Below are 72,089 nucleotides of genomic sequence, written 5' to 3' on the forward strand. Positions count from 1 at the left end.
TTACATCTTTGGTTAGGTTTATTCCAATTGCTTTTGGGTGCAATTGTAAATGGGATTGACTCCTTAATTTCTCTTTCTTCAGTCTCATTGTTAGTGTATAGAAACGCCATTGATTTCTGGACATTGATTTTGTATCCTGCCACACTACCAAATTGCTCTATGAGTTCTAGCAATCTTGGGGTGGAGACTTTTGGGTTTTCTATGTAGAGTATCATGTCATCGGCGAAGAGGGAGAGTTTGACTTCTTCTTTGCCAATTTGAATGCCTTTAATGTCTTTTTGTTGTCTGATTGCTGAGGCTAGGACTTACAGTACTATGTTGAACAGCAGTGGTGAGAGTGGACATCCCTGTCTTGTTCCTGATCTTAGGGGAAAGGCTCCCAGTGCTTCCCCATTGAGAATGATATTTGCTGTGGGCTTTTCATAGATGGCTTTTAAGATGTCGAGGAATGTTCCCTCTATCCCTACACTCTGAAGAGTTTTGATCAGGAATGGATGCTGTATTTTGTCAAATGCTTTCTCTGCATCCAATGAGAGGATCATATGGTTCTTGGTTTTTCTCTTGCTGATATGATGAATCACATTGATTGTTTTACAGGTGTTGAACCAGCCTTGTGTCCCAGGGATAAATCCTACTTGGTCATGGTGAATAATTTTCTTAATGTACTGTTGGATCCTATTGGCCAGTATCTTGTTGAGAATTTTTGCATCCATGTTCATCAGGGATATTGGTCTGTAATTCTCCTCTTTGGTGGGGTCTTTGTCTGGCTTTGGGATTAAGGTGATGCTGGCTTCATAGAACGAATTTGGAAGTACTCCATCTCTTTCTATCTTTCCAAACAGCTTTAGGAGAATAGGTATGGTTTCTTCTTTAAACGTTTGATAAAATTCCCCTGGGAAGCCATCTGGCCCTGGACTCTTGTGTCTTGGGAGGTTTTTGATGACTGCTTCAATTTCCTCCCTGGTTATTGGCCTGTTCAGGTTTTCTATTTCTTCCTGTTCCAGTTTTGGTAGTTTGTGGCTTTCCAGGAATGCGTCCATTTCTTCTAGATTGCCTAATTTATTGGCGTATAGCTGTTCACAATATGTTTTTAAAATCGTTTGTATTTCCTTGGTGTTGGTAGTGATCTCTCCTTTCTCATTCATGATTTTATTGAGTCTTCTCTCTCTTCTTTTTAATAAGGCTGGCTAATGGTTTATCTATCTTATTAATTCTTTCAAAGAACCAACTCCTGGTTCTGTTGATCTGTTCCACAGTTCTTCTGGTCTCGATTTCGTTGAGTTCTGCTCGAATCTTTATTAACTCCCTTCTTCTCTTGGGTGTAGGATCTATTTGCTGTTTTTTCTCTAGCTCCTTTATGTGTAAGGTTAGCTTTTGTATTTGAGTTCTTTCCAGTTTTTGAATGGATGCTTGTATTGCGATGTATTTCCCCCTTAGGACTGCCTTTGCTGCATCCCAATGATTTTGAACGGTTGTATCTTCATTCTCATTAGTTTCCATAAATCTTTTTAATTCTTCCTTAATTTCCTTGTTGACCCTTTTATCTTTTAGCAGGATGGTCCTTAACCTCCACGTGTTTGAGGTCCTTCCAAACTTCTTGTTGTGATTTAGTTCTAATTTCAAGGCATTATGGTCCGAGAATATGCAGGGGACAATCCCAATCTTTTGGTATCGGTTCAGACCCGATTTGTGACCCAATATGTGGTCTATTCTGGAGAAAGTTCCATGTGCGCTTGAGAAGAATGTGTATTCAGTTGAGTTTGGATGTAAAGTTCTGTAGATATCTGTGAAATCCATCTGGTCCAGTGTATCATTTAAAGCTCTCGTTTCTTTGGAGATGTTGTGCTTAGAAGACCTATCTAGTATAGAAAGAGCTAGATTGAAGTCACCAAGTATAAGTGTATTATTATCTAAGTATTTCTTCACTTTGGTTAATAATTGATTTATATATTTGGCAGCTCCCACATTCGGAGCATATATATTGAGGATTGTTAAGTCCTCTTGTTGAATCGATCCTTTAAGTATGATATAGTGTCCCTCTTCATCTCTCACTACAGTCTTTGGGGTAAATTTTAGTTTATCTGATATAAGGATGGCTACCCCTGCTTTCTTTTGAGGACCACTCGAATGGTAAATGGTTCTCCAACCTTTTATTTTCAGGCTGTAGGTGTCCTTCTGTCTAAAATGTGTCTCTTGTAGACAGCAAATAGATGGGTCCTGCTTTTTTATCCAGTCTGAAACCATGCGCCTTTTGATGAGGTCATTAAGCCCGTTCACATTCAGTGTTACTATTGAGAGATATGAGTTTAGTGTCATCATGATGTCTATTCAGTCTTTGTTTTGTGGACTGTTCCACTGAACTTCTTCTTGAAGGGGAATTTTAAGAGTCCCCCTTAAAATTTCTTGCAGAGCTGGTTTGGAGGTCACATATTCTTTTAGTTGCTGCCTGTCTTGGAAGCTCTTTATCTCTCCTTCCATTTTGAATGAGAGCCTTGCTGGACAAAGTATTCTTGGTTGCATGTTCTTCTCATTTAGGACCCTGAATATATCCTGCCAGCTCTTTCTTGCCTGCCAGGTCTCTGTGGAGAGGTCTGCTGTTACCCTAATACTCCTCCCCATAAAAGTCAGGGATTTCTTGTCTCTTGCTGCTTTAAGGATCTTCTCCTTATATTTGGAATTTGCAAGCTTCACAATTAAATGTCGAGGTGTTGAACGGTTTTTATTGATTTTAGGGGGGGATCTCTCTATTTCCTGGATCTGAATGCCTGTTTCCCTTCCCAGATTAGGAAAGTTTTCAGCTAGAACTTGTTCAAATACATATTCTGGCCCTCTGTCCCTTTCGGCGCCCTCGGGAACCCCAATTAAACGTAGGTTTTTCTTCCTCAGGCTGTCGTTTATTTCCCTTAATCTATCTTCATGGTCTTTTAATTGTTTGTCTCTTTTTTCCTCAGTTTCCCTCTTTGCTATCAACTTGTCTTCTATGTCACTCACTCGTTCTTCCACCTCGTTAACCCTTGTCGTTAGGACTTCTAGTTTGGATTGCATCTCATTCAATTGATTTTTAATTTCTGCCTGATTAGCTCTAAATTCTGCAGTCATGAAGTCTCTTGAGTCCTTTATACTTTTTTCTAGAGCCACCAGTAGCTGTATAATAGTGCTTCTGAATTGGCTTTCTGACATTGAATTGTAATCCAGATTTTGTGACTCTGTGGGAGAGAGGACTGTTTCTGATTCTTTCTTTTGAGGTGAGGTTTTCCTTCTAGTCATTTTGCTCAGTGCAGAGTGGCCAAAAGCAAGTTGTATTGGGAAAAAGAGAAAAAGAGAGGAGAGAAAGAAGGAAAGAAAAGAGAAAGAGAAAAAAAAGGGAAAAAAAAAAGAAAAGAAAAAAAAAGAAGAAAAAGAGAAAGAAAAAGAAAGGAGAAAAAAAGGGGGTGGGGGAAGGAAACAAATCAAAAAGCAAAGCAAAACAAAACAAAACAAAAAAAAAAAAAAAGAACCACAGGGGAGTATCTTCTGATTCTGTGTACTTTAAGTCCCTTGGCTTCTCCTGGAAGTTGTCAGTCTAGCTGGTGTTCTGGGGGAGGGGCCTGTTGTGCTGATTTTCAGGTGTTAGCAGTTGGGGGAGCTGCTGTGCCCCTGCCTGGTGCAGGGCTCAGTGGGGGTTGTTTACCCGGTGAGGCCGCAGGAGGAACAGCCCCAGTGGCGGGGCAGCTCTGGAAACCTGGATTCAGCCCCCGCAGGAACTCCGTCTGCAGGGCCTGGAGGCTCCGGGGCGGGGCCACTGATCTGCTCAGCTGGGGCAGGAGCGTCCTTGCTGTCCTGGGCCCTCCCGGCCTCTGCCTATCCCAGGGAGAGGCCGGATCCTGGGCTGTGTCCCGGCGCCCTGTGCTCCGGAGCCTGCGCTGGTGGATTCGCGCTCCCGGGCCGCGCAACCCCCTCCGCGGAGCTGCCGCCCGAGCCCCTCTGAGCTGCTCCTGGAACCATGCAGGCCCCTCTGCACGGAGCCTCTTCCTCTGCCCGAGCCCCTCCGAGCTGCTCCTGGGGCCGCGCAGCCCCTCCGCGGCACCGCCGCCCGAGCCCTTCCAGCTGCTCCGGGTCCCGCCGGTTCCCGCGGTGCGCGCTGCAGCCCTTAGGGAGCTCGGCGCACTCTCCCGGGGCGCAGTTGCTCTGTTACTGTCTCAGGGAACCCGAGGGCATCCTCGCCCTCCTGTGTCCTGCTCCAACTCCCCGCGAGCCCCTTTCCCCCGGGAAGGTCGGTGCAGCTCCTGCGTCTCTGGGACGGGGCTCTCCTGTCCTAGGGACACTCGCCCCGGCCTCAGCCCGGCTCCTCGCGGGGCCCCTCCCCCTTGGAGGCCTTTGTTCCTTTATTTCTTTTTCCCCGTCTTCCTACCTTGATAGAAGCGCGAACTCTTCTCACTGTAGCGTTCCAGCTGGTCTCTCTTTAAATCTCAGGCCGAATTCATAGATTTTCAGGATAATTTGAAGGTTTTCTAGGTAGTTTGGTGGAGAAAGGTGATTTGGAGACCCTGCTCTTCCGCCATCTTGCTCCTCCTCCCAAATATCTTCTTCCATCCTGTATGTGGCCTTTTAATTACTTTGTGTGATTTCTTTGCTGTGAAAATGCTCTTTCCTTGATGAAGTCCCCATACTTCATTTTCCTTTTCTTCCCCTTGCCTCTGGAGACACGTCTGGAAATGGTTGCACCTAAGGTAGAAAAAGTGCTGCCTTTGTTTACCTGAGGATTCTGATGGTTTCCTGACTCACATTTAGATCCTTCATTAACTTTGAGTCCATTGTTGTGAATGTCAGAAAAGTGTCCCCTTTCATTCTGCATGTGGTCTCCAATATTTCCAAAACCATTTGTTGAAGAGATTTTCTTTTTTTCCATTGGATATTCTTTCTTGTTTTGTCATAATTTTTTGACCTTATATTTCAGGGTCCATTTCTGGGTTCTCAGACATTTCTATTTCACTATACGTCTGTATTTGTGTCAGTGCCATACTGTCATGATGATCACAATGTTGTAATCTACCCGTCAACCAGAATCAGGATGTCTCCAGCTTTGCCCTGCTTTTTCAGGATTGCTATGGCTATTTGAGGTCTTATGGTTCCCTAAAAGTTTTCAGATTGTTTGCTCAAGCTCTGAGAATAATGCTGGTGATATTTTTATACACCTACTTTGAATGTGTTACTTGCTCTTGGTAGCATAGATATTTTATCAATATTTATTCCTCTAATCTATGAGAATAAATATTTTCAATCTATTTGTGTCTTTCTTACTGTCTTCCATAAGTATTCTGGAATTTTGCGACTGTACATCCTTCCCTCTTTGGTTAGGATTTTTCCTCCTTATATTATTATTTCTGGTGCAAGTATAAATTGCATCAACTCCTTGATTTTCTCTTTTTCTGTTTCATTTGAACTATATAGAAAATCCGCTGACTTCCTTGTATTGATTTTAAAATACAATTCAGATTTTGCTGAATTCCGGTATCAGTTGTAGCAATTTTTTCAAAGCAATCTTAGGATTTGAACTTAAAGTAACTTGTATGTGAAAAGTGAAAGTTTGACTTTTTCTTTGCTGTTTGTATGATTTTTCCTTCCCTTTGTCATCTGATTGTTGAGGCTAGGAGTTCTAGCACTATGGTGAAGAACAGGGGTGATGGTGGGCATCCCTGTCCAATTCCTGATCTTAGGCAAAAAGCTCTCAAATTTTCCCTTCGAGGATGACATTCCCCATGTGTCTTCTGTAGGTGCCTTTTATGAAGTTGAGAATGTCTCCCTATCTCTACATAGCAACATGTTTTTATCAAGAAAGTATAATCTCTTTCACGAAAATTTTTGAGTGTCAGTTGAGAGGACAAAATGTCCTTTCCTTTTATTAATGACTCAAATCCCATTGTTGATTTGCAGATGCTGAACCACCCTTGCAGTCCAAAATTTAATCCCATTTGGTCCTGGAGAATTGTGCTATTAATGTACTGTTGGATCCTGTTTCTTAGGATCTTGTTGAAAATTTCGCATCCATATCCATCAAGTCTGTAATTCTCCTTTTCAGTTGGATCTTTCTCTGCTTTTGAGATGAAGGAAATGATACCCTCAGAAAATGAACTTAGAAGTCTCCTTTAATTTCTATTTTTGGAACATTTTCAGGTTGGGTATTAATTCTTTTTAAATGCTTGTTGCATTCCCATGGGCAGCCATCAGTCCCAGGACTTTTGATTGTTAGAAGAATTTAAATATGTTTGATTTTCATTTCTTGGTTTTGGGTCTTTACAGATTTTCTAATCACTCCTGTTTCTGACTGGGTTGTTTCTACATTTACTTGAAGGCATCCATTTTTTTCTCTAATTGTTGAATTTGTTGGCATGTTATTGCTCATAATATTCTCTCTGTTTAATAATTTATTTTTCATTTATTTATTCAATATTTTATTTAAGTTCAATCTACCAGCATATAGTAACACCAAGTGCTCATCTCATTGAGTGCCTTACTTAGTGTCCATCACCCAGGTTCCATGTCCTACCACACACCTCCCCTTCTGGAACCCTTTGTTTGAGTCCCAGAGATAGGAATCTCTCATGATTTCTCTTCCTCTCTGATTTATCCCCACACAATTTCCCTCCTTCCATTATGATCCCATTCACTTTTTCTCATATTCCACATATAAGTGAATCTATGATGATTGTCCTCTGACTTATTTCATTGGTAAAATACCCTGTAGTTCCATACACGTTGATGGAAATGGTACTTACTGATCCTTTCTAATGATGGAGAAATATCCCTTTGTATATATAAACTGTATCATGTTTATCAATTCATCTGACAAAGGACATCATGGCTTCTCTGGGAATTTGGCTCTTGTGGACATGGCTGCTACAAACATGGGGGTGCAGGTGTCCTGTCATTTCACTGCATCTGTATATTTGGGATAAATCCCTGACAGTGCAATTGCTGGGTCTTAGGCAGATCTATTTTTAACTCTTTGAGGAACCCCACACAGTTTCCAGAGTGGCTGCACCAGTTCACATTCCCATCAACAGTGCAAGATGTTTCCCCTTTCTCCACATCCTGCCCATTTGGTGTTTTCTTTCTTATTAATTTTCCTATTCTCTGTGGTGTGAAGTGTCAGCTGAATGTGTTTGGATGTGCTTTTTCCTGATAGAGAGTGATGTGGAGCATTATTTTCATGGACTTGTTGGCAATAAGTAGGTTTTATTTGGAGAAATTTCCGTTCATGTTTTCTCCTCATTTCTTGACTGGATTCCTTGTTTCTTGTGTGTTGAGTTTGATAAGTTCTTTATAGATGTTGGTTACAAGTTCTTTGATTTTTCATTTACTAATATCATCTACCCTTCTGTATGTTGTGTTTTAGGTTTGTTGACAGTTTCCTTTGCTCTTCAGGACATTTTTTTTTGATGGAGCTCCCAAAATACATTTTTGCTTTTGATTCCCAGATCATTATACATATGCTTTGCAAGAAATTGCTGTGGCTAAGTTTCAAAACATTGTTCTCTCTCTTCTCCTCCGAGAGATTTTGATGGATTGTTGTCTCATATTTAGATCTTTTAACTATTTTGACTTTATCTTTTGTCTGGTATAAGAGAATGGTCTACTTTAATTCTTCTACATGTGTCATTCAATTCTCCCCGTGCCAATTATTTTTGAGAATATTTTATGTTCCAAGTGGACATTCTTTCCTATTTTATTGAAGATTAGACTATATGTTTGAGGGTCCATTTCTGGATTCTCTATTCTGATGTATTGATCTGTGTGTCTGTTTTTTTGACAGTACCACACCGTCTTAATGGTCACGGCTTTGTAGTACAGCTTGAAATCAGGCATTCTGAAGACCCAGCTTTGGTTTTCTTTCTCAACCTTACTCTGGCTATTGGAGCTCTTTTCTGATTTCATAGAAATCTGAGGATTGTTTGTTCCATCACTAGGAAGAAAGCTTGTGGTATTTTGATAGGAATTGCATTCAATATCTAGATTGCCCTGAGTAGCATAGACATTTTCACAACGTTTATTCTTCTGATCCTTGAGCATAGAATGTTTCTCCATCTGTTTGTGTCTTCATTCATTTCTTTCATAAGTGTTCTCTAGATTTAAAGTACAGGTTCTTTACCTTATTGGTTTGGTCTATTCCTAGGTATCTTATATTGGAGCCATTGTAAATGAGTTTAGTACCCTAATTTCTCTGTTATCAGTATCATTGTTACTGTGTAGGAATGCAGCTGCCTTCTAGCCTTGGTTTGTCTCCTGTCACATCCCTAAGTTGCTATGTCCTTTCTAGAAATTTTAGATGCTATCTCTTGTGGTTTATATAAAAATATCATGTACTCTGCAAAGAGGGAGAGTTTTAATTCATCTTTGCCATTTTGAATGCCTTTTATTTTGTTGTCTGATTGTTGATGCTAGGAATTCTATTTCTTTTGTGAGCAGAATCGGTGAGGGCCTGCATCCGTGCTGTCTTCCTGAGTTTAGGGACAAGCTCTTTTAATCCTCATTGAGTATGAGATTCACTGTGAACTTTCCTTAGATGGCTTTTAAGATATTGAAGCATGTTCCCTCTACCCTCTACTTTGAAGAGTTTTAATCAGGAATGCCTGCTGTAATTTGTCCTATGAGTTCTCTGCATCTAGTTAGAGGACCATATACATCTTGTCTTTTCTATTTTTTTATAAAGATTTTATTTATTCATGAGTGACAGAGAGAATGAGAGGAAGAGAGAGAGAGTTTAGGCAGAGAACAAACAGGCTCCATTCAGGGAGCCTGACGTGGGACTCAATCCTGGGACTCCAGGTCATGCCCTTGGCTGAAGGTAGGAATTAAACAGCTGAGCCACCCAGGCATCCCTTCTTGTCTTTTCTATTTTTTTCTATTACCTACAAATACTTATTGTAACACTTGAATAGAACTACAGGAAACGCTTGGCATTGATAGAAAATATTGCGTTGTTAGGTTACAAATATTTATACATAGCAAAATTTAATGCTCTTTACATAGAATATATTAGACTACTTAAATAAAACTTTCAGAAATTCCTGGTAATAGCTACGAGAATTAGAAAAGTAAAATTAGGCTTGAGACACTGCATCTTCTAGAACACTGGACTCTAACAGCACCTCCACTGCTGGAAAAAATATTTAAGTCTGTCATGCAACAGGAAAACAAAACAAGCTATTCTGGAACAACTGTTCTACACAGAAGAGAGCTTCTCCCAATTAAAAATGGTGAAAATCCAAATAGGCATTTTTAGGCATTAACATGAACAAAAAGAATCCAAATGAAATATTATACTTGATGTTCAATTTTAATAGCATCTTGATAAAGGTATGCTTCCTTTCATTTTAATACATTTCTGCACATGTATATGTTTTAAAATCCAGGAAACAGCCAAACCAAAAGTTAATTGTTAACATGAATATGCATAATTAACCCTATATTATGCAGCCCCTTTAAAAAAGCACTGATGCACCCAACAGCTTTATGTATCATTTCATAAAGAACAACACAGTTTACCATCACTAATACCCAATACTTATAATCACTTAATGTGCTGGAACACAATGATTTAGAAGGCAAGTTTCTTTTGAAAATGGCTTAAACACAAGCAGGTGTTTTTTGCTGAACATTGAACTTGTATTATTCCAGGAAAGTTTTCAATTAAAAAATGAAGTAAATGCCAATTCTAATTTAAATTACTTAAGTATTCAAGTCTATTAAAGTAGGAGGATGTCTGTGGTTCATTTGTAAATGAGGTTTTTAGATAGTTGGTACAAAACGATAAACTTGCTATTCAGACCACATAAAAATGGTTCAGAATGGTGGTCATTTTTAATAAGGTAACACTTCTTAATTAAGAAAAACGTTTGTGGAACAAAAGAATATGAAGGATTTTGGGTCTTCTGTCGTAAAATAAGTTCTTAGAAATCTAAAACAAATACTTATTAAGGCAGAGCTGACATTTATTTTCCAGGATGAAGAATGACAACTGGGCCATTTTATTCAAGGAAATCTATTATAAACTTTTTTTGAAAGCTTGTCAATGAGTCAGAATCCAGCTTCTTCAATGGTAGGTGTAGTAGATTTATAGTAGATCCTTTTAGCATTATTGAAAAATAGATTTCTGATTGGATCAGGAGACTAATGCGTCCTGGACTTAAAGAATAGAGAAGTCAGTTAATTTTAAAAAAAGCCAATTGTTAAGAATCACAAGATCTTGAGCCAAAGTTTAATAAATGTCAGCTTTCAGAAATGGAACCCTCACCCCCATTCCATTTTATTCCCTATATAGGTAAACTTACTTGAGGATGGATGGCATATGTGTACTGATGGTCAAATTCCTTGATGCTGACACATCCTTAGTCACTCTCAAGGAGTATGCCATATTCCCATCACTCCTCTTGGTAGGATTGCTCTACCAATAATCGTGAATATGCCTCAAATTTCAGAAAGATCAACAATCATTTTGTCAAAGTGTTGACTTTTAAAATGGCTAACATGAAACCTCCAATATCTGCTCTCAAGAAATAGATTGACGTACAGGAATGTTTTCTAGAAATACATCCCCACAGCTTGAGAAAGACAGTGAAGTGTTTGTACTTCTACATTTGTTTGTTTGGTGGGGTACACATCTGTACTGCAGATCAGCTGTCTGATGACTTCTCAGAGCTACAAACTCGTCAGCTGTAACACTCTGGCAAACATTTATGTGTAAGAATTGAGTTGTTCTTTTGACCTAGACTGGATATGCTGAAGTTCCTGTTCTTCCTTTGCTTTGATATCCAGGTAAGCCTGAATTTTGCTTGCCTCCTTTAAGTAAGCCCAGTGAGAAGACAGTATCATGAGGAAGTGATCTGGAAAAGAAGGGTGAGTATGATTGGTAGTGAGCATGTCAGAAGGCAAAGCAAGGTGCTAGACAGATTAGACCGTCTTTACCGTCAAAAGGTAGAGTGGGATATTCTGTATGAATACCCATTTTGCTGTCAGAGCCATCAGATACTGGAAGCATGCTCTACTAGTATGCTTAAGAGTTAAAAGGCTGAAAAAATTAGTATACAGACATAATGAACTGAAAAAATGGCCAAAGTTATTGTTAAGAAAAAGAAAAAATGAAATAGGAGAGGATGTTTTTTGTTTGTTTGGGCTTTTTTTGTTTTTTATTCTTGTTTTTTACTATTTTGGGAGTAATTTTAACTAACACAGACGTTCAGAACCACATTGTGTGCTTCTTTTAAAATCAGTGTCGTGCAAAGATCATTCCTCTCTGTGGATAAAAATCAATTCCCCAAAGGCCCATAAGTGAATAATACTTATTTTGAGTAACGAATATAAACCATGTATTTGACATGGCAAAATTACCTGAATGTCAAGACTACAATTTTAAGACCTCTAAGCAAAGCACACAGTCTGTGTTAACATATTTTCAGTAGTGAAACTCCTGGTTTTGTTCTCTAACTGCCATTAGTGCATTTCAGAAAGTGTACAAATCCTTCTTTTGAGTTGATGTGACCAACACTTCTTTCCCGCTTATTTTCTTCATCTTTCCTGCAAAATCTACATCTCCAGTGCCTCATATTTCCCTTTCAACATATCTGAGACTTTCAGATCCAGGCACAATTTCTGTTTACTTTAAAACCTGAAGTGCAGCTGGAGACCTGGGTCTGAGGAAACAAGGACTCTGCACCAAAACATGACAACACCAGGTTACTGATGGTGTGGCTCTGAAAGGAGGGACTGTGTTGTGCCAAGAGAATACATGCCCCACATTCAGATCCTGGTCTCATAGAAAACAACTGGGTGCTCTTTATTTTTCTTTACATTGTACTCTAGCTAGTGGCATACTTGGAGGGGCATATATTTGGTAGTGAGCCATGTAGTCCGAAAATAATGTTTAGTCAAATTTAAAATATGTTTGCCTTTTTTCCCAGAGTCTAAGAAAACAAAATCCAGATGAAAACATCTCTCTGCCGTCTTCTCTCCAGCACTGGTATTGGTTATAAAGCAAGCAAAAGTAACGGACAATCATTGACAGATGAATGGATAAAGAAGATGTGGTCTCTGTATACAATAGAATATTATTCAGCCAATAGAAACGACAAATACCCACCTTTTGCTTTGACGTGGATGGACCAGGAGGGTTTTATGCTGAGTGAAATAAGTCAATCAGAAAGGACAAACATTATATGGTCTCATTCATTTGGGGAATATAAAAATAGTGAAAGGGAATAAAGGGGAAAGGAGAGAAAATGAGTGGGAAATATCACTGAGGGTGATAAATCATGAGAGACACCTAACTCTGGGAAACGAGCAAGGGGTAGGGGAAGGGGAGGTGGGCGGGGGGTGGGGTTGACTGAGTGACAGGCACTGAGGGGGGCACTTGGCAGGATGAGCACTGGCTGTTATGCTATATGTTGGCAAATTGAACTCCAATTAAAAAATAAGTCAAAAAAATTTTAAAAAGTAACAGACAAGGCAGGTGTTACAAAGTTTTAGAGCTACATTTAGAGATACCGCTCCAAGTTCCAGAAAGTTATTTTTTAATAGATCCTCACCAATGCCAGTATATAACTGAATCGTTTTCTCAACATGGAAATAACCATGGAAATAATCTCATCATTTTGTAATTCATTCCCCACATGTTCTTGCTACAACAGCATTGGGATGGAGGAGTTAAGATTCTGGATCAGGGTCCTTGATCTTGTCTCGTAACTGGAACATGATAGGCAGTTATGCAATCATTCTGATTTCCGATGAAATCAGAGGTCTGGGAGAACAAAAACTGCAAGTCGACATGTAGAAAACCGACCACCTTTTGGACGTAGGAGGTGTGGATTTTGTCATGGGGACATATAGCTGTGGCAATGATGACAGGAGGGAGGCTGATCCAGAATATTCTACAGAGTAGTATGAGCAGCAGAGAGGAAAATCTGAACCTTTTGATGTCCGCTTCCATGGGGATGTGCTGCCTTGAAGGTGCACAGATGGTAAAAAGGGAGGAATCCCAGGATACTAATGGGTCTAACGAACCCCAGGGTTTTAGGAAGAATGTGTGGCACAAACGTGATGCACAGCAACTAAGGACAGGAGCATGGACGGTGCCTGAGGACAGTGAGTCCAGGTGTGGGTTTCCTGCTCTATTTTGTCATACCCTGAGTGTTATCCTGGGACCAGATTATAAAGGACAAATAAGAGGTGAGACCCTGTTTAAGTGTTTCTGGGTGATGTCACTGCATTCCCAGACTCTGTGGATTAAACAACAGACACTCATTCTCACAGCTCTGGAGGTTGGGATGTCTGAGGTCCAGGTGCAGGCAGATGTGGTATCTGGAGAGTGCCCACGTCCTAGCGCGTCCTTTCCCTGTCACCTCATATGGGGCCCAGAGGCAGGGAGCTTTCCTAGACCTGGTCTATAAGGTCCCTGATCCCATCATGAGGCTGCACCTCCTGACCTAAGTGCTCCCCTAAGGCCCCACCTCATCCTCCATCACATGGATGTTAGGTTCCAAAACAGGGATGTAGAGGTCACACAGAGTGAGCTGATATCAGCACCTGAAGGATCCATGAGATATTCCCTACAGGTGGAAAGTCCTCCTCCACCTTTGTTCTCTCAGTTTTCATAATAGTTTAGTTTAATTTGTCATCACACGGTATCTTTGAGTGTCACCTGCTGACACCTGTGATCACCAGTCCTCCCTCTTCTCCTCCAGCCCCACCCATGGGATATCCAGCAGGAACCATTGAATTCCCTCCTTTGATGGAGATGTGACACTGAATCCACACAAGTCCCTCCTGGAGCAGGACCTCGTCCCTACCACTGTCCCACAACACACACCATGAGCCAGTGTCCTTCCAAAATCCAAGCACTTATGACGTGATGACAGGCCTGCCCTGCTCTCAACAGACACGATGATGAAGGCGATAAAGGTTTGTACTCTCATGTCTGTGTGTGTTTGGGGTGCTCTTCAGATTACACATCCTCACAACATACTTCTTGGGGCCCCTTGCTTTCCCAGATTCACACTGATATTGATTCTGTGAGAGTGGTTCAAGACTGAAGTCACACCTGCACTCCGTCTTCTCTCCATTTGATTTTTGAGCCCTTTATAGTGTCATGACCAGCATGAATTTTATGTTGTTTCTAAAATCCTTGCATATTAGAAACGATGAATACCCACCCTTTGCAACAACGTGGATGGAACTGGGTGGTATTATGCTGAGTGAAGTAAGTCAATCAGAGAGGGACAAACATGGTCGCATTTATTCAGGGAATGTAAAAAATCGAGAAAGAGAATAAAGGAGAAAGGAAGGAAAATGAGGTGGAAATGTCAGGGAAGGAGACAGAACATGAGAGAATCCTCACTCTGGTAAATGAACAAGGGGTAGTGGAAGGGGAGGTCGGTGGAGGGTTCGGGTGACTGGGTAGACAGGCAGTGAGGGGGGCACTTGGCTGGATAAGCACTGGGTGTTATGGTATATGTTGGCAAATTGAAATCTAATAAAAATATACAAAATAAAATAAAATCATTGCACAATGAGCCGGGTAGTTGTTTTATGTTCCATGTATACAGCTGGGACTCTTATAGAAGAGAAGTTGTGGTAAATGGAGATATGGGTAATAAACTGGTTTTTATGGACAGTAGTAAGAAATTTTTTAAAATTTTTATTTATTTATGATAGTCACACACACACACACACAGAGAGAGAGAGAGAGAGAGAGGCAGAGACATAGGCAGAGGGAGAAGCAATCTCCATGCACCGGGAGCCCGATATGGGATTCGATCCCAGGTCTCCAGGATCACGCCCTGGGCCAAAGGCAGGCGCCAGACCACTGCGTGACCCAGGAATCCCAGTAGTAAGAAATTTTAAGCAGATTTGTCCTTGAGCATATAAGAAGAGTTGTTGACTAAAACCAACCAACTTTCCAAATCAGAAACTAAATAAGGAATAAGCAAAACAAGAGGCACTGCCATTTTTAGGTGTTGGAATATTTCACTTTCTATGACAACAAAGTGTGTAAGTTAGAGACTGAATACGTAAGCACAGAATCCTGTACCCAGAGAGACTCCCTTGGGGAAACTGCTCCTTGGAGAGGAAGCCCAGACACTGACAGGAAACCTGCCCAGAGCCTCCATCTGCATCTGCTCCTGGGCCTTCAACACAGAAGTGGTGAGTAGTGTGCACCCCCTGGTGGTCCTGATCCAATTCTACAGAGAGGTTTGTGTCTGGACTCACACTGAGGTCGACTCACTGTGTCCGCACAGTAATACACGGCCGTGTCCTCAGCTCTCAGGCTGTTCATCTGCAGATAGAGCGTGTTCTTGGCGTTGTCTCTGGAGATGGTGAATCGTCCCTTCACAGCGTCTGCGTAGTATGTGCTACTTCCACCACTGTTAATGTATGCGACCCACTGCAGCCCCTTCCCTGGAGCCTGGCGGACCCAGCTCATGCCATAGCTACTGAAGGTGAATCCAGAAGCCACACAGGAGAGTCTCAGGGACCCCCCAGGCTTCACCAGGTCTCCCCCAGACTCCACCAGCTGCACCTCACCCTGGACACCTGCAGACACAAGACATCCTGGTCAGGAAACTGTCCCACATCCCCTGTTTCTGTCACTCACCTCCACTCACATACTCAGGGTTTCTGGTTCTCCATGAATTACCTTTTAAAATAGCGACAAGGAAAACCCAGCAGAGCACAGACTCCATGGTGGTTTGTCTGTGCTGTGTCCTGAGGACTGAATGGGGTCACCTGGGAACCCTGTGGCTGGAGCTCCTCTCCCAGCTGCAGGGTCGGGGCTGGGCTTGTTTAATCAGTGGAGGGAGGCCCCTATTTGCATGTCCCCTGACTATATAGTCACCTACCAACTTAGATTCAATTCTTAATAAGTTATATACAAAAATTGCTTCACAACCCCAGATCAGTTTGTTTTGGTTTCACAGTGGATTTATGATGTTCTAATCCATCAACGCATTTATCTTTGCATTTCTGTTCCTCTTTAAAGGTCTTTCATTAGTATAGGTCATTTTTAAATAGTATTTTCTCTGCTTAATGAAGTTTAATCATAAATATTTATTTTTGGTACCAGTATAAAGGTGATTGTTTTGTAAATTTGATACAGAAAATTTGTTGTTCGGGTGTAGGATTTAACCTTATTGTCTATGTTGATTTTATATCCTGAATTTTCTTTGAGCTCATTAGTTACTTGTAATTGTTTTTTGAAATAATTTTCTTCATTGACTATGTATATGCAAACAAATTATTTAACTTCCTGTTGACTGATTTTAATATCTTTTATTTTATTATTGGCCTAATTTCAAGGGTAATCTTAGATTTAGGTGCATAAATATTTTCCCTGTTATTTGTCAGATTCTTTACTCAATATTTTGTCTGATATATAGCTGATCTAGGATAGCAAATGAATTTCTTTTTGCATGTGGATCAGCTCCCTAATATATGGTGTGGTGCGGGACCTCACGAAGGGCAGGAAGTCTGTTCATAACTTCTGCCCATTTCTGATTGGAGATATGTATCTTTGGTGTGTGTTGAGATTGATAACTTCATTTTAGATTTGATTTCGAGGCTTTAATCTGATAAGATATTTCCACATATCTTCTCGCATTCTCTAGGTGACCTTTTAGTTACTTTGAGTGATTCCTTTCCGGTGAAAATGCTCTTTCATTGATGAAGTCGCCATAGTTCATTTTCCTTTGTTTTCCCTTGCCTCTGGAGACACGTCTAGAAGTGGTTGCAGCTGAGGTAGAAAAGGTGCTGCCTGTGTTCTCCTGAGGATTCTGATGGTTTCCTGACTCACATTTAGGTCTTTCATCAAGTTTGAGTCCATTTTTGTGAATGATGTAAAACAAGTGTCCCCTTTCATTCTTCTGCATGTGGCTCTCCAATATTGTCAATGGCATTTATTGAAGAGATTTTCTTTTATTCCATTGGATATTCTTTCCCGCTTTGTCAAGATTTTTTGCCCATACTATTCTGGGTCCATTTCTGGGTTCTTAAAGTTTTCTATTTATCTATAAGTCTGTATTTTTTCCAGGGCCATACTGTCCTGGTGATCACAACGTCGTAATTTACCTTGCAACCAGAATCACGATGTCTCCAGCTTTGCTTTACTTTTTCAGGATTGCTTTGGTTAGTGGAGGCCTTTGTGGTTCTCTAAAGGTTTTTAGATCATTTGCTCAAGCTCTGCAACAAATGCTGGTGATATTTCATAAACCTGGCTTTGAAGGGATAACTTGATCTTGGTAGCATAGTTATTTTTTCAATATTTATTCTTCTAATCTATGAGAATAAATATTTTCTATCTACTTGCATCTTCCATACTGTCTTTCATAAGTGTTCTGCAATGTTTAGACTATACATCCATCCCTCTTTGGTTAGGATTTTCCCTCATTATCTGATGATTTCTGGTGCAATTATAAATTGCATCCAGTCCTTGTTTTTCTTTTTTCTATTTCATTTGCACTATATAGAAAAGCCTTTGACTTCCTTGTATTCATTTTACATGCTCCGATCTTCTGAACTCCGGTGTCAGTTCTAGAAATTTTTTCTTTTTTTTTAATTTATTTTTTATTGGTGTTCAATTTACTAACATACAGAATAACATCCAGTACCCGTCACCCAAATTTTTGGGATTTGAACTTAAAATAACTTGCCTGTGAAGAGTGAAAGTTTGATTTTTTCTTTGCTGAGTTGGAGGAAATTTCCTTCTGTTTGTTGTCTGATTGACGAGGTTAGGCCTTCTACCACAATGGTGAAGAATAGTGGTGATGGAGTGTATCCCTGTCCTGTTCCTGATCTTAGGGGAAAAGCTCTCAACTTTTCCCTGTTGAGGAAGACATTCTCCATGTGTCTTTTGTAGATGGCTTATTTGTTGAATATGTTCCCCTATGCTACACAGCAAGAAATGATTAACATGAATATATAATTGCTCTTGACAAAAGCTTTTGGGGCATGAGTTGAGATTATAAAATGGTCCTTATCCTTTGTTTTATTAATGATCCAAATCCCATTGTTGGATTTGCAGATGCTGATCCACCCATCCAGACCAGAAATTAGGCCCATTTTGTCATGCTGAATTATCCTATTAACGTACTGGTGGATCCTGTTGGTTAGGATCTTGGCGACATTTTGCATCCATATCCATCAAGGATATGAGTCTGTAATTCTCCTTTTAGGTTGGATCTTTGTCTGCTTTTGAGGTCAAGGCAATGCTACCCTCTGAAAATGAGCTTGGAAGTTTCCTTTAATTTCTATTTTTTTGGAAAATTTTCAGGATAGGAACTAATTCTATTTCAATACTTCTTGCATTCCCAGGGGTAGTCATCTGTCCCAGGACTTTTGATTGTCAGAAGACTTTTAAATATGTTTGATTTTCATTCCTTGGTTTGGAGTCTTTACAAATTTTCTATTCATTCCTGTTTCCTTTTTTTTTTAATTTTTTTATTTATTTATGATAGTCACAGAGAGAGAGAGAAAGAGAGAGAGAGAGAGAGAGAGAGGCAGATACATAGGCAGAGGGAGAAGCAGGCTCCATGCACCAGGAGCTCGACATGGGATTTGATCCCGTGTCTCCAGGATCGCGCCCTGGGCCAAAGGCAGGCGCTAAACCACTGCGCCACTCAGGGATCCATCATTCCTGTTTCTGACTGGGTTGTTTCTACATTTACTTGAAGGCATCCATTTTTTCTCTGATTGTTGAATTTGTTGGCATGTTATTGCTCATAATGTTCTCTCTCTATAATAGTTTGGTTTTCATGTATTTATTCAATATTTATTTAAGCTCAATTTCCCAAAATAGAGTAACACCAAGTGCTCATCTCATCATGTGCCCTTAGTGCCCATCACCCAGGTACCAAGTCCCAACACCCACCTCTCTTCCCCAGCCCTTTGTCTGACTCCCAGGGATAGGAGACTCTCATGTTTGGTCTTCCTCTCTGATTTATCCCCTCTCATTTTACCTCTTTCCCTTATGTTCCCTTTCTTTGTATGAGAGAAAGTATGATGATTGTCCTTCTGGGACGGACTTATTTCATTGACATAATACTGTGTAGTTCCAAACACGTTGATACAAATGGTAGCTATTGATCCTTTCTAATGACTTAGAAATATCCCTTTGTATATATAAAGCATATCATTTTTATCAATTTGTCTCTCAAAAGACATCGTGGCTTCTCCCAGAATTTGGCTATTGTGCATACTGCTGCTACAAACATTGGGGTGCAGGTATCCTGCCGTTTCACTGCATCAGTATCTTTGGGGTAAATCTCCAGCAGTGCAATTGCTGGGTCGTGGGACAGATCTATTTTTAACCCTTTAGGAACCTCCACATTGTTTTCCAGAGTGGCTGCACCAGTTCATATTCCCACCAACAGTGGAAGAGGGTTTCCCTTCCTCTACATCCTCTCGAACATTTGTTGTTTTATTTCTTATTAATTTTCACCATTCTGTGTTGTGTAAAGTAGCAGCTGTTTGTGTTTGGATGTGCTTCTCTCTGATAGAAAGTGATGTGGAGAATTTTTTAATGGACTTGTTGGCCATATGTAGGTCTTATTTGGAGAAATTCCTGTTCATGTTTTCTCCCCATTTCTTAACAGGATTCCTTGTTTCTTGGGTGTTGGGTTTGATAAGTAATTTACACATGTTGGATACAAGCCCTTTGCCTGATATGTTATTTGATAATATCATCTTCCCTTTTGTTGACTGTTTCTTTTGCTGTGTAGAAGTTATTTATCTTGAAGAAGTTCCAATAATTCATTTTTCCTTTTGTTTCCCTTGCCCTCATAGATGTATCTTGCAAGAAGTTGCTGTGGCCAAGTTAAAAAAGGGTATTTCATGTGTTCTCCTCTACGATTTTGATGGAATCTTGTCTCACATTTTGATTTTATCTTTGTGTACGGTGTAAGAGAATGGGCTAGTTTCATTCTTCTGCACGTGGCTGTCCAATTTTCCCAGTACCATTTATTGAAGACACTGTCCTTTTTCCACTGGAGAGTCTTACCTGCTTTGTCAGATAAGAGTTGACCATGGAGTTGAAGGCCCATTTCTGGGTCTTCTATTCTGTTTCATTGATCTATGTGTCTGTTTTTGTGCCAGTAATGCACTGTCTTCATGATCACAGCTTTGTAGTGCCACGTGAAATCCGACATTGTGATGCCCTGGCTCTGGTTTTCTTTTTCAGTATTCCCCTGGGGTTTTGGAGTCTTTTCTGATTCCACACAAATCTTAAGATGATTTCTTCCACCTGTCTGAAAAAAGTCCATGGTATTTAATAGGGATTGCATTGACTGTGTAAATTTCCCTGAGTAACATTGACATTTTCACAATACTAAATCTTCTAATCCATGAGCATGGAATATCTTTCCATCTCTTTGTGTCTTCCTCCCTGGTGCACAGGGAGTGCTGTTGTGATTCAGGAAAATGTTCAGTTGATGAGTATGGAGGTATTTGTAATTGATCTATAGTCCAGGTCAGGGAAATTTAAGTTCAAGAAGTGAAAGTAGTACAGTTGTTTACAAAAGTATGCAGATGCTAGAGTTGATTTCCCAAGTTTCTAAGACAGAGAATGAATACTTTAACACAAAATCCTATGTCCAGAGATACTCCGTGGGGAAAACTACTCTTTGGAGAAGAAGCCCAGACCCTGACAGGAAATCTGCTGATAACCTCAATCTGCACCTGCTCCTGGGCCTTCAAGACAGAAGTGTTGAGTAGTGTGCACCCTCTGGTGGTCCCGATCCCCTTCTACAGGGAGGTTTGTGTCTGGACTCACACTGAGGTCCTGTCACTGTGTCCATCACACAGTAATACACGGCCGTGTCCTCGGCTCTCAGGCTGTTCATCTGCAGATACAGAGTGTTCTTGGAATTGTCTCTGGAGATGGTGTATCGGCCCTTCACAACATCAGTGTAGTATGTGCTACTTCCATCACTCCTAATTCGTGCGACCCATTGCAGCCCCTTCCTTGGAGCCTGGAGGACCCAGTGCATGTAGTAGCTACTGAAGGTGAATCCAGAGCCCACAGAGGACAGTCTCAGGGACGCCTCAGGCTTCACCAGGTCTCCCCCAGACTCCACCAGCTGCACTTCACCCTGGACACCTGCAGACACAAGGCATCCTGGTCAGAAATTTATCCCACTTCTTCTGTTTCTCTCATTCACCTCCATTCACATACTAAAGGTCTCTTATACTTCATAAATTACCTTTTAAAATAGCGATGAGGAAAACCCAGGCGAGCACTGACTCCATGGTGAGTTGTCTGTGTTCCGTCCTGATCACTGAATATGGTCACCTGGGGATACTGGAGCTTGGGCTACTCTCCCAGCTCAAAGTCTGGGCTGGGGTGCTTTAATTAGTGGAGGAAGGGCCATACTTGCATGTCCTCTGACTATATCTTCAGCTCTTGACTACAATTTGATTCTAACGAGTTTATAGCAAGGATTGCATTACCGTTGCAGATCACTTTGTGATGATGTCACTCAGGAAATATCAAGTTCTCATCTGTGAGTGGTGTAATCTTTTCATTTCTGTTTCCTTTCTAAAAAGTCTTTCATCAAAATAGGCCATTTTTAGTATGGTATTTTATCTTTTATTCAAATTTATTTCTAAATAATTTTTTAATTTTATTTCTAAATTTTTATTTTTGATGCAAGTTAAAGTGATATTTTTGTTAGTTTTATATAGATAGTTTTTGTTAGTGTGTGGAATCATAGCTGTATTTATTTTATATCCTGAATTTTCCCTGAAATCCTTAACTGATCCTTAGAATTTGTAGAGTTTGTAGGCATTGCCCCTATAGCAGATCATGTCATATGGAAATGAATAATATTTCTTCCTCTCTACTGATTAATTTATTTTTTATTTTTTTTAAATTTTTATTTATTTATGATCGTCACACAGAGAGAAAGAGAGAGAGGCAGAGACACAGGCAGAGGGAGAAGAAGGTCCATGCACCAGGAGCCCAATGTGGGATTTGATCCCGGGTCTCCAGGATTGCGCCCCGGGCCAAAGGCAGGCGCCAAACCGCTGCGCCACCCAGGGATCCCTCCACTGATTAATTTTTTATTGCCTACTTTCCCTGGGTAGATCTTCACCTCGTTGGAGCAAAAAAATTGCTCTGCTTTTCTTCTGATTTCATTGCCTCATCTAATAGCTCCGTAGACATAAGACAACTAAGGGGAGATGCATTTCATTTTTCACGTGCATGAGCTATGTAAAATACGACACCCAGACAATGACTACAGCAGGCAGCACTTTTGTCCTTAGACAATATGATGTTGCGTTTGTAGATATTTAAGGCCAGGATTTGGGTTTGGGTCAGTGAATGAATGAGCGGGTGACAAGGGTTGTTTGCAGAGCCTTCTGAGCCCTGTTACCATGATTTGGAGGCAAGTTTTCCTCTTTTGAAATGGAGAAAGTGTGAATCCCACCAAATATTTATTTAACTGGCTGAGGGAACCTAAACTGTTCTTTTTTTAAATATTTTTTAATTTATTTATGATAGTCACACAGAGAGAGAGAGAGAGAGAGAGAGAGGCAGAGACACAGGCAGAGGGAGAAGCAGGCTCCATGCACCGGGAGCCCAATGTGGGATTCAATCCCGGGTCTCCAGGATCGCGCCCCAGGCCAAAGGCAGGCGCCAAACCACTGCGCCACCCAGGGATCCCTAAACGGTTCTTTACACAACATGCAGTCTGAAAATGTCAGAGTATCAGCGTTGGATTCATGTATCACTAGTATCTTTGCCTGTGCCTACAAAAGTTAGTAATGTCTGTCTCAACTCTGTAAAGAAAGTCTATGATGTTTTGGTAAGGATTGCACTGACTGCATAGAATGTTCTGGGTAGCATATATTTTTAAAATATTCCTGTTTTTAAAATTATTTCATAACTTTCTTATTCATGAGAGACACCTAGAGTGTTGCAGAGACATAGTCAGAGGGAGAAGTGGGATCCCTACAGGGAGCCCATAGTGGAATCCATCCAAGGACCTTGAGTTTGATGAGAGCCAAAGGCAGACACTCAATCACTGAGCAACCCAGGTGTCCCAACAATAGTTATTCTTCTAATACATAAACATGCAATGGTTTTCTATTTCGTTGTGTCTTCCTCAGTTTACTTCTTGAAACGCTGTATAAGTAGAAAAATGTTGAAAAAATCGGAGTACCACAGGAGAGGGGGCATCACAGTGTTTGTGGTCAAGTTGTATTACTGAGTCGTTATCATCAAAACAACCTGGTACCTGCACAAAACAACACATAGATGAATGGAACAGAGTAGAGAAGCCAGAAATGGGCAATCAACTCTATGATCAACTAACCCTCCAGAATCAAGAGTGAATGCTCAATGGAAAACACACAGGCTCATCAATAAATAGTGTAGAACACTCAGCAAAGTAACTGAAGAAGACACAAAGAAAGGGAAAATATTCCATGCCCATAAAATGGAAGAATAAATATTTTTAAGATGCCTCTGCTACCCAGAGCAGTCTACACATTCAATGCAATCCCAATCCATATAACATGTTCCCCCATGTAGTTAACACGCCTTGTGATATTGAGTGTACAATATAGTGATGACACTTCTATCCATCCCCCATGGCTCCTTAGGAACAGTGTTCTCCCTTATCCCTATCTGCTATGTCATTCAGGCCCTCCCACACCCCCTTTACTAACCAACAGTATGTTTCCATATTGATGAAACTGGTCTGTCTCAATAAATTTTCCCTCATGGCTAATTTGTGTTTTTTAATTGAATTTTGCATAGGAGTGAGTCATATGGTATTTGTCTTGCTGTGACTTAGTTAACATTACACGCACTCGTTTCATACTCTTTGCTGCAAATTGCAAGGATTCATTCTTCTTTGTGTATGTCCCGCATCTCTGCATCTTTTCATCAGTAATGGACAGTTGGAATGCTTCCCTTATTTGCCTATAGCACAAAAAGCTCCTATAAATATAGGGATGCAAACTTCTCTTTGAATTAATGTTTTTTGGGGGGGTAAATACACTGTACCACAACTATTTGATCATACAGTAGTTCTATTTTTAACTGTAGTAGGAATATCTATACTGTTTTCACAGTGTCTACACCAATGTCACTCCCACCAGCAGTGTAAAGGAACCTTATCACCTTTAGAATCTCTTCACAGTGTTTATGTCATGGAAGAAGTTTTCAGAGCATGATGCTAAGACCCTAAGAGGAGACGACTGTTCAACTGACCTCCTTCCCTGGATTAAGAAATCCCTAGATCTTGTGTTCTCTGGTGAGTGTGAGCATCCTCTGATGGTCCAAGTGCACCTGTTGTATCCCAGGATCCCAGCAGACATTCACAGACCTGTTTTCCTCCCTTCTCCTGTATCCACGATCAACATAGAGAACTTTGCAGCATGAGCACCATGGAGCCTCCTGTTCAGAGAATGTCTCCCCTTACTTATTTCCCATCTTTGCCTCCTCACTCTGCTCCTGGCCTACAAATATCCAGCTACCCTTACTGTATTCAGAGGTGTCCAGGAATCTTGTATCAAGTATTCCTTAGCACATTTAAGAGACAGAAGCAGTTTTTCTTCGATAAAAGTGAGAAGAAAATGAAAGACGCTTTCTGGACTCACAAATGATACTGAAACAGGCAGATAAAGTGCTCTGCCTCAAACATGTACTAACTTCAAGGGAAAGGAAGGGTTGAACCAGATTTAAAAGAAAAATAGCACAGTAGTTGGAGTCTGAAATTTAGAACATTCTCAAGCCTTGATCCTAATGGAATGTTGCCCAAATGGATCTTCATTGCTCAGTGATGGCGATGCCTTTTGAACTCATATTTTACCTCCTCTGGAACAAGAATGTCAGCACCTGTATTTTTATGTTTTGGGGGAATTGTGTTCATAAGGAGGTGATCTGTTTTTTATTTCTTTTTAATTTATTTTTTGTTTGCTTTTGCATTTTGTTTGGTGTTTCCAGTTTTTTAATAAAATTTTATTTATTTATTCATGATAGACACACACAGAGAGAGAGAAAGAGACACAGGCAGAGGGAGAAGCAGGCTCCATGCAGGGAGCCCATGTGGGACTATATCCGGGGACTCCAGGATCACCCTGGGCTGAAGGCAACGCTAAACAACTGGGCCACCGGGGTAGCCCTGTTTCCAGTTTGTGTGTGTGAGTGTGTGTCTGTGTGTGTGTGTTTGTGTGTGTGTGTTAGATTTATAGATCTATCACCTCCTAGAAAAGGGTTTACACCAAAAGAAAGGTACCCAAATATCATGATACATGAGTTAGATGATTAGATTTGGGGCGATATAAATCATTATATATAGGTAAAATTTGGCCTTGTGTCATTGCTGTTATGGGTTGCCATTTAGGGTGATGCCAATGTGTGTCACTGTGAATGCCATGTGAGAATAAGGTGAACATTTGCATGTCTGAGTATGGACTGTATTTAACTAGTTCATTGTTGAATCTGTGGTTGATAAGTTTGTGGCCCAACGGATTGTCATGTTTGATAATTTCAGAGATCTTGATATTACCACCCTGATGGCGAGTTTCGATCTGGATATTGGAGGATTGAGTGACATTCACCTTCTGTCCATCTCATGTATCCAGATGCGGGGGACTGAGGACTCAACATCCTTTAGTGGTTTCACTCTGTGAATTTCACTCTGTGAATTTCACCTCATAACCAGGTGAAGCCACTTTCCTCTATAAACTCCAGGTCTCTTTCTGGTTCTGTGTGTCTAACTGAACTCAGATACGTGTACATGGATGGATGGAAAATTCCATGAGTCAGAGAGAGACTTTGGAATATAAACAAAAAAAAAAGGTCCCTAAATTTGTCATTGCGCCTGAGTCTGGTGTGCACCTGGTTCTCTGCAGGCCTGATTGGATGATGCAGGACACTTGTCAGTGGAGAGGGGAGCCATCCCTAAAACATAGCTCTGGGATATCTGCCAGAGCCCATGACCATCCGCAGTGTGAATGTGATTAGACCCAGGGACGTCCACAGGGTGTCTCTTACCAGCAATCATTAGGTCCCTGACATTTTTGTGGAGCCATCAAGCCTCTGAGTTGTTTCTCTCCAAGTGTTCCATTGACATAGGTTCTATTGGATGGGAAATGTAGCCTCTCTCAGTAAGTTCAGGGGACCTGCTTATCCTGGAAGGACTCATTCCTGGGATCTTGTCCCTAGTATAAACCTCTGATCTGTGTTCTGATAGTGAAAGTGAATGTCCTCTTCCCTTGAAGATAAAAGCTGATATGGTTTCCACACTTGTTCCCCACCATTATCAGTGTGAATCACTAATGAGATTGCCATTGGTCTGATCATTCTCCCTAGGAGCCAGTGCTGGGATACATGGGTGGTGTCAGGGGGTGAAGACCAGGGTACACTCCTGGTAAACAGGCATCACCAAGCTCAGTATTGTTTCCTACAGAGGAAAGGGAGGTGAATGGGAATGCCAGCTGACACTTGTCCGTGACTCCTGCAGATCCAGCAGCAGCCTGAGTGAACCAATCTGGTCCAGGAGTTCAGTATGACCCCACGCAGGCAGGTTGTGGGAGACCATGCCTGGATTGGCTGCCCGTGAAGTGTGGGCACAGATGATCTAGGATGGGCAGCTTTGGATCGATGTCTAGCCCATGGGACACCACACTGATAGTCCCTATAGTTTAGTTAACCAATGTCCTTTATCTGTTATTAATAAAATTATAAAATGCAAAAAAGAGAAATTATTTAATTAGATTCCTTTGGCTACGTCCTTTGAGGCAAAATTTCTCTTTATTCCTGAATTTTGAATGATCATAAAATTATTCTGAAACCTTAAAAAAGACATTTATAAATATACGGTAGATTTTCAATCAGCTAAATCGCTTTATATTTATTTTAGAAATAGTACACAGGGTGAATCTTAAAATTCTAGAGGTGTAAAGCACAGTACTGTTAGGCATATGCACTGGAAATTGTCACCCTGAAGCACCTACAACAGAACCTCATTGATTCCACAACACCTGATATGTGGGTCAGCCTTTCCAGGCTCAGAGGCTCAGGAACCATCCAGAGTCGTATCGCTGGTCGCATATCATCTGGGCCTTTGCAAGAGCTCCCATGGTTATTGATATACTTGAGTTGAGTAGAGATACAGATAATATGTTAATTTTTACAAGGTATATCCTCTTCATCCCTCATGTAGGAAGCAAATAACACCAGGACAATTAGGCAGGAGTCAAAGTACAAGCATATTCCAAAACAAAAATTTAAGAATAAGCCATCTACTCCCAAGTCATACAAGATTCTGAAGGGCAAGATGGCGGAAGAGTAGGGTCTCTAAGCCACCTGTCCCCACCAAATTACCTAGATCACTTTCAAATCATCCCGAATACCTACAAATTCGGCCTGAGATTTAAAGAGAGAACAGCTGGAATGCTACAGTGAGAAGAGTTCACGCTTCTACCAAGGTAGGAATATGGAAAAAAATAAATAAAACAGCATCCAAAGTGGAGGGGCCCCAGCGAGGAGCCGGGCTAAAAGAAGCCTTAATAATCTACACTTTTAAAAAAAGATTTTATTTATTTATTCATCACACACACACACACACACACACACAAACACAGAGGCAGAGACACAGGCAGAGGGAGAAACAGGCTCCATGCAGGGAACCTGAAGTGGGACTCGATACCGGGTCTCCAGGATCACAACCAGGGCTGAAGGGGTTGCTAATCTGCTGAGCTACCCGGACTGCACAATAATCTAATTTTATCCTACTTTTCACTACACCAATTGTTAGATTATAATGTCCGGAATTTCCATTTTTTATAGATTATTAAATTTCATATTCACATAAGTGGTAATTAGTGAATCCCTGAATACTATCAGCTTTATTTAATAGAAAAAAACTGCTTGAATTATACATGAAACATAGGACAATGAATAAAATTTCCAGTTGTAGTGCTTTTTTAAAATTTTTATTTGAATTGCAGTAGACATTCCTGTGTCTGTGCACGTGTGTGGTAATTAAGTATTATTCAATTATACACAGGTGTATATTTGTGTAATCAGCACCACAACTAAGCCATAGAACTCTTCTATAGAAAGTATCCCTCATGCAACCCTTTTGTAGTCAGTCACCACAATACCACTGACTTCCCTAACTGTTGGAAACCACTAATCTTTATAACATTTTCATGTCAAAAATGTTATAAAATTGGAATCATACACAATGTACCTTAAGGATTGCCTTTTTTTTTCACTCAGCATAATTCCCTCTAGGTTCATCTAAGTTGTGTGTATCAATAATTTGTTTCTTTTCATAGCTGAGTTGTATCCCATGGTGTAGATGTAAACTGTTGGTTTAACCATTCATTGGCTGAAGGATATCTGGGTGATTCTGAGTTTTAGCTGTTACAAATAAAGCTGCTATGAACATTCAAAAAAAATGAATTGCAGTAGAGGTCACCTCCAGTGTAACATTCATTTCATGTATCCAACATGCTGATTGAACACTTCCATACATCACCCAGTGTTCATCAGGACAAGTGCCCTCCCTAAGCCCCATCTGACAGGTCACCCATCCCCCACTCTCCACCCACCTGGTAACTATCAGTTTTATCTCTGTATTGAAGGGACTATTTCCTGATCTATGCATCAATCTCTTTGCTCATTTGTTCTGTTTCTTAAATTCAAACTATGACTGAAAGTATACAGTATTTTCTTTTTCTCACTGGCATGTCAATTAGCATTATGCATACTACCTCCATCCTCATACTTCTAAATTGTTAGATTTAATTCCACTGCATTGATTAGTAAAATCCCTATGTATCTAATTCTATCTATCTATCTATCTATCTATCTATCTATCTATCTATCTATCTCACATGTTCTTTATTCATTCATCAGGTGACAGATACTGGGATTGTTTCCATAGTTTGGCCAATGTAGATAATGCTGCCGTAAACATCGGGGTGCGTGCATCCCTTTGAATCAGCACTTTTGTAATCTTAGGGTAAATACCCAGTAGGGCAGTTGCTGGATCACAGGGTAGGTCTACATTTACCTATTTGAGGCACCACCATGCGGTTTCTCTGAGCGGCTGCACCCCTGCCTGTCCACATCTCCTGACCAGAGAATTCTGAAGGGCCCCAGTTCTAGTGGAGGTGGTTTCATGGCTCATTTAACGAGCTGAGCAGAGCACACCCAGTTAAAACTCATCACATTCTTCCCAAGGACCACACATTCCCCACTTCAGGCAGGGAGAGCATGTGTAGATGCCAGACCTGAAGGAAAGAGGCACCAAAACAGTACAGCACAGTGCACGTGGCACACACCACAGACACTCTCTGAAGACCCAGACCCAGGACCCTATGTGACCTCTTCTTCATAAAACTGTTATATATATATATATATATAATATATATATAATATATATATTATATATAATATATAATTTATATAACTTCATAAAAGTTATATAAAACTTTTTATAATTCTATATAAAACTGTATGTTATAACATACAGAATATATATGAATCTATAACTGGCATTTGTACACACAGAGGAAGATAAAGACTTAGAGAAAATTCCAAGATTAAGGAATTCAATTCCAGTTTCCTGCCTGGAGCCAGCTCAATTTGGTTTTCTCATGTCAGTCCCTTTGACCCTGCCAAATGAGACAAGACTTCTTTTCTGCCTCCAGATACAGCAGTTTCTATCCTTGAATGGGTTGTTTGCATCACAGAGACTTCCAGCAGACCATCCCATCCAAAATGGAGTTACATAGACTGTAGGGAGACATATAACTCATGACAATTATATTCCTGTATTTCTTGTCCTTGGGGAGGTTGCCTGAACTCCTGCCTGAAGCCCATGTCACATGGTGATAAGTGCTTTCTCTCTTTGTCACTCATCAGTGAGGTGATTTTCATGGAACACAAAACTCAACCGTTACTACTGCAAAAATAATAACAATTGAATGACATACACCCAGACAGATGGCCTCACATGCAGCCAAAGGGCAAGAGGCATTCCGAGTCCTGGTGTACAAGGGCCCTGATCCCATAGTGAGGCTGCACCTCCTGACCTAAGTGGTCTCCTGAGGCCCCACCTCCTCCTCCCATCACATGGACGTTAGGTTCCAACATGTGGCTGTTGGAGGACTCACACAGTGAGCTGATATCAGCACCTGAAGGATCCATGAGTTATTTCCTGAAGGTGGAAGGTCCTCCTCCACTTTTGTTCTCTCAGTTTTCATAATTGTATAGTGGAATTTGTCATCACACCCTATTTTTGAGTAGTACCTGCTGTCTCCTTGATCTCCAATCCTCCCTGTTCTCCTCCTGCCCCACCCATGGGAAATCCAGCAAGCGCCCTTGAGTTCTGTCCCCAGATACTGGTGGGAAACTGACTCCATATAATACCAACCTGGATCAGGACTTCATCATCACCAGTTTCCCTCAACACACGCCCTGAGCCAGTGTCTATCCCTGGCTCCATCCAAACATATCTGACTTGCTGAGAGGCCTGCCTGCTTTTAACAGAAACAATGATGAAGCTGAAAACGTTTTCATACTCATGTGTGTGTGTGTGCGTGCGTGTGTGTGTGTGTGTGTGTGTGTTGATGCTCAGACTCCACATCCACAGAACATCCTGGTGTGAATCCAGCATCCTTCCCAGGCTGTCACTGACATGGATGCCGTGTGCGTGGATCAAGATATTGACCCCATTAGGGGTCTGTCTTCTTTTGCTTTAGATATTTGATGCATTTGCAGCCTCATGTCCAACATGGAGTTTATGCTGCTTCTACCAAATTTCTCTTTGAGCTGGGTGGTCCTGTGATGCACAATGATTGTAGGTGCAGATCCGGGAAATGTTTAGTTAATGTACATGGAAATATTTGCAATTACCTGGTATTTAGGGAAAATAGTAAGCAACTGCAAGAGTCTCTGTCTTGGCAATATCACAGAAGTGACGTTGTGTTCTTGACAATGTATCATATCAGGGGATACATGATATATTTTTTTCTCTCAGGATATTCTTGATCAAGGTAATGTGTGTTGGGTATTTCCACTGTAGATTTATTATTATTCCCTTTGTAACTAATAACTATATTTGGAGAGATGCTCTGAGATTACATGAATATTCTGGTTCACCCAATTATTTTATTATTTTATTTTATTATTTTATTTTACTTTATTTTATTTATATATATATATATAGTTAGTTATGATTCTTTTTTGAAAATAATGAATTTATTTTTTATGGTGTTCAATTTGCCAACGTACAGAATAACACCCAGTGCTCATCCCATCAAGTGTCCCCTCAGTGCCCATCACCCATTCAACCCCACCCCCCACCCTCCTCCCCTTCCACCATGCCTTGTTCATTTCCTGGAGCTAGGAGTCTCTCATGTTCTGTCTCCATCTCTGATATTTCCCACTCATTTTGTCTCCTTTCCCCTTTATTCCCTTTCAGTATTTTTTATATCCCCCAAATGAATGAGACCATATAATGTTTGTCCTTCTCCAATTGACTTATTTCACTCAGCATAATACCCTCCAGTTCCATCCACGTTGAAGGAAATGGTGGGTATTTGTCGCTTTTTTAAAATTTTCTTTAAAAACTTATTTATTTATTTATGATAGAGAGAGGCAGAGACACAGGAAAGAGAAGCAGGCTCCATGTGAGAAGCCCGACCTGGGACTCATCCCGGGAATCCAGGGTCGCGCCCTGGGCCAAAGATAGGCTCAAACTGCTGAGCCACCCAGGGATCCCCATATTTGTCGTTTCTAATGGCTGAGTAATATTCCCTTGTATACATATACCATATCTTCCTTATCCATTCATCTTTTGCTGGACACTGAAGCTCCTTCCACATTTTGGCTGTGATATCGCCAAGAAAAGTAAAACATTAATCTAATCATGCCAAAAGGGTCACATAAACCCAAAGTGAGAGGCATTCTTCAGAACAACTGACCAGTACTCATGAAATGTTTCAAGGCCATGAAGGACAAAGAAAGACTTAAATAGCTGCCATAGGTTAGCAGAAAAAAAGAAAACAGCAACTAAATGCAATTGGGGATCCTAGTTTGGATCCTGGGGCAGGAAAAAAAAAACTATTTGGAAAACTGGTGAAATTTCAATAAGGGCTATAGATTACTCAATATTATAGTACCAGTGCAAATCATACAACTGTATAATAAATTTTATTATAGCTGGCAAATTAATACAATGTCACCATTCTGCTAAATTATACAGTTATTCACTATCCTAGCTTTTTTATTCCAAATAAATAGAGCATGTATTACTCCTACTTTTTTTTTTTTTATTTACTTATGATAGTCACAGAGAGAGAGAGAGATGCAGAGACACAGGCAGAGGGAGAAGCAGGCTCCATGCACCGGGAGCCCGACGTGGGATTCGATCCCGGGTCTCCAGGATCGCGCCCTGGGCCAAAGGCAGGCGCCAAACCACTGCGCCACCCAGGGATCCCCTGTATTACTCCTTCTAATGAACCAGTTGCATAAGCCTATGTTTTCTAGAATCATTACATTTACCTATCCCCCAAATTGTCTTTTCTATTACACTATCTCATTAAATTCACATATTTATTGATTGCCACAGTGTGCAGTGTACTCAAGATATAAATTAATATATCTTATATATGTCTTATATACAATGTATAACATATATCTTATATATATACTTTATATATATATATAAAGTATACAACGTATACGTATAAAGTATATATCTTATATATATATCTTATATTACAACGTTTCTACCTGCATAAACAAATATAGAAAAACAGCTTTTGTAATTTATGTTTTACAGGCCTACTATAACCTGTTATCATGTAAATTAAAATTACTGTGAAATCTAATATGAAATGGTGCAGCCACTCTGGAAAACTGTGTGCAGGTTCCTCCAAGAGTTAAAATTAGACCTGCCCTACCACCCAGCAATTGGACTGTTGGGGATTTACCCCAAAGATGCTGATGGAATTAAACATTGGGGCTCCTGCACCCCAATGTTTATAGCAGCAATGTCCGCAATAGCCAAACTGTGGAAAGAACCTTGGAGTCCATCGAAGGAAATGGATAAAGGAGATGTGGTTTATGTATGCAATGGAATATTACTCAGCTATTACAAATGACAAATACCCACCATTTGCTTCCATGTGTATGGAACTGGAGGTTATTATTCTGAGTGAAATGAGTCAATTGGAGAAGCACAAATATTATATGTTCTCATTCATTTGGGGAATATAAATAATAGTGAAAGGGAATAGAAGGGAAGGGAGAAGAAATGGGTAGGAAATATCAGAAAGGGAGACAGAACATAAAGACTCTTAACTCTGGGAAATGAACTAGGGGTGGTGGAAGGGGAGGAGGGCGGGGTGGGGGTGAATGGGTGACGGGCTCTGAGGGGGGCACTTGACGGGATGAGCACTGAGTGTCATTCTGTATGTTGTCAAATTGAACGCCAATAAAAATAAATTTATTATTTAAAAAATAAAATTACTGTGAAATCTATTGATAGAAAAAGAATCGCTGTCTTTTGTGTATGGCATAATAGCTGTTTTCATATAAAAAACAGATGTGTCTAAATCAGAGACTGAATAGGTATGCACATATCATCTGCCTAGATAACTCCCTGGGGAAAACAGCTCCTTGGAGAGGAATCCCAGACCCTGACAGGAAACCTGCTCAGAAACTCCATCTGCACCTGCTCCTGGGCCTGCAAGAGGGAAGTGGTGAGGAGTGTGCACTCCCTGGTGATCCTGATCCCCTTAACAGAGAGGTTTGTGTCTGGGCTCACACTGAGGTCGACTCACTGTGTCCTTTGCACAGTAATACATGGCTGTGTCCTCGGTTCTCAGGCTGTTCATCTGCAGATATAGTGTGTTTTTGGCATTGTCTCTGGAGATAGTGAACCGGCCCTTCACAGCGTCTGCGTAGTATGTGCTACTTTCACCACAGTTAATGTATGCGACCCACTGCAGATCCTTCCCTGGAGCCTGGCAGACCCAGTTCATTTCATAGGAACTGAAGGTGAATCCAGAGGCCACACAGGAGAGTCTCAGGGATCCCCCAGGCTTTGCCAGGTCTCCCCCAGACTCCACCAGCTGCACCTCACCCTGGACACCTGCAGACACAAGACATCCTGGTTAGGAAACTGTCCCACATCCCCTGTTTCACTCACTCACCTACAATCACAGACTCAGGGTCTCTTTTTCTTCATGAATTACCTTTTAAAATAGCGACAAGGAAAACCCAGCCAACAAAAGACTCCATGTTTAGTCATCTGTTTTCCACCCTGATCCCTAAACAGGGTCACTTGGGGATCCTGGGACTGGGACTCCTCTCCCAGCAGCATGTCGGGATGGGCTGCTTTAATCAGTGAAGTGAGGGCCCTATTTGCATGTTCTTTGAATATATAATCAGCTCCAGACCTAGATTTGATTCTTTACAAGTTATTAACAAGGATTTCTTTACATCCATAGGCAACTGCGTGTAAGTCTTCTGACATTATGAAGTGTTCACATTTATGAAAAAATGCCTTTGCATTTTTTTGACTCTTTAAAAATCTCTCATCAATGTAAGTTCTTTTAGTGGACAGTATTTTACCTCTTTCAGAATACTTAATCCTACCTATTACATTCTTAACACCGGTGCCAATTTAATAAGGTTTTATTAATTACCTTTTATGTACTTTATTGTTACAGATGCTTGTGGGGCTCAGTGGTTGAGGTCTGCCTTCTGTGCTGGGAGTGATCCTAGAGTCCAGAGATCCAGTCCCACATTGGGGTCCCTGCATGGAGCCTGCCTCTCTCCTCCTGTGTCTCTGCCTCTCTCTGTTTTTGTGTCTTTCATGAATAATTCAATAAAAACTTTAAAATATAAATAATTAATTGTTCCTGTGTGGAAACCTAGATTTACATTGTTTGTTGATTTTGTATCCTATCAATTCCCTGAAGTTGTTCATTAACTTAGGGTTTGGTTTTGAAGCTTGGCACGTTTGACCCTGCAACAGATAGTGTCATATGGATACAAGTAAATTTCTCTGTATCTATTGATTTAAATATCTTTTATTCTTTGTTTCATAAACTTCCTGGTTTAGCATTCCAGTCATAACCACAGTATGGGCTTCCTTCCCTTCTTCCTGGTTATTTGTCTGGACTAATTACTCTGTAGACTTATGAGAGACCTAAGTGAAGATGTATTTCATGTTGCATGTGCATGAGCTCCCTGAAACACAACACACAGACAATGAACAAACTAAGCAGACCTTCTTCTTCTTACCCAACAAGACGTTGATTTGTGGAGATATAAGGCCAGGATACTGGATTTGGGTCAGTGAATTAGTGAGGAACTGACAAGGCTTGTTTTCACAGCCTTCTGGGCCCTACAGACGTTTCTGGTGCTGAGGATAGTTCACCCCTCCTGGTTCGGAGAAGGGAATTTTCCCATGGGAGATTTATTTCCTTACATCTGGGTGAAAGAAGGGTTCATCCTCTCTGTCCACTGGATGATTCTCCTGTGATTTTATTCACAACAATCCAGAGAACCAGGTGACATATGGGGTGGCACAGTTTATTCTCCTTTAGAATATTATGTTGAATACTGAGGGTGGGAATGACCCCTGTGTGGGTCCTGACTTGACAGAAGGGCTTCAGATTTTCACTTTTTTTAAAAGATTTTATTTATTTATTCATTAGAGACAGAGAGAGAGAGAGAGGCAGAGACACAGGCAGAGGGAGAAGCAAGCTCCATGCAAGGAGCCTGATGTGGGACTCGATCCTGGCTCTCCAGGATCAGGCCCTGGGCTGAAGGTGGCGCTAAACCACTGACACACCAGGGCTGCCCAGGTTTTAATGCAGTGTTGGTTGTGGGTTTTTCATAAATCGTGACTACTTCCATCAGATAGGAGGCAATCTCTTCTTCCTCAACTGTTAAGATGTTTTGAAGATAAAAGCGTGTTAGATTTTTTTCAAGCGGTTTTAGGTATCCTAGGAAAGAATAGTGTACATCCAATCCTTGAGTCTGTTAATACGGGGGCCCATTGATGATCTGGGTGTGTTGAAGCATCCTTGCATCCCAGGGATGATTCCCTCTAGGTCATCCTGTGCCATCTGTCCATGGGCTGTTGGATTCAAGATGCCAGGATTTTTGCATTTATGTGCATCTGAGATATTGTCCATGAGACCCTTCCTGTGGGGTCCTTGGCATGGGTTCGCTGTCAGACTCATCCTGGCCTCCTTAAATCAATTTGGTCACATTCCATTCTAAATACGTTTTGGAAGAGATTGAAACATTTTGGCCTTATTTCTTAAAATATATGAATATTTGTAGATAAAGCTATCTGATTTTGTCCTTTTCATTACATTATTCTTTTTAAATTTTCATTGTCTTTTTTGAGGCAGAATTTTTTAAAAAGATTTTATTTATTTATGTCAGACACACACACACACACACACACAGAGGCAGAGACACAGGCAGAGGGAGAAGCAGGTTCCATGCCAGAGCCCGATATGGGACTGGATCCTGAGTCTCCAGGATCAGGCTCGGGGCCATAGGTGGTGATTAACTCCTGAGCGACCTGGCCTGCACCAGGCAGGATTTCTAGATAATGGTTTCAGGCTTCCTATTTGTTCTCTTTTGTTCATTTTTTTATTTCTTCATGAAACAGTTTTATTTTCTTGATAATACTAGTAATTTTGAATTTGCCTTGGTTATCCATTATTTGCATTTTAAAATATTAGAATTTTTTTCATGGTCCTTTCTATTTTTTAGTGTCAGTGATTTCTTCTCTTTGAAATCTGATTATATTTATTAAGACTTAACTCTTTTCCAAGAGTGTCTATGAGTTAAATTTCATTTTTCTTTTCCATGTACTTATTAAATCTCCATGAGAATTTTTGTCTCTACAAAAAGACAAATAATTTCTGTTCTAATGATTTTAATGTTGATTAGATTAATCAAAATATCAATTGTTTTCTTACATAATAGAAAAACTCCACATTCATATGGAAAACAAAATCACATGAGAGTGACCATACAAGTTTAAGAAATTAGAACAATAGTCAGACATCACACATCCCTCTACAGAAATGTATTTTAGTCGCACATTAAGCATTTCAGTGTGAGACTGCCTAACGTCAGCAATGTAGATGGTGGACCATATTACAGAGCCCAGAAGTTAACGTGTGCATATACAGTCAGAAATCCTTCAACCATAGGATATGTAAGAATACACAGTGGGGAAAGGATAGTCTCTATAGCAAATGGTGTTGAACAGCCTCATACAAATAATGACACTTGGTCCTTATCAAACATCACACAGATTCAAGGACACAGAAAATCTCAAAAGTGATTAAGAGTTAAGCAGAAGTCTCAACCCTAGAACTTAAACGTGTAAACTAAGGGGAAAACATCATGATCTTTGCTTGGCTGTGATTTACTTATTTTTTAAAGATTTATTTATTCATGAGAGACACACAGAGAGAGAGGCAGAGACACAGGCAGGAGAGAAGTAGGCTCCATGCAGGGAGGCCCACTGGAGACTTGATCCCGGGATCCAGGATCATGCCCTGAGCCAAAGGCAGTTGCTCAACTGCTGAGCCACCCAGGCGTTTCATGATTTATTTGATATAACATTAAAATCACAGTCAAAAAAAAAACAAAAAAACAAAGACTGATAAGTGAGGCTACCTCATGCACAAATGTGCAGGACAAATATTATTGGAGCAAAAAGATAGCCTATGAAATGGGAGACAGTGTGTTCAACTATATACTGAGACGGACTTAGTCTCCAAAATACAGAAAGGAATCTTAACCTCAATAGAAAGTCTGACAAAACGCAATAATAACAAACACAAATCTCTCTTTAAACAGTTGCTCAAGGATGGGTCACCTGGTCAACTCACATGGTTAAGCATCTAACTCTTGATCTAACTCTTGGTTGTGAGTCACGTCTTGATCTCAGGATCCTGGAATTGAGCCCAAAGTCAGGCTCTGGTCATGGGGAATCCACTTGAGATTTTCTTTCTCTCTCCGACTCCTCTCCTTTTCTTTCTCTCTAAATAAATATATAAAATATGATTTTTTAATCTGGACAAGTTCTTCTATATTTATTTCTCTATAGAAAACAAACAGTAGTGGGATCCTCTGCAGACAGCTGATTAAAACTGTGACCTCACTCTGTTCCCAAACACTTGACGTCATTTCCACCTGAGTGAGAGGAAGGTCTAGACCTCAGGTTGTGGGGAGAAACAGTAGCAGGAGACAGATGGACTCAATGGAGGTGTCTTTTTTTTTTCAATGGAGGTGTCTTAATCTAGTCCTGCTCAGCTGCAGGAGAGAGCCAGAGCCAGAGATGCTGGAGGGGACAGTTCCTATCACAACACAAGTCAGACTCTCAGGAACCCCCCATCAGAGGACAAGAGGTGGTTTGTTTCAGAGTGTGGACATTCCATACCTGAGGACATTGTGCACAGGAGGGGAGCATGCAGCCTGATGCAGAGGAGCTCATCATTTGGGTTTGGGGAAGAGAGAGAGACAGAAAGCCCAACCAAACAATTGTGACCCTGGCCTGGCTGTACAAATGCCCCAGGCTGCACGGCCTGTCACCTCCGAGACTGCTGAGCTTCATGGAACAGCATGTCCTTGAGGTTCCCCTGGGATCCTGGGTGTGCATCAATACTGTGGCTTCTTATCGCAGAATCCCGTCCCATTGATGGATGTTTTCTACTGGCATTATTCTTTAAATCACACAGGCTTTTTTTGGGGGGGTTTCTAGGCTTCTAACAGAAATGAAGACACTATAATTCATCACATGCCATTTTTACAAGAACATTGGGTTTCTTTATGCTGGAGCAATCACTGAGGAGTGGGATTTCCTTGTCCCCTGCTAGGTTATCCATCTTTAATTTCAGGAGGAACAGAAAAATGATTTTCCAGGACTTCTGTTTCATTTTTCTTTTTTTAAAATTTTTTATTGGTGTTCAATTTACTAACATACAGAATAACCCCCAGTGCCCATCACCCATTCACTCCCACCCCCCACACTCCTCCCCTTCTACCACCCCTAGTTCGTTTCCCAGAGTTTCTACTTGCAGGGTTGAGGCCCAGGTGTCCTGCATGCTTCCCAGGATGTTCTGGTCAGTGCTTCTTTCATACCTGAGCTCTTGTGATGAGTGTATAGGGCACCTCATTGTGGTTGACGTAAATTACCCTGAAAGATCGTGGTGGGATGTGTCCTCTCCTGTGCTTACTTCATGTATCTGTACCCTCCTGTATAACATGTCCAAAGATCTGCCTGTTTTATATATGAATTCTGTTGTTTTTTTCCACTGAGTTTTGAGGGTGATTATGACATGCAGGTGAAAGTTCTTTGTTGGTTATTAAATTTGTGCAAGTTTTCTCTTGGTCCATATCTTGTATTTTATTACCTTGATAAATACGTGGGTAGAAAAATGTAGCTGATTTTCACTGAGTATTCTTAATATTTGGTGTTATGCATAATGATTTTTACCTATAACATTCTGATTTCATGATTAATGATTACTTATGAATAGTTTCTCCTTTGACAATATATTTAAAAGTCTTGTTTTCTTTTCCCTGGTCTCCTCAGTATTGACCTGCCCCCTAACTGGTCTCTACTATATCAGTGTTATTTTTTTTATATGAATATAGAATTTGGCAATTGATTTTCATGTTGCTCTTTTTGTAAGCTGTACGAATTTTTTTCTCATATTCAAACGTGAACTTGTGATTTAATGTAAGATGCTCTGTTGTATCTGATCAGTCTGGTTGTTCAACAGGTTCATCTAGTTGATTTTTCACAAAGTGTATTCTTAATATTTGGTATTATGCATATTGATATTTTATCTATAACATTCCTATTTCATGATTAGTGATTGCCTATGAATAGTTACTCCGTTGACAATATATTGCAAAGTCTTGTTTTATTTTCCTGGTCTCCTCAGTGTTGACCCGTTCTGTACTTGGTCTCTAGTAACTCAGTGTTTACATATTATATAAATATAGATTATTGGAATTGATTTTCAGGGTGTTGTTTTCATAAACTATAGCAATTCTGTTCCCATGCTCAAACATGAACTTGTGATTTCATGGCAGATGCTCTGCTGTATCTCATCAGCTGGTTGTTCGTCATGTTGAATAGATGTGCTTCTGGTGTGAAACATTATCATTTATCTTTCCAGGTGTTGGACTTTCTATGCCTCTTGCTGCTGTTCAGAGACAGGTTGTGGTACTCAGCCGTTTCCCTCCAGACTTTGGCATTCACTCCAGGGCCTTCCCCTGGAGGCTGATGGACCCATGTGACACCCTCACTGACATGCGCAGTGAGAACTCAGAGAAGGGGCAGGTGAGTGTAAGGGTCTGCCTCGGTTTCCCCAGCCCAGATCCAGACTCCTGCAGGGGAACCTGGGACAGATCTCCTGTGGAGAAGGACAACACAGGATGGGGGCAGGACTTGCCTTCCAATAAAAAATAGTTTTAAAAAAGAATTCTGGTCCTGCATGGAACGAACCTGGTATGATGGTGCTCAAGTGGCAAAGTGGGGAAATTTCCAGGATCTGTGGTCCCCCTGAGTCCTACAAACAAAAAGCGGAATGATGTGATGGATGGTTAGGAAGGACAGGATTCTGGAGATGGGTAAACATTATGTCAGAGTGCAGGCATTGTGATTTGTGTTTCTATAAACTGAAACATGTGTGGTCCTTTGCCTCTATCCTGAGACCAGCAGGCAGAAAGTAAGAGACCATGAGACCCTTGCTCGGAGGACCATCCCAGGTCCACACCACAGGAATACCTCATATTGACATTTAGAGACTCATTAATGTGTCTGAGATAAACCAGCTTAGACACAGGCAAGGTAAAGACTGGGTTCAGTTGTAAACTGAGGACAGGACGGCTTGATGGCTCTCCTGTGAGGGCTCCCTGAAGAGTGGGAGTGCAAGCATTCAACCCCAGGCCAGAGGTAGGAGGCCATGTTCAGAACAGCTCTCTGATACAGCCAGGAAGAGAGTCACAAAACCCCCAAAACAGGCCTCAACAGGGTAGGGTGTGAGAATCTCCAGAGGAAACAAAACCAATAGCAAATGATAACAATCCATTATCAACTGCACTGTGATTTACAGATTAATGCAAGCCCCTCTCAGGTCCAGGGGCTGCACATTGCCAGAGGAACTGTGTGCTCCATCCCTTGCTCCATCCTCTCACGTTATATTGTGAGTGTGTGTGTTTCAGGACAGCTGCTATGTATATAAATATTAATGAAATCAGCAAAGCCAACTACCGCCATGCTTCTGGGCATTCGGAGCTGCTCCTCTGCCTCGCTGACCATGAGTGGACTAACCTTCCCTGAAACAGCTTCACCGCCATGTAAGTTCATATGTAGACTATAGGATGGTAGGGCTGTTGGATATTGACATGACCAAGTCATGTACCTGGTTGTTGCATATCCCATGACAAAAATGTTTGCATTTAATTAGAATGATAAAGAGTAAATAAGTCATGTAGGTCCCTTGAGGGGTTCCATTGAGGAAATCCTAAAGGGAATCTGATCTCATGTCCAGAGGGAGACTCACAGATGCAGGTGGGTTTGAAATGAGGACACAGGGCACCAAATGTTCACCAGTGACAAGGCGCACATGTCACAGCCATCAGTACAACACAACCCTGTAAGCTGATGGTGAGACACATATCCCGCAGGGTTATCACATCCTCATCTTCTGGAAATGTTATAAAAGTACATCCTTAAACTGAAGTTCCAAAGTGTCTGAGTATCTCTGACTCTCTTGTATCATTATTCTGCTTCTGTGTGTCCACTGTGAGTTTTTAACAGATACCTATGGTTTACAAGAGGTGAGTCCTAGGTCCAGGTGAGAAATGCACCCTTCACTGGATGAGGGAGGCTAAAAGATACTTTTCAAAACAAATACAGAAGGGCAATGCCACAGCATCAACGTGTCTCTCATATCTCTCTGTGTGCCATAATAATCTTAAGGTTATATGTTCCTACTCTGTGAAAAATCTCCAGGATGTTTTGATAAGGATTTCTTTGAATATGTAGAAGGTTCTGGGCAGCATAGAGATTTCACAGTACTTATTTTTGGTTTTGTTTAAATATTTATTTTTTTATTCAGGAGAGTCACACAGATGGAGGTAGAGACATAGGCAGGGGGAGAAGCAGGATCCTTTCCAAAAGCCTGATTCAGGACACCATTTCAGGAACCCAGGATCAGCCAAGCCAATTGCAGGCACTCAAACTCTGAGCAACACAGGTGCCCTGACACTATTCATTGTTCTAATCCATAAGCATGGAAGGTTTTCCATCTCTTTGTGTCTTCTTCAATTCCTTTCCTAGATAGCCAAATAGGTAGAAACGTTTTGGCCATCAAAAATCCTACAGCTGTTGGGCAAAACAATATTTGCAGACAAGCTCTATTATAAAGTCTTTATCATCAAGATAACCTGGTACTGGCAAAAACAACACATAGATCAATGGAACTGAGCACAATATGCAGAAATGGACCCTCAAGTCTACGGGCAACTCCTCCTCAATAAGCAAGAAAAAATATCAAATGAAAAAAAGCCTCATCAATAAATGGATCTGAAAAAAATTGTACAGCCACCTGCATAAGAATGAATGTGGACCTTTCAGCTACACCAAACACAAGCATAAACTCAAAATGGATAAAGTACCAAAATCTGAGACACTAATCCATCAAACTCCTAGAGGAGAATTCAGGTAGCAACTTTTTTTTTCTTTTTTTTGGTAGCAACTTTTTTACCTCAGCTGCAGTGACTGCTATCAAGGCATCTCTCAAAAGGCATAGGAAACAACAGGGAAACATAGGGAAAGTAAACTCTTAGGACTTCTTCAAGGTAGACTCTGTAGAACAATGAAACAGGCGACAAAATACAAGGCAACCTACAGAATAGGACAAGATATTTCCTTAAAAAAATCAGCACCCAACAAAACAAACAATTCAGTCAAGAAATGGAGAGAATGCAGAAAAAGACATTTCTCCAAAGAAGACCTACAAATGGCCAACAGGCAGATGAGAAAAGTGAACCACATGACTTGTCATCAGGGAAATACAAATGAAAACCACATTAAGATCCCACTTATACAACTCAGAATGGATAAAGTAACAAGGCCAGAAACAATAAACATAAGCGAGGATATCGAGGAAGTGGAACTGTCTCTTTCACTTTTGGTGGGAATGCAGGCTTGTTCAGCCACTCCAGAAAACAGAATGGAATGTCCTGAAAAAGTGAGTATAAAGACACCCTATGTTTCAGTCACTACACTACAGGGTATTTACCCAAAATACGCAAATGTAATGAAATATAGAGACCCCTTCACCCCACTGTTCACTGCAGCAATGTCCACAATAGTCAAATGTGGGAGGAATCATAATGCCCTTCTACAGAAGAGTCAATAAAGAAACTGCGGAAGGAGCTTCAATGTCCATCAACAGATGAATAGATAAAGGACATATGGTCTATATATACACTGGGACATTACTCAGCCATTAGAAAAGACAAATACCCACCATTTGCTTCAACGTGGATGGACGTGGAGTGTATTATGCTGACTGAATTAAGTGATTCAGAGAAGGACAAACATTGTATGGTTTCACTCATACAAAGAATATAAGAGATAGTGGAAGGGAATAAAGGGAAAAGGGATAGAATGAGTGGTAATTATCAGAGACAGTGACAGTACATGTGAAACTCCTAACTATGGGGAAACTAAAAAGAAAACAAGGAGAGTGGAAGGGGAGATGGTCTGGGAGTTGGGGTCCCTGGATGACAGGAGCTAAGGGGGGCAAATTAAAGAATGAGTACTGGCTGTTATAATATATGTTTGCTAATCAAACTCTAATAAAAGTATACCCAAAATGTGGTTTATATATACAATGAGATATTACACAGCTGTCAGAAGTGATGAATAACATGAAATAACATTTCCTTTAACATGGGTGGAACTGGAGGTATTATGTTGAGAGAAAATAATCACAGAAAGGCAATGATATGGTTTCATTCATATGTGGAATATAGGAAATATTGAAAGAGACCATAAAGGAAGGAGTGAAACTTAGTTGGGTAATACTACAGAAGAAGACAAATCATGAGAGACCCTTAACTCTGGGGAAAAACACTGAGGGCCACTGGAAGGGAGGGGGTGGGGGATGGGGGAACTTGGTGATTGGAGTTAAGGAGGGCACTTGATGTGATGAGCACTGAGTGTGTAGTAAATTTTGGTAAATTCAATTTAAACAAAGAAAAAAATGACTTTAGCCTGTCCCAACTCCTGGAACATCGTACATGGACTGGATGGATCAAACAACAGACACTCATTCTCACAGATCTGGAATCTGGGACGTCTGAGGTCTAGGTGCAGACCGATGTGGTGTCTAGAGAGCACCCACGTCCTAGCCCCTCCTTTCCCCATCACCTCACATGCGGCCAGGTTGCAGGGAGCTTTCCCAGTCCTGGTGTATTAGGGCCCCGATCGAATCATGAGACTACACCTCCTGACCTTAGTGCACCCCTGGGGCACCTCCGCCTCCCCAAATCCCATGGAGCAAGGTCCTGTCCCCAACACTGACCCACAACACACACCTAAGCTAGTGACCTCCCTGGCATCATCCAGGCATTTATGACGTGATGAGAGGCCTGCCTGGCTCTCATCGGATATAAAGGTGAAGGTATTTAATTAAAGCTTACACTCTCGTGATTGTGTGTGGATGACCTCAGAGTCCACCTCCCTACCATGTCATGCTGGGCATTTTTCTCACTCCCAGGCCGTTATTAACATTTTTGTAGAATGTCTCTTTTCTCTTGTGTTGAATGGAGATTACTGAATACCGTGATGTGCAAGACAACAGTTATCATGGAGTCCTGTGATCCAAAGAGAGTGCCAAAATGACTCATGAAACTGTTCAGATGACATGAATGGAGTTATTTCTAATTGATTAATACTTTGGGTCAGGAAAAGTTAAGTACAAGGAAGTGCAAGTGCTATATTTGAATTCTAAGTCTCTAAGAAATAGACGAAATAGGTAAACACACAATCAATTGTTCAGAGAGACTCCTTGGGGGAAACTGCCCCAATGAGAGGAAGCCCAGACCCTGAGAGGAAACCTGCCAAGAATGTCCATCTGCACCTGCTCCTAGGCCATCAAGACAAAAGTGGTGAGGAGTGCGCACCCCCTGTTGGAACTGATCCCTTTCAACAGGGAAGTTTGTGTCTGGGCTCACATTGAGGTCCCCTCACTGTGTACCTTGCACAGTAATATATGGCCGTGTCCTCGGCTCTGAGGCTGTTCATCTGCAGATAGAGCGTGTTCTTGGTGTTGTCTCTGAAGATGGTGAATCGGCCCTTCACAGCGTCTGCGTAGCTTGGGCTACTTCCACTACCGTTAATTTCTGAGAGCCACTGTAGCCCCTTCCTTGGAGCCTGGTGGACCCAGCTCATCCAGTAGCTACTGAAGGTGAACCCTGAGCCACACAGGAGAGTCTCAGGGACCTCTCAGGCTTCACAAGGTCTCCCCCAGACTCCACCAGCTGCACCTCGCCCTGGACACCTGCAAACATAAGACATCCTGGTCAGAAAATGGTCCCACATCCCCTGTTTCTTTCACTCACCTTCACTCACATACTCAAGGTCCCTTGTTCTCTATGAATTACCTTTTAAAATAGTGACAAGGAAAACCCAGCTGAGCACAGACTCCATGGTGTTTTGTCTGTGTTGTGCCCTGAGCACTGAATGGTGTCACCTGGGGATCCTGGAACTGGGGCTCCTCTGCAGATTGAGGGTCAGGGCTGGGCTGGTTTAATCAGTATAGGGAGCACCCGATTTGCATGTCCTCTGACTATATAGTCAGCTCCAGTCTTAGATTCAATTGATTACAAGTTATATGCAAGCATTACTTCACCACCGTAGATCACTTTCTTTTGGTGGCACAGTGGATTTATGATGTTCTAAACCATCAATGTATTTATCTTCACATTTCTGTGCCTTTTTGAAAGTCTGTCATTAACATAGTTCATTTTTAAAGAGCATTTCGCTCCTTAATGAAGTGTCATCATAAATATTTATTTTTGATTCCGGTGTAACGGGGAATATTTTGTTTATTTTATACAGAAAATTGGTAGTTAGTGTGTAGAAATTAACTTTATGGTCTATTTTAATTTGATATCCGGAATTTTCCCTGAGTTCATTATTTACTTTTAAGTGTCTTTTTTAAACATTTTTAAAAATGTTTTATTTATTTATGATAGTCACAGAGAGAGAGGCAGAGACATAGGCAGAGGGAGAAGCAGGCTCCATGCACCAAGAGCCCGATGTGGGATTTGATCCCGGATCTCCAGGATCGTGCCCTGGGCCAAAGGCAGGCGCTAAACCGCTGAGCTACCCAGGGATCCCTTTTTTTTTTTTTTTTTGGAATGATTTTCCTCGTTGATTATGTATATGTAAAGAAATTATTTTATTTCTGTTGAATGATTTTAAAATCTCTTATTTTATTTTTGCTTAATTTCTAAAATAATCTTCGACTTAGGAGCATTGATGTTTTCCTTCTTTTCTGTCAGACACTTTCTTCTAATATTTTGTTTGATATATGGCAAACCTACAAGAGTGAATGAATTTTGTTTGACATGAGGATGAGCTCCTTAATATATGGTGTGATGTGGGACCTCAGGAAAGGACAGGAAGTCTGTTCACAAATTCTGCCCAATTCTCATTAGAGATACTGGTGGCTGTTGAGCTTGATACTTTCATTTTACATATGAATTCGAGCCTTTAATCTTATATGACATTGCCAAATATCTTTTCCCATTCTGTAGGTTGCCTTTTAATTACACTGAGTGATTCCTTTGTTGTGAAAGTGCTCTTTCCTTGATGAAGTCGCCATACTTCATTTTCCTTTTCTTTCCCTTGCCTCTGGAGACATGTCTAGAAGTGGTTATAGCTGAGGTAGAAAAGGAGCTGCCTGTGTTTTCCTGAGGATTCTGATGGCTTCCCAACTCATTTAGATCCTTCATCAACTCTGAGTCCATTGTGAATGATGTAAAAAAAGTGTCCCATTTCATACTTCTGCATGTGGGTCTCCAATATTCCCATTGCCATTTGTTGAAGAGACTCTTTTTTCCATTGGATATGCTTTCCTGCTTTGTCAGGATTTATGACCACAGACTTCAGGTTCCATTTCTGGGATCTCAAACTTTTCTATTTATCTATACGTCTGTATTTGTGCCAGTGCCATAGGGTCCTGATTATCACAACGTTGTAATTTACTTCAACAACCGGAATCAGGATGTCTACAGCCTTCCTTTAATTTTTCAGTGTTGCTTTGGCTATTTGAGCTCTTTGTGGTTCCCTAAAAATTTTCTGATTGTTTTCTCTAGCTCTTTGAAAAATTCTGGTAATATTTTAATATGGATGGCTTTGAATGTGTTACTTGCTCTTGGTAGCATAGATATTTTATCAATATTCATTCTTCTAATCTATGAGAATAAATATGTTCTATCTACTTGTATATTCCTTACTGTAGTTCATAAGTTTTCTGGAATGTTTAGACCACTCATCCATCGCTCTTGGTTAGGACTTTTCCTCATTACCTGATGATTTCTGGTGCAATTATAAATTGCATCCAGCCCTGGATTTTCTTTTCTTTGCAGAGCAGATTACTTTTATAGAAATCATAGGTTTCTTTTTCTTTTTTTTTTTCTATAGTTTGACTGACCCTTCTGGGAGCCTACTCAGATTCTTTTGTTCCTTGCTGTTGAGTTTAATAAGTTCTTTATAGATCTTGGATACTAGCCCTTAATCTGTTACATCATTGGCAAATATCTGCTCCCATTCTGTAGGTTGTCTTTTCGTTTTGTTGACTGTTTCTTTTGATGTGCAGAAGCATTTTATCTTGATGGAGTCCCAATAATTCAATTTTGCTTTTGTTTCTCTTGCCTTCATAGATGCATATTGCAAGAAGTTGCTGCAGCCAAGTAAGAAAAGTGTGTGAAAAATAAAATTATATTCTATTTTTTTAATTTATAAAATAATTTTAATTAATTAATTGATTGATCAATGTATATTTTTTATTGGAGTTCGATTTGCCATCAATCTTCATCAATATCCTGCCTCATGTGATAGGACGTAGAATCCAGCAGCATGGGGATTGAATCTGTATAGGAGGAACAATTAGCCTTTTTGTGGGACCTCATGTCCATGTTCTAGAGGTATGTGCATGATGTTTACATCCTGTTAACAATCGTCCATGGATATTTTGATGTGCACAGTCAGATTTGAGAGACAAGTGCCACATGTCTACCCATCCATCTTCACCAGCCCATGACTGATTACGGGGCCTGTGCCGTTGGAGTGGGGGGAAACATGGGGAGCAGCAGCCTGGCAATATGTTTTACCCTCATCTTCACTCTGCTAATGCACTGGATATGCTTCCATTTCAATCAGGTCCTGGAGAAGACCTGTAGTGCTCTGTCGTTCCCTTTGTGGATGGGTTTCGATGTGTCCCAAAGCTTTACAAGGAAACAAGGGGTTTGAGAGACATACTGGATTGTATGATTGTGATTTAATGTTCATTGTTTGAAATATTGCTTAAATTCTTTAATTTCTTCATTGACTCATTCTTTCTTCAAAAAGATGTCCTTTTATGTGCATTTATTTAATTGTTATATATTTTTTATTGAGGGTTGATTTCCAACATATAGCATAGCACTCCACGCTCATCTGGTCAAGTGTTCCCCTCAGTGCCTGTCATCCAGTCACCCCATGCCCCCATCCACTTCTCCTCCCACTACCTCTTGTTCATTTCCCAGATTTAGAAGTCTCTCATATTTTGTCACCCTCTCTAATTTTTTCCACTTATTTTCCATCATTTCCTCTACAATTCTTTGTACCATTTTTTTATATGACCTGAAAGAATGAAACCATATAATGTTTGTCCTCCAATTGACCTACTTCACTCAGCATAATACCCTCCAGTTCCACTCATGTTGAAGCAATTGGTGGGTATTCTTCCACTCTGGTGACTGAGGAATATTCCATTGTAAATATAGAATACATATTCTTTATCCATTCATCTTTTGATGGACACCAGGTCTCCTTCCACAGTTTGGCTATTGTGGACATTGCTGCTATAAGCATGGGGGTGCAGGTGTCCCAGTGTTTCACTGCATCTGATCTTGAGGTAAACCCCCAGCAGTGCAATTGCTGGGTTGTAGGACAGTTCTATTATTAACTCTTTGAGGAACTACCACACAGTTTTCCAAAGTGACTGTACCAACTCACATTCCCACCAATAATGCAAAGGGTTCCCTTTCTCCACATTCACTTCAACATTTGTTGTTTCATGTCTTCTTAATTTTCCCCATTCTCACTGGTGTGAGGTGGTATCGCATCATTGTTTAGGGGCCTTCCATATTTTTACTGGGTTTGACTTCTTGTTTCATAGAATATTGGTCTGAAAATATGCATGGGTGAATTCAACCATTCTTTACCACATGACACATGACTTGTGACCATGTATATGATCAATTCTGAATAAAGAAGAAAGTGTATTCTGCTTTGGGAAAAATGCTCTGATATATTTGTGAAGTATGTCTGATCCAGTATGTCTCTCAAACCCCTTGTTTCCTTGTTGAGCTTCTGCTTAGATAGTTCTCACTGATGTCAGGGGACATTGAAGTCTCTGTTGTAAAGATAATAGTAGCTATGAGTGTCATTAAATTTAGGGTTAATTGGTTTGTGCACTTGTCTTCTCTGAAGGTAGCAGAGTGAATATTTAGACAAGGTAGATCTTCTGTTGGATAAACCATTTTTATGATATAGCATCCCTCTTCATCCTTTATTATAATCTTTGTTTTAAATTCTAGTTCAGCTGATATAAATGTTGCTACTCCTCCTTCCTCTTGTCCATTGACATGAATAGTGGCTGATTACTCCCTCACTTTCAATCTGGATGTGTGTTTTTATTGAAAAGGAGAGTCTGCTGGAACTCCTAGGTGGCTCAGCTGTTCAGCACCTGCCTTTGACCCAGGGAATGGTCCTGAAGACACGGGATCAAGTCCCACATCGAACTACCTGCATGGAGCCTGCTCCTCTCTCTGCCTATGTCTTTGCCTCTGTCTTTCTGTGTCTCTCATGAATACATAGATTACATCTTTCAAAAAAAAGAAATAAACGAAGTCTCTGCTATGATTTTCTCAAATGTATGTTCTGTCCTTCTCTCTCTTCCTTCCCTGCATGGGCCTCAAATATTTTAATTTAGTTTGAACTTATGGCACTAGTGATTTTTCAAGCCTTTCATGGTCCATTATTTGTGTGTCTCTATTTTCCTCACCTTCTTTCCTATCACCTTGTCTTCTATGTCACCTATGCTTCCTTCGACCTCATTTATCATGGCTGTTAGAACATCTAGTTTAGACTATATCTCACTTTGATAATTTTTACTTTACAACTGAATTGGTTCATTTCTACACTGTTATAATGTAGTGTGTTTTAGCTTTTCTGAAATACAACTAGTAACTTTCAAATTAATATCCTGATTTTGAGCTCTGATTTTTTTTTACTTTATCCCTCTCAATTAGATATATGGCAGAGAGAATTACCTCTGGATCTTTCCTTTGTTCTGAATAGCATATGCCCCAGGAATTGTATTACTGAGTATTTACCCCAAACATACAGATGCAGTGATGCAAAGGGCAACTGAACCCCAGTGTTCATACCAGCAAAGTACACAGTAGCCAAACCTTAGACGGAGGCATGACATCCACAACAGAAGAATGGATAAATAGTATGTGGAATATATACAATGGAATATTACTCTGCCATCAGAAATATCAAATACCTACCATTTACAGTGACATTGATGGAACTGGAGGGTATTTCACTGGGTAAAATAAGTCAATCAGAAAACAATTATCATGTCATTTCTGTCTAATGTGGAATATACATAACACTTCAAAATAACATTGGCTAAATTTGGGAAGACTGGGAATCATTAGAGAGGGATACAGAACACGAGAAAGCATTAACTATAGTAAACAGAATGAGGTATAATGCTGGGGTGGTTAGTGGGAGTATTGGAACATTTTGTGATGCACATTAAAGAGGGCACATGATGTGATCAATACTGGGTGTTATAAGCACTGGATGGATTACTGAACATCACAAAAGATGTATGTAGTATAAACTGGCTAATTCAATGTAACAAAAAACAAAATTATTTTATTTAACAATATTGTTGTATCAAAGAAGATGTAGTATATCTATTCAATGGAATATTACTCAGAGGGAGGGGCAAGATGGCGGAAGCATAGGTTCCCCAAATCACCTGTCTCCACCAAATTACCTAGATAACCTTCTAATCATCCTGAAAATCTATGAATTCGGCCTGAGATTTAAAGAGAGACCAGCTGGAATGCTACAGTGAGAAGAGTTCATGCTTCTATCAAGGTAGGAAGACGTGGAAAAAAAATAAAGAAACAAAAGACATCCAAGGGGGAGGGGCCCCACGAGGAGCCGGGCTAAGGCCAGGGTGAGTGCTCCCAGGACAGGAAAGCTCCATCCAGAGAAGCAGGAGCTTCACCAATCTTCCCTGGTGGAAAGGCGCCCACAGGTAGTTAGAGCAGGACCCCAGGAGGGCGGGGATGCCCTCAGGCTTCCTGGGACACTAACAGACACCTGTGCGCCCAGGAGAGTGCGCCATACCCCACGGCCGAGCTCCCTAAAAGACCGCAGTGTGCAAGGCTGCACCCAGATCAGCTCGAAGGGGCTCGGGAGAGGGCTCTGAGCGGAGGGGGCTGCGGGACTGGGAGCAGCTCCGAGGCGGCTCCGGCAGAGGAAGAGGTTCCATGAGGAGGGGGCTGCGTGGCTCCAGGAGCAACTCAGAGGGCCTGGGGCGGTGGCTCTGCTGAGGCAGCTGTGTGGCCGGGAGTATGAATCCAACAGCGCAGGCCCGGGAGCACAGGGCGCCGGGACACAGCCCAGGATCTGGCCTCCCCCCAGGACAGGCAGAGGCCATGAGGGCCCAGGACAGGAAGGATGCTCCTGCCCTGAGCTGCACAGATCAGCGGCCCTGCCCTGGAGCTTAAGGGGGACTCTGAAAATTCCCCTTTAAGAAGAAGTCCACTGGAGCAATCCACAAACACAAGGACTGAATACATATCATGATGACACTAAACTCATATCTTTCAATAGTAACTCTGAATGTGGATGGGTTTAATGACCCCTTCAAAAGGAGCAGAGTGTCAGACTGAAATAAAAGCAGAACCCATCTATTTGCTGTCTACAAGAGACTCATTTTACAGAAGGAAACCTACAGCCTGAAAACAAAAGGTTGGAGAACCATTTACCATTCAAATGGTCCTCAAAAGAAAGCAGGGGTAGCCATCCTTATATCAGATAAACTAAAATTTACCCCAAAGACTCTAGTGCGAGATGAAGAGGGACACTATGTCATAACTTAAAGGATATACCCAACAAGAGGACTTAACAATCCTAAATATATATGCCCCAAATGTGAGAGCTGACAAATATATCAATCAATTAATAACCAAAGTTAAGGCAAACTTAGATAATAATACACATATAATGGTGACTTCAATCTAGCGCTTTCTACACTTGATAGGTCTTCTAATCAAAACATCTCCAAGGAAACAAGAGCTTTAAATGATACACTGGACCAGATGGATTTCACAGATATCTATAGAACTTTACATTCAAATTCAACTGAATACACATTCTTCTCAAGTCCACATGGAACTCTCTCCAGAATAGACCACATACTGGGTCACAAATCAGGTCTGAACAGACACCAAACGATTGGGATTGTCCCCTGCATATTCTCCAACCATAATGCCTTAAATTAGAGCTAAATCACAACAAGAAGTTTGGAAGGACTTCAAATACGTGGAGGTTAAGGACAATTGTGCTAAAAGATGAAAGGGTCAACCAGGAAATTCAGGGAGAATTTAAAAGATTCATGGAAACTAATGAGAATGAAGATACAACCATTCAAAATCTTTGGGATGCAGCAAAACCGTCCTAAAGGAGAAATACATCGCAATACAAGCATCCATCCAAAAACTGGAAAGAACTCAAATACAAAAGCTAACCTTACACCTAAAGGAGCTAAAGAAAAAACAGCAAATAGATCCTACACGCAGGAGAAGAAGAGAGTTATAAAAGATTCGAGCAGAACTCAATGAAATTGAGACCAGAACTGCGGAACAGATAAAAAAAACAAAAACAAAAACAACAACAAAAAACAGCAGATGGTTTTTTGAAAGAATTAATAAGATAGATAAACCATTAGCCAGCCTTATTAAAAAGAAGAGAGAGAAGACTCAAATTAATAAAATCATGAATGAGAAAGGAGAGATTGCTACCAACACCAAGAAATACAAACGATTTTAAAAACATATTATGAACAGCTATACGCCAATAAATTAGGCAATCTAGAAGAAATGGATGCATTCCTGGAAAGCCACAAACTACCAAAACTGGAACAGGAAGAAATAGAAAACCTGAACAGGCCAATAACCAGGGAGGAAATTGAAGCAGTCATCCAAAACCTCCCAAGACACAAGAGTCCAGGGCCAGATGGCTTCCCTGGGGAATTCTATCAAACGTTTAAAGAAGAAACCCAACATTTTCAAAAAAATGTTGGGTTGAATTCTGGTTCTGCACTTAGAAGTTAGATGGCCTTAGAAAAATTTCATCATTTGTGAAGTGGAAAGAATTATAAGTAATAAATAAAGTCATTCATATAAAGTAGCATGTTCATAAAAAAAATAAAGAAGAAACCATACCTATTCTAATAAAGATGTTTGGAAAGATAGAAAGAAATGGAGTACTTCCAAATTCGTTCTATGAGGCCAGCATCACCTTAATTCCAAAAGCAGACAAAGACCCCACCAAAAAGGAGAATTACAGACCAATATCCCTGATGAACATGGATGCAAAAATTCTCAACAAGATACTAGCCAATAGGATCCAACAGTTTATTAAGAAAATTATTTACCATGACCAAGTAGGATTTATCCCCGGGACACAAGATTGGTTCACACTTGTAAAACAATCAATGTGATTCATCATATCAGCAAGAGAAAAACCAAGAACCATATGATCCTCTCATTAGATGCAGAGAAAGCATTTGACAAAATACAGCATCCATTCCCGATCAAAACTCTCCAGAGTGTAGGGATAGAGGGAACATTCCTCAACAACTTAAAGCCATCAACAAAAGCACACAGCAAATATCATTCTCAATGTGGGAGCACTGGGAGCCTTTCTCCTAAGATCAGGAACATGACAGGGATGTCCACTCTAACCAGTGCTATTCAACATAGTAATGGAAGTCCTAGCCTCAGCAATCAAACATCCCTTGGTGGCGCAGTGGTTTGGCACGTGCATTTGGCCCAGGGCGCCATCCTGGAGACCCTGGATCGAATCCCACGTAGGCCTCTGAGTGCATGGAGCCTGCTTCTCTCTCTGCCTGTGTCTCTGCCTCTCTCTCTCTCTCTCTGTGACTATCATAAATAAATAAAAATAAAAAAAGATATTGGCAAAGAAGAGTCAGACTCTCCCTCTACACCGAAGACATGATACTCTACAAAGAAAACCCAAAAGTCTCCACCCCAAGATTGCTAGACCTCATACAGCAATTTGGCAGTGTGGCAGAATATAAAACCAATGCCCAGAAGTCAGTCGCATTTCTATACATTAACAATGAGATTGAAGAAAGAGAAATTAAGGAGTCGATCCCATTTACAATTGCACCCAAAAGCATAAGATACCTAGGAATAAACCTAACCTAAGAGGTAAAGGATATATACCCTAAGAACTATAGAACACTTCTGAAAGAAATTGAGGAAGACACAAAGAGATGGAAAAATATTCTATGCTCATGGATTGGAAAAATTAATATTGTGAAAATGTCAATGTTAAACAGGGATATTTACACGTTTAATGCAAACCCTATCAAAATACCATGGACTTTCTTCAGAGAGTTAGAATAAATTATTTGAATATTTGTGTGGAATCAGAAAATACCTCAAATATCCAGGGGAATTTTATTAAAGAGAACCGTAGCTAGGGGTATCACAATGGCAGATTTCAGGTTGTACTACAAAGCTGTGGTCATCAAGACAGTGTGAAACTGGCACAAAAACAGACACATAGATCAATGGAACAGAATAGAGAATCCAGAAGTGGACCCTCAAATTTATGGTCAACTAATATTCGATAAAGGAGGAAAGACTATCCATTGAAAGAAAGACAGCCTCTTCAATAAATGGTGCTGGGAAAATTGGACATACGCATGTGGAAGAATGAACACTCCCTTGCACCATACACAAAGATAAACTCAAAATGTATGAAAGATCTAAATGTGAGACAAGATTCCTTCAAAATCCTAGAGGAGAACACAGTCAACACCCTTTTTGAAATCGGCCACAGCAACTTCTTGCAAGATTCATCCATGAAGGCAAAAGAAACAAAAGGAAAAATGAACTATCACGCCTTCATCAAGAAAAGAAGCTTTGGCACAGCAAAAGATACAGTCAACAAAACTAAAAGACAACCTACAGAATGGGAGATGTTATTTGCAAATGATGTATCACATAAAGGACTAGTTTCCAAGCTCTATAAAGAACTTCTTAAACTCAACAGCAAGGAAACAAACAATCCAATCATGAAATGGGCAAAAGACATGACATGAACAGAAATCTCACAGAGGAAGACCTAGATATGGCCAACATGCACATGAGAAAATGCTCTGCATCACTCGTCATCAGGGAAATACAAATCAAAACCACAATGAGATACCACCTCACACCAGTGACAATGGGGAAAATTAACAAGGCAGGAAACCATAAATGTTGGAGAGGATGAGGAGAAAAGGGAACCCTCTTAAAATATTGGTGGCAATGTGAAATGGTGCTGCCACTCCTAAAAACTGTGTGGAGGTTCTTCAAAGAGTTAAAAATAGACCTGCCTTACAACTCAGGAATTGCACTGCTGGGGTTTACACTTAAGATGCAGAAGCAGGGATCCCTGGGTGGCGCAGCGGTTTAGCGCCTGCCTTTGGCCCAGGGCGCGATCCTGGAGACCCGGGATCGAATCCCACATCAGGCTCCCGGTGCATGGAGCCTGCTTCTCCCTCTGCCTATGTCTCTGCCTCTCTCTCTTTCTCTCTCTGTGATTATCATAAATAAATAAAAATTAAAAAAAAAAGATGCAGATGCAATGAAATGCCCGGACAACTGCACCCCGATGTTTCTAGCAGTAATGTCCACAATAGCCAAACTGTGGAAGGAGCCTCGGTGTCCATCGAAAGATGAATGGATAAAGAAGATATGGTTTATGTATACAATGGAATATGACTCAGCCATTAGAAATGACAAATACCCACCATTTGCTTCAACGTGGATGGAACTGGAGGGTATTATGCTGAGTGAAGTAAGTCAATCGGAGAAGGAAAAACATTATATGTTCTCATTCATTTGGGGATTATAAATAACAGTGAAAGGGAATAGAAGGGAAGGGAGAAGAAAGGGTGGGAAATATCATAAAGACCCCAACTCTGTGAAATATCATAAAGACCCCTAACTCTGTGAAACGAACTAGGGATGGTGGAGGGGGAGGAGTGCGGGGTGTGGGGGTGAATGGGTGATGGGCACTGAGGGGGGCACTTGGTGGGATGAGCACTGGGTGTTATTCTGCATGTTGGCAAATTGTACACCAATACAAAATAAATTTATTATTAAAAGAAATAAAAATAAAAAATGTTTGTTGTTTCTAATGGCTGAGTAGTTGTCCATTGTATACTTAGACCACCTTTTCTTTATTCATTATCTGTCGATGGACACCGTGGCTCCTTCTACAGTTCAGCTTTGGTGGTCATTGCTGTTAGAAACATTCGGATGCTAGTGTCTCCACATTTAACTGCATCTGTTTTTTTGTAGTAAATCCCCAGCAGTGCAATTGCTGGGTTGTCGTGAAGCTCCAGAGGAAGATGATGGATTTTTAGTATATAGAACTAGACATTACATTATAAAAAATTGATTTAGAAACAGGAATCCATGTTTGCTGTCAGGTGGTGTAGTTCACAGGAATCACACTTGGTAAAATCATTGACCTCCAACGTATTCCCAATAGAGGAATAGGAGACTCAGATGAATGCCAGTGGACACTAGTCCATGCTTCGTGAGTATCCAGCAGCACCCCATATTGACAGGCCTTTTCCAAAGTGCAGGAAATCACCAAACAATCATGGGATTATGGGTGTCTGGACAGGCTGCAAGTGAGGTGCAGGCTTGGGTGAGTTAGGAAAAGCAGCTTTGGTTTGAATTACAACCCACATGTTACTGCAGTGGAGTCATGATAGTTTTGGTTAATTAATATCTGATCCCAGTTAGGGATAAAATGGATCAATCAAACATATATAATCTCATTACCCCATATCCCAATGGTTATGAAATTTGAGGTGTAATTTCTCTCTTTCTAGCAAAATTAGATGAAAATATTAAAAGCATAGGGACATTTTATAAAGATTTAATATATATATTATGATAGATTTTCTGTCAGTTCTTAAACATTCCCATTTTCATTGCTGTATTTCAGGGGACAAAAACACCATGTCACTTTTCAGGTCTTAAGTTTTTTGAAGTGTAAAGGTCAATTGAGTTAGGCATATGCAGCACACGGCATCACCCTAAACCACCTCCAACAGATCCTCATTTCTTCCACGACACCTGACATGGGGATCAGCCCTTCCATGCTCAGAGTCTCAGGAATGGACATTAGTCCTGCTCCTCACAGGCATCATCTGCACCTTTCCAGGAGCTTCCTGGTTTTACTGATTTAATTGAATAGACTTGAGTTATGGATAATATGTTAATGATTATCAGTTCTTATGTTTTTCCTTACCTGATATAGAAAGCAATTAAACAGATGACCAATAATTTAATTTTAAAATAAACAAAATGAGCAGTCAAAATCAATATATGAAAGTAGACACTCTAATCTCAAATCAAAGAAAATACTGTATAAAACCTTAAAATAGAAAGATTAATTATCTTTCATAGTATAACTCATTATATACTATTCAGATCAAGAAATTTCCCCTTGATAGTGTATTGACTCTTCAGTTTCACAGACCTAGTAATTAATAAATCCCTGAATAATATAATATTTGGTTATTATAAGCATCTTCTTGAGTTACACTATGAATTTAAGGGACTTAAAACTGTTTAAGTTGTAATTAGTTTTACAGATTTTATTTAAATTACTGTTTTTAACATGTAGTGTAAGATCAGGGTATGGTGTACAATGGAATGAGTCAACTCTTCCATCAAATGTCTGATGACCATCACAACAGGTCCTGATTCCCTTCACCAGGAAGACTTCTGTCTGGACTCACACTAAAGTCCCTGCAATGTGTCACTCACATAATAATACAGGGCTCTCAGGCTGTTCATATGCAGACACAGTGTGTTCTTGGCATTGTTTCTGGAGATGGTGAATCGCCCCTTCACAGCATCTGCATATCTTTTACTGCTACCACCAGTATTAACCCATGTGACCCACTGCAGCCCCTTCCCTGGAGTCTGGCTGACCCAGCTCACCCAGTAGCTCCTGAATGTGAATCCAGAGGTCATGTAGGAGAGTCTAATTGATCCCCCAGGCTTCACCAGGTCTCCCCCAGACTCCACCAGCTTCACCTCACCTTGGGCACCTGCAGACACAAGATATCCTGGTCAGGAAACTGTCCCACATCATGTTTCTCTCACTCACCTCTACTCACATAGTCAAGGTATCCGTTGTCCAGGAATTATCTTCTAAAATAGCAACACGGAAAACCCACCTGAGCACAAACTGCATGGTGAGTTTTCTGTGTTCTGTCCCGATCCCTGAAAGGGGTCACCTAAGGTTCCTGGGGCTGGGCCTTCTCTCCCAGCTAAGGGTTCAGACTGGGCTGGTTTACTAGTAGAGGTAGGGCGCTATTTGCCTGTCCTCTGAGTACATATCAAATTTAGCAGTTAACATCCTTATGATGCTAGTTGCTCAGAACACACGTGTGGATCATGGCAGAGTTTTGCAGACAGGATATGTGTCAGTAAATTGTGCTTTCTCCAACCTCATTTGCTGCCTGATTACTTACCATCAATTATCTTCCATTTTTCCACATATACACTCAAGATAGGTTATGAACATAACAATTTACCACCATTTACAGGTATATAAGTATTCACTGCAGAAGAGAGCTTGTGTGAGTGTCTGAGACCACACAGCAGTTTTAAGTGAGTCCCAGTGTCTTGGCTGTGCTCCCCACCATGGGACTTGTATCCTCCCCGAGCCACTTCCAGGAAAGAACTGGACATGAGATTTGTAGGTTTCTGGAATTTCCAGAAGTGCCAATTGAGTGATGTGTGGTTACCAGGTCTCTTGGTCACGCAAAAATGGAGACAAGTAGAAACCTTGACAGAGACTCACAGAGCTGATGGAGATGTATATTCAACCACCACAGGGGCATTTACACCTCCTCTCTCTGTACATATGAATGGGAATTCTAAATAAAGATACAAGAGTGGAATGATTATTAAAATAATTAATTCTATAAAATGTGACCAAAAAAGGATGTGTTGTACAGCCGTGTCCTCATCTATGGCATGGAGATCATTGTACTTGTACACTCACATAGATTGCCATGAAAATATCAGTTATATTGATCCTGGAGTTTGCCCTTGGCAACTTGGTTACAGGCACTATGATTGTGTATTCAGAAATTGAGAACTCTTCCGTGTTTCCCCAAACTTAACAAACTGTTTACCATGTCCCTGCATCATGATGTTTGAAGAGAAACACACTTTATTATCTTATTTATTCATCGGAAAATGTACACCTGTGCTGTTTTAATATTTTGTCTTGAAAATAATGAATCTATAAACATAGGTGTTTGAGGTTCCCTGTAAGCCAGATTTTCTGTATTTTTTGTATTTTCTGGAGTGGCTGCACCCCTGTCCACCCACATATCGTGACCAGAGAATTCTGCAAGGCCTCCGTTCTAGTGGAGGTGGTACCAGGTGTCATTTATCAAGCAGAGCAGACCACACCCAGTTAAAACTCATCACATCCTGGCCAAGGATCACACACTGCCCACTGCAGAGAGGGAGAGTCTCTGTAGGTATGACCTGATGGAAAAAGATACCAAAACAGAAGAGCCCAGTGCATGCAGCACACACTAGAGACACTATCTGAGGTACCAGACTATCCACACTATATAACCTCTTCCTCACAAAACTGTTCCTTTTGGAGGAGGAATCATAACTGGCTTTTCTAACACAGAGAAGAAGGTAGATGGTTAGAGAAACTGCCACGGTGGAGTGCTTCTGATTGCCATCAGTATTTGGTTTCCTCAGACTGATCCCCATAACCCTGCAGTTTGAGCAGAGGGCTCCTGTTACATGTCCATTTGCAGGACATTCCATCACTGAATGGATCGTGTGCATCAGGAAGACTGCAAGCAGTCCACACCCTCAAACTGGACAAAACATCCACTGAACAGTGATAGAGGGTGGTGCTAATAATAGTCCTGCTATTCAGTTCTATTGGAGCTCATCTGTTGTCCCCCCATGAAGCTCCTGTGTCATTGGAGACAAGAATGAGATCGTGTGCATGGTCCTCAGGTGGCAACTGTCACTTCCTGCAAAACATATAATGATTGTATCATACTCAATGGACTTTCTACATTAAAAAAGCTCTTGAGTGCATAGAAGTGCTGGATCAGAGGAAAGAGCGATATAAGATTATGATATTGTGTGATAAATGGCAGAGTGAGATTTCGAGTTTCCAGGTAACACAGAAGGTAGTTATCCCAAAATCTTTGTTTTTTTTTTAACTTTAAAAACAGGCATTTATTTTTTGCATCAAATACAGGTGTTCCAAATATCCAAAGGATGGAATAAGGTGGGTCGGCCTACATTCTAAGGCTAAAATGATTGACCCTAAAATGATTTAATTCATGTCCAGTAAAAGAAACATTATCACCACGAAAGGCTAAATAAAAATAACACCATTTTAGAGAATTTAAAGTATTTTTCTTTTTTCATTTTTAAATGAAAAGTGTCTAAAGATATGAAAATCTTTAAAGATGACTGGCATAAATGGCCAAGATTTTTGTTAAATGCAGTATAAAACAAGGAGAAATAATCTGTTGTCTGCATGATATGTGCAAGGATGAAGGAGTATTTTAACCATTTTTTATTTATTTAAATTCAACTTGCCAGCATACAGTATACCATAGTATACCACCCTGTATTTGTCACAAATGTGGTAACTGGGTGATGGGTGTGGAGGAGGAAATCTGATGTGGTGAGAGATTAGTGTTATGCGGTATGTTGGCTAAATGAATTTACATATCACATCATCTTTCAAACAAGAAAGTACTGAGGATTTTGAAAAACACCCATTTTGGAGGTCTCTAAGAAAACTGAGTTCTGGGGCACCTGAGTGGCTCCATGTTTGAGCTTCAGCCTTCAGCCCAGGTCAGGATTATGGAGTCCTGGAGGTGAGTCCTACCTCAGGCTCCCCAGAGAAAGCCTGCTTTTCCCTCAGCCTGTGTCTCAGCCTCTCTCCAGGTCTTGCATGAATAAATAAATAAAATATTTAAAAGAGATAAAGCAGAGTTCAGGGAATAATATATCCCCTAAACTACAAAGAGGCATGTGTATCCACTGACATAACTGTGCTCTACATGATTTGTGGAGAAGTCTTGAATTTCCCTAGAAGGGAGAGGGTTTCCAGGTGAGATGACCATTGGATCCCTGGACTTATAAAGTATATTTCCATCTGAAATCATAGGGAGCATCTACCAACTCATTGAATCCATGAATACAAGAATATCCATGGAAGGCAGAAGTCATCTAATTTATTTGTCTCAATGTCTGTGCTGTTCATCTCATGTTATCATCTCTACTGTTATACTGAGCAACACACATGGCCTTCTCTGGTTCTCATTACAACAGATCGGAATGATTTACACCAACATCGACTCTGTGGCTCCGGGATGCAGCAGACAGATCATGGTTCTTGTCAAGCTCTATTTTCCTAGGATCTAATTATATATATTTTATCCAGATGAGATCAGAGATCATAATTAAAAAGAGTTCTACTTTCTGTACAACCTTGCTGACATTTAGTATTGTCATAGTTTAATTTATTCAATTCAGTAATTTAGTCAATAGGTGGAGATGTGTTGTATTGTGAGGATCATTATATTTACATTTATCATTTACCTCTTTCCAGGGAATAGAACATTAATCTGTTACATGTTTCTTAAAGAACTCCTGAGAATGGTGCCACCATCAAGGACGTGGAGGATGTAGGGTTGTGGATGCTCCCCACATGACTATTCACCATTCCTATTTGGGCTGCATAAAATCTGAAGTGCTCTAGAAGTCCCCTATGGACATTTCAGATTGATGGTCTTCAAATTTTGCGGGAAAACCCCTGCCAAACTCTGCTGATCATGGTTCGTCTATAGAGAAAGCTGTCAGGCTGTTTCTGGATCTTAGAATCTACATCAGGAAGCCTGTGTCCCTAGGTTAGGATGGAAACTGAGCTTTCCATCTTGAAGTGAGTTGTATTAGAGCACCTAAGCCCAAGATTGGGGTACACACAGTGCCTCTCCATCACCAAATGGAAGAAGTGTTGGGTTCTGGAGCAATCCTGAGGACACAGCATGTCCCATTAAGGAACTTCCAAATCCTCATGGAACCCAGTCCTGCTCCACTGCATTCAGTCTCACACCCTGCACATATGAACTCATGGAAAGAGTAAGAAATTATTTGAAAGGGGAAAGAAAAGCGGAGCCTCCTCCACAGATGGTTCTGCAGATATTCAGGCACCACTTAAGAGTGGAACTCAGTAGACTAAAATTGTCTTCACATCCCTGATGCAGCTGGCTTTGGAGAGGAGTGGATTTTTCTTCCAAGATGGGATTAGAGCGCTAAGTAGGTACCAATAGCTTGTAAGGAGGAGACCAAGCAGAGACCCTTCAGGATGAAGGTGTTGGTCTCCCTTTCAAGTAATGGGCTGTGACAAGCTGAAGAGTTGCTGAAATCAAAGAGTGTATGTAGTTGGTATATGAAGAAGGAAGGTCAATTAACAATTTGTATTCTCACTTGGTTACTAAGATGAGGATTGTAGGTATCATGCATATTGCCTCCTTGTATTATTTCAGATCTTCTTTGCTAACAAACACAAGGGGAGAGGAGTTACGATGTCAGACCTGCAGAGTATCCTGGGCTTGTGTCATCCCTGAACACAGCTGGATATTTATCAAATAATTCTGAGCTAACAAGAAATCATTGGGAGGATGAGAGAATCAAAAATGCTAGTCTTAAAAAAATGCTAGTCTGCAAGTAGAAAATCGACATGTTTTGGAATGTAGGCTGTGTGGAGTGTTGTGTTGGGGAGATTTAGCTGTGGGGCTGGGACAGGGAAGGAAACTACTTCCTGAAGCTACTACAATTAGGATAAGCAGAAAAGAGGAAAATTGTTTAGACTTCATTTCGTTATATGAGTTCATCACAGAAATCCACCCACTTGAGGATATGGCTGGTTAAAGGTGATTAGATTACATAGCAGGATGGAATCTAAAACAATGTTTTAAAAGATACAACTGGGTTTGTGCAAACATTGAAGACACTCAAGAATCACTTATTTTAGATATAAAAGAAAAAAGCCATTGTCAGCCCAAAATTAAAACTGATGTTACAGAAATGCTGTCCCAAATGCATGAAAAAAGAGGACGGATGAAACAACAGCATATTGGAGAAATAGAAGATAATATTGTAGAAAATCATGAAAGAACACTATAAGGAAACAAAGTAATTGTTCCCAAACGTAGACAGGGAACTCAGTGGCTTACGATACAATAACATTCCTTTGATAAGAGGTCCATAAAATGAAGACAGAGAAATGGTGGCAGGTTTATTCAATGAAAGAATTCCTGACAAGCCCCCTAATTGGAAGGACAGAGACTTCAACATCCAGGAAGCACAGATACTCTCATGAAATTCAACAAATTCGACATTCTCCAAAGCATTTAATTTTCAAACTCACAAAATATGCAGGCAAAGAAGGAATTATTAAAGCAGGAAGGGAACTGCTGTCCTGACCTCACAGACATCAAACAGCATCTGGACAGTGATGCTCAGACTCAGGTCCCAGAGGGTCAGCACATCCCCATCTTCTGGAAAGGTTGATAAATCATCATCCTTACACTAAAGTTCCACAATCTCCCAGGCCCCTGCTCCCTGTGTAAAGTTTCTCCTTCCGTGTCCACTGGGATTTGATCACAGAGTCCTAGGAGTGTCCACAGGTTCATCCTTCCTGCAGGAGGGAACATGTGAGAAATCCACCATTGACCCCATGGATGGAACCTCTCAGGGACTTACCACAACAAATGCAGCAGAAAAGGCCAGATCTTCAGGGCTTGAATTCTTGTGTCACCAATATCTTACCCTGTGCCCCCTGCTAGGACATCGTACTTGGTCTGTGTGGATTAAACAACAGACACTCATTCCCACAGTTCTGGAGTCTGGGAAGCCTGAGGTCCAGGTGCAGGTAGATGTGGTGTCTAGAGAGTGTCCACATCCTACCGCATCCTTTCCTCAAAAACTCACATTGGCCCATGGGGCAGTGAGCTTTCCCAGTCCTGATGTATAAGGACCCTGGTCCTATCCTGAGGCTGCACCCTCCTGACCTAAGTGCTCCCCTAAGGCCACACCAACTCCTCCCATCTCAAGGGCATTAGGTTTCAAAATGGGGAAGGTAGAGGTCACACACAGAGGGCTGATATCAGCACCTGAAGGATCAATGATTTATATCCTGGAAGTGGAAGGCTCCTCCAATCCAGCTCCTCACCCAGAGGATCCTCATAGATCCAGTGGAAGCTTCTGGTCCATGCACAAGGACACACATGACCTTCAGAATCAGCTGATAACTTGGAGGGGGTTAGATACCACTTTATCTTCTGGGTGAGTCGTTGGTCCACTTTATAATCACATCATAATTTTTGCCTCTTCTCCCTGATCATACTTTTCTTTTTTTTTAATTTTTTATTTATTTATGATAGTCACAGAGAGAGAGAGGCAGAGACATAGGCAGAGGGAGAAGCAGGCTCCATACACCGGGAGCCCGATGTGGGATTCGATCCCGGGTCTCCAGGATCGCGCCCTAGGCCAAAGGCAGGCGCCAAACCGCTGCGCCACCCAGGGATCCCCCCTGATCATACTTTTCATTTATCACTACATCAGGTATTACTTTTCGGGCATGGGTTGTCAGTCCCACTTTTTTAAAAAAAAATATTCATTTATTCATGAGACACACAGAGAGTGAAGATGTAGAGACACAGGCAGAGGGAAGAGCAGGCACCATTTAGGGAGCTTGATGTGGTACTCGAAATTGGGACTCCAGGATCATGGCCTAGGCTGGAGGCAAACGCTAAACCACTGAGCCACCCAGGGATCCCCGGATCCCTCTAGTCCTTGACATACATGGAGGTATTTGTATATTTCTCATATTTGGGGAAATAGTAAATAAGTGTAAACAAATCTGTCTTCTGTGCATATGAAGTAGCTGCTTTCCTAAAGTTTTCAAATCAGAAGCCGAATACTTAAGAACAAATTCCTGGTCCAGAGAAGCTCCCTGGGGGAAACTACTCCATGGATAGGAAGCCCAGACCCCGAGAGGAAATCTACCCAGAACCTCCCTCTACACCTGCTCCTGGGCCTTCAAGACAGAAGTGGTGAGGAGTGTGCACCACCTGGTGGTCCTGATCCCCTTCTACAGGGAGGTTTGTGTCTGGGCTCACACTTAGGTCCCCTCACTCAGTCCCTTGCACATTAATACACGGCCGTGTCCTCGGCTCTCAGGCTGTTCATCTGCAGATACAGCGTGTTCTTGGCATTGTCTCTGGAAATGGTGAATTGGCCCTTCACAGCATCTGCGTAGTATGTGCTACTTCCACTACCGCTAATTTCTGCAATCCACTGTAGCCCATTCCCTGGAGCCTGGCGGACCCAGCTCATGGCATAGCTACTGAAGGCGAATCCAGAGGCCACACAGGAGAGTCTCAGGGACCCCCCAGGCTTCACCGGGTCTTCCCCAGACTCCACCAGCTGCTCCTCACCCTGGACACCTGCAGACACAAAACAGGGATGCAGACACAAAACAGGGAAGTCCACAAACAGGGATGTCATGGGATGATGGTGTCTGTAGAGGCTGAAAGTGAGGTGCATTCATGGTTGAATTAGGAACGGCAGCTGTAGTTTCAATTTCAACCCCCATATTACCACAATGGAGTCATGACGGTTTTGGTTAATTAATATCTGCCTCCAGTTGGGGATAAAATGTATAAATCAGACATATTCAATCTCATTAAGCCATATCCCAATGTTTATAAGCTTTTGAGGTATAATTTGTCTCTTTCTAACAACATTAGATGAAAATATCAAAGTCATAGACATGTTAAAAAAGATTTAAAAAATATATATTATGGAGGATTTTTGTTAGTTCTTAAAAATGCCCATCCTTCTGTTGATGTCATGAGCACTGGGGGTATGCTTTATGTTGGCAAATTGACTCAAATAGAAAATATATAAAAATATATTTTAAAAATAGTGTTAAGGAAAACCCAGCTGAGCACAGACTCCATGGTGAGTTGTGTTTTGTCGTGATAACTGACATTGTTCCTGGGGCTGAGGTTCCTCTCCCAGATGCAGGGCCATGTCTGGGCTGTTTTATTCAATAAAAGTTGTCCTCTAGATACATGTCCTCTCAGTATATAGTCAGCTTGGGATCATTTTTCTGAAGCTACTGTATTAGGGATCACATGATTTTGCTAAATTTAGAATTTAGCTGAATTTCAGAGGGTTTCATGTAATGCAGTTCTATTTGTAAGTCTCTAACAACTCAGTCAACGTGTTCCGCTGCAGTTAACTCTGATCTTCTATAATCGCTTTGATGAGCTTACCTGACACAGAATGAGCTCATTCAGACAGGGTTTTGGATATAATAACCTGGTGTCAGAATGAACATTTTACATTGTATAGCCTATATTTCTATTTTTCTTATACTTCCTAAACTAACAGTGTAGTGCTGCATTTACACTGTAAGTTTTTCATGAATTCCTTTTACATTCAAATACTATATTCCATCTAGGAGAAGAAAAATGTCTACCATGATCCCCTTCTACAGATTTATCAGGTATTTTTCATAACAAATGCAGCAGGAAATTTCAGTTTGAATTCAATTTCAATTTGTGCCTCTGATCAACCATAATTTTGGTTTTCTTAGATCAGTCCCCCTGACCCTGTGGGTTGCATACAGGACTTCTGATATGTCTCAAAATTTAGCCCATTCCATATTTGTTTTTTTAATATATTATTTATTTATTCAAGAGAGACTTAGAGACAGAGAGAGTGAGAGAGAGAGAGAGAGAGATGCAGAGACACAGGCAGTAGGAAAACAGGCTCCATGCAGGGAACCTGCTGTGGGACTCTATTCCAGATCTCCAGGATCAGGTCCTGGGCTGAGGGTGGTGCCAAATATCTGACTCACTTGGGTACCCACATTTCCATCTTTGAATAGATCATATGCATCAGGAAGACTGCAAGCAGAGCCCACCACACAAATGACACCTGTGTCACCTCTACAGAGACATGGCCAATGGATGCTAATAATATATCTGTAACTCTAATCCTTTGGGAGCATCTGTGCCTTCCTGGAAGCCCCAACCTCACTGCTAGGAGGTGCATTGCTCCTTTTTGTCACCCGTTGGATGACCTTATGTGTATGTACTACACATGTCTATAATTATTCCTGAAACTTAATATAATATTAGTACAATACTCAATAGGCTTTACAAACACAAATGAGTCATTAGGATCCAGAATCAGAGTAGGGGTGAAAATAAGTTTATGATATTCTGGAACAAAACACCAGGATTCAAGGTTCTCCTCCAACATATAAATCAGAAAGAATTCACCACACCATCTTTATTATAAGATAATATGGGAGAGAGAAGTGAACATGTCAGAAGATTAGGGGGACTCAGGGATTGTCACATCCCTGGAACAGCTGGATAGTTATTGAATCATTTCGAACACCCATGAAATCAATTAGAGTTGAAAAAACAACAGAAAGTCTCCTAAAAGAATACTGAGCAGGTTTTGGAGTGTTGGAGCTGTCTGCTGTTGACATTGGGGAGATACAACCATGGGGATGACAGCAGGAGGGAGGTTGCTTGCAGAAGCTACAGTCAAGGACTTTAAGGACAAGAGAGGAATGTATGAACTTATAAAATTCTACACCTGCGGGGGACGGACCTGGCATGATGGTGCTCAAATGGAAAAATGGGGTAATTTCCTGGATCTAAGGACCCCCTGAGTGCCAAGAAGAAAAAGTGGCACTATGTGATGCATGTTGAAGAAGGACTGGAACCTGAAGTCGTGTGAACATTGGGTCTGAGTGCAGGCGTTGTGCTGTGTTTCCATAAACTGAACTCTGTGTGGTCCTGTGATTTCTATTCTGAAACCAGCAGGCAGAAACTAGACCGTTTCTCGTGACAACCCCTCGGAGGACCAGCCCAGGTCTAAACTACAGGAGCCTTCCATATTTTTTTTGAGCCTTCCATATTGATGATTAGAGACCTTTTCATGTGCCTGAGATAAACCAGCTCAGACACAGGTATGGTGAAGTTGGAATTCAGAGGTAGACTGAGGACAGAAAGGGCTTGATGGCTGTCCTCTGAGGGCTCCCTGAAGACTCGGGGGTGCAAACATTCATTCCCAGGCTAGAGGTAGGAGACCATGTTCATAACTGCTCTCCAATACAGCCAGGAAGAGAGTCACAAAACCCCAAAAAAGGCCTCAACAAAGTGGGATGTTAGGATCTACAGAGGAAAGAAAACCAGCAGCAAATGATAACAATCCATTGCCAACTGTACTGTGCATTTAGACATCCATGTAAGTCCAGCTCAGGTCCAGGGCTGCACACTTCAAGAGGAACTGTGTGCTCCATCACTTGCTCCATCCTCCCACATCAATTTTCTGAGCGTTCATTTCTGGGGACATGCGATTTGTATAAATATTTATGAAATCCTTAAAGCCAACCAATTCCCTGCTTCTGAGCATTCAGAGCTGCTCCCCTACCTTGCTGAGCATGAGTGGACTTACCTTCCTTTTTTTAATGGACTTACCGTCCTTGAAATAGATTCACTGTCATGTAATTTCACATGTTGACTATGAAATAGAATGGTAGAGCTGTTAGATATTGACATGACCAGGTCACGTTACGTGGTTTTTGCAAATTCCATGACAGAAATGATTGCATTTAAATAAAACGATGAGGTAAATAAGTCATGTAAGACCCTTGAGGGGTTCCATTGAGGAAATCCTAAAGGGAAACTGATCTCATGTCCAGACGGAGAGTCACAGATGCAGGTGGGTTTGAAATGAGAACACGGGGTACCAAATGTTCATCCAGTGACAAGGGACACACCTAACAGCCATCAGTACAACACAACCTTGTAAGCTGATGGTGAGACACGAATCTCACTGGGTCATCTCATCCTTATCTTCTGGAAACGTTATAAAAGAACATCCTTAAACTGAAGTTACCAAGTGTCTGAGTATCTCTGGCTCTCTTGTATCATTGTTCTCCTTCTGTTTGTCCACTGTGACTTTTTGACAGCTACCTCTGGTTTGCACAGGTTAGTCCTAGTTGCAAGTGAGAAATGCACCCTTCACTGTGGGAGGGCAGTTAACTGATACTTCTTACAACAAATACAGCAGGGCTATGCCAGAGCATCAATGTTTCCCTAATATCTCTATCTGTGCCATAAAAATCTTAGGATTGTATGTTCATACTCTGTGAAAAATGTCCAGGATGATTTCACAAGGATTGCTTTGAATATGTAGAAGGTTCTGAGCAGTATAGAGATTTTCACAGTTTTTATTTTTGTTTTTGTTTTAAAGATTTTTTTATTGATTCAGGAGAGTCACAGAGACAGATGCAGAGACATAGGCAGAGGGAGAAGCAGGTTCCCTTCCAAAAGCCTGATGCAGGACACCATCCCAGAACCCCAGGGTCACAACCTGAGCCCATTGCAGACACTCAAACTCTGAGCAACACAGGTGTCCTGACAATATACATTGTTCTAATCCATAGGCACGGAAGGTGTTCCCTCTTTGTGTCTTCTTCAATTTCTTTCCGAAGTCATCAAACAGGTAGAAACCTTTCGGGTAAAAAAAAAAAAATCGGAAACAGAACTACAGCTGGAGGGCATCACAATGTTTGTAGACAAGCTCTATTTTAAAGTCTTTATGATCAAAATTGCATGGTATTGGCAAAAACAACACATAGATCAATGGAGCAGAGCAGAGAGAGCAGAAATGGACCCTCAACTCATTGGTCAACTACTCCTCAAGAAGAAAGAAAAAAATATCTAAGGAAGAAATTCTCATCAATAAATGGATCTGAAAAAGAATTGGACAGCCACTGGCATTAGAATGAACGTGGACCATTCAGCTACACCAAACACACAGATAATCTCAAAATGGATGAAATACCAAAATCTGAGATAGTAATTCATCAAAATCCTAGAGGTGAATTCCGGTAGAAACTTTTTTCCTCACCTGCAGCGACTGCTAACAAGGCACTTCTCAAAAGACATAGGAAACAAAGGGAAAAATAAACTATTAGGACTTCATCAAGAGAGAATCTGTACAACAATGCAACAGGTGACAATATGAAAGGCAACCTACAGAATAGGACAAGATATTTCCTTAACAAAGGCAGCACCCAACAAAACAATCAATCCAGTCATGAAATTGGGAGAATACATGAACAGGCATTCTCCAAAGAAGACCGACAAATGGCCAACAATGGGATGAGAAAAATGATCCACATGACTTGTCATCATGGAAATAAAAATGAAAACCACACTAAAATCCCACTTATACAACTCAGAATGGATAAAGCAACAAGGCTAGATACAATAAATATAAGGGAGGATATTGAGAAAGTGTAACCCTCTTCCAGTATTGGTGGGAATTAAGGCATTTTGAGCCACACCAGAAAACAGAATGGAATGTCCTGAAAAAGTGAGAATAGAGCCACTCCAGGAACCAGCCATTGCCTTTAAGGGAATTTACACCAAAAACACAGATTTATTTATTTATTTATTTATTTATTTATTATATAAATTTATTTTTATTGGTGTTCAATTTGCCGACATATAGAATAACACCCAGTGCTCATCCTGTCAAGTGCCCACTTCTGTGCCCGTGACCCAGTCACCCCCACCCTCACCCAACTCCCCTTCCACCACCCCTAGTTCTTTTCCCAGAGTTAGGAGTCTTTCTGTCTCCCTTTCTGATATTTCCCACTTTTTTTTTCTCCTTTCCCCTCTATTCCCTTTCACAAAAATACAAAGACACAGATTTAATGAAATGAAGGGACACTTGCACCTCAATGTTCACAGCAGCAAAGTCCACAACAGCCAAACAGTGGAAGGAGCCTCAGTGTCTATTGACAGATGAATGGATAACGAAGCTGTGGTCTATGTATACAATGGAATATTACTCTCCCATTAGAAAGGACGAATACCCACCAATTGCTTCGACGTGGATGGACCTGGAGCATATTATGTTGAGTGAAATAAGTCAATCAGAGAAGGACAAACATATGGCCTCATTCATTTGGGGATAATAAAAAATAGTGAAAGGGATTATAGGGGAATGGAAAGTAAATGAGCGGGAAAATCAGAGAGGGAGACAGAACATTAGACTCCTAACTCTGGTAAACAAACAAGGAGTAGAGGAAGGGGAGGTAGGCAGGGGGTAGGGTGCCTGGGTGATGGGAACTGAATGGGGAACTTGATGGGATGAACACTGGGTGTTATGATATATGTTGGCAAATCCCACTCCAATAAAAAATATACAAAAAAGACGT

The 72,089-nt window shown here is 40.9% G+C and overlaps 3 gene segments (V, D, J or C); all 3 read right to left on the reverse strand.

Annotated features, from left to right (window-relative positions):
- Positions 1–15,145: 15,145 nt before the first annotated feature.
- LOC119869050 lies at positions 15,146–15,829 on the reverse strand. The segment is given in 2 exon segments: positions 15,146–15,564; positions 15,668–15,829. Coding segments are annotated over 2 exon segments (450 nt in total).
- A 4,882-nt stretch (positions 15,830–20,711) lies between these two features.
- LOC119869049 lies at positions 20,712–21,267 on the reverse strand. The segment is given in 2 exon segments: positions 20,712–21,118; positions 21,222–21,267. Coding segments are annotated over 2 exon segments (453 nt in total).
- A 12,525-nt stretch (positions 21,268–33,792) lies between these two features.
- Positions 33,793–34,368, reverse strand: LOC119876544. The segment is given in 2 exon segments: positions 33,793–34,148; positions 34,252–34,368. Coding segments are annotated over 2 exon segments (402 nt in total).
- Positions 34,369–72,089: the final 37,721 nt, after the last annotated feature.

This window comes from Canis lupus, chromosome 8 (assembly GCF_011100685.1).
Source record: "Canis lupus familiaris isolate Mischka breed German Shepherd chromosome 8, alternate assembly UU_Cfam_GSD_1.0, whole genome shotgun sequence".
NCBI lineage: Eukaryota > Metazoa > Chordata > Mammalia > Carnivora > Canidae > Canis > Canis lupus.